General features: G+C 40.5%; 1 protein-coding gene and 1 long non-coding RNA gene across 3 annotated transcripts in view; one reads left to right on the forward strand and one right to left on the reverse strand.

The window, feature by feature from the left end:
• The window catches only part of LOC143744699 (uncharacterized), a 5420-nt gene extending 450 nt beyond the window's left edge, over positions 1 to 4970 (reverse strand). Inside the window, exons 1-2 of the long non-coding RNA XR_013205897.1 lie at positions 4728 to 4970; positions 1 to 24 (exon numbers count right to left, since the gene is read on the reverse strand). The exon at positions 1 to 24 is cut by the window's left edge and continues 450 nt beyond it. This is a non-coding gene — a long non-coding RNA (uncharacterized LOC143744699). The remainder of the gene's footprint in view (positions 25 to 4727) is intronic.
• Positions 4971 to 41322: 36352 nt separating this feature from the next.
• ogfrl1 (opioid growth factor receptor-like 1) lies at positions 41323 to 57296 on the forward strand. 2 transcript variants are annotated; one of them, XM_077236936.1, is made up of 8 exons: positions 41364 to 41662; positions 43061 to 43147; positions 43344 to 43422; positions 46428 to 46460; positions 46948 to 47026; positions 51618 to 51684; positions 52176 to 52321; positions 54087 to 57296. In XM_077236936.1, exons 1-8 carry the CDS (start codon positions 41468 to 41470, stop codon positions 54583 to 54585), a joined length of 1185 nt encoding a protein of 394 aa, XP_077093051.1. In that variant the 5' UTR covers positions 41364 to 41467; the 3' UTR covers positions 54586 to 57296. The 2 variants fall into 2 exon arrangements, with proteins under 2 accessions (XP_077093052.1, XP_077093051.1); XM_077236937.1 differs by lacking the exon at positions 46428 to 46460 and having other exon boundaries at positions 41323 to 41662.
• Positions 57297 to 60948: the final 3652 nt, after the last annotated feature.

A 60948-nucleotide genomic window follows, 5' to 3' on the forward strand; every position in this document is an offset into this window, starting at 1 on the left:
ATGTCGGTCTGTAAATGTGTGGTTCTACAATAAACAAACATGCTCAATTAGTTTTCGGTGACAATTTGTACAACAAAACGTCTCGGTTATGTATGTAACCCTCGTTCCCTGAGTAGGGAACGGAGACGTTACAACGAATGGGGTTTCGCTTACAAAGCCTATCGACTTCGAGTATTACAAAACGAGCCAATGGCAAAGAAATGCCATGGGTCTGCGGAATTTGCATAGCGTATCTCCGCCTTACCTCGTGGGTATAAAAGGAGGACGCCGGCAACATGCAGATATGTTTCTTCGCTGAGGAGCCGAGACTGAACTCAGGCGATCCCCGCGGAAATGGCAGGAAGACGTAACCGAGACGTTCCCTTTCGTTGTCACTCCGAGTTACGTCGGATGACGACGAATGGGGTTTACCAGTCTAATCACGCCACCTTCACAGCTGTCTTCCAGTGCCCTGCGTAAATCTGAGATCCCTGTAGTGAGACTAGCACGGACGAAGGACTCCTGTTTAGCACAGGAATACCGAGGTACACTGGGGAGCATATCCCATAGCTTAGAGGAAATATGCAATTATTGCCAACCCAGAGTGGGGGGGACTTAGAGAATACACATATGACCTGGAGGGATGCATATGGAGAACACTGGGGTGTCCAGCTGCAGGTGGCATATTTCAATCCCAGGGGTGGCAAGGTGGCTTGCCAAGGGAAAGACACATGGTCAGGGAGGCTTACAGTGGAAATACACATGTGGGGGTCGCTCAGAGGAGGGACCATGCACACGGGAGGCACCTAGCCGACGCGCAGGCAATAGACACTGGCGCTGACGTCAGGAGTGCTGGAGGAACTCAGGGCTTTCGGGGAAGCTCACCTGAGGAGAATATCGCACGTATCCAGTCCGTGGAGTGGAATGGCGAGCAAGCGAAGACACCTGAGCGGATCCAGTACTAGCTGGTTGAAGCAAGTACATGAGAGGACACTGGCTCCACTCGGAGATTGTAGAATCTGGCGGATGTGTTCGGTGTCGCCCAGCCTGCAGCTCTGAAGATGTCTGTTAGTGAGACGCCATGCGCTAGAGCCCAAGAGGACGCCACACTCCGGTGGAGTGGGCAGTCACACCAAGGGGGCACGATTGACCTTTCTGTTGGTATGCCATAGCAATGGCGTCCACTATCCAGTGAGACAACCTATGCTTGGAGAGAGCCTTTCCCTTCAGCTTCCCACCATAACAGACAAAGAGCTGGTCTGAGGTCATGAAACACTGCGTTCTGTTTACATAGGTGCGGAGAGCAGTGCCAAGGCTGGGTCTGCCTCCTCCAGGGTACCAGGGTCCGGGTGGGCCAGTGTGGCTCAACCAGAATGACCTTTTCCTCGTCCTCCCTGACCTTGCGCAATGTCTGCGCAAGAAGGCTCACTGGGGGAAACGCATATTTGCTGCCCCGCGGCCAGCTGTGCGCCAGAGCATCCATGCCGAGCTTGCACTCGGTCAGGGAATAATACTGGGCGCAATGGGTCGAGTCGTGAGAGGCAAACAGATCCATCTGTGCGTCCCTTATCTGGTCCCAAATCAGCTGAACCGACTGGGGATGGAGTCGCCAATCTCCCGGGAGGGGCTGAAGCCGTGACAGCTCATCGGCTGCACAGTTCAGGGCTCCGTTGATATAGATGGCACGAAGCGACCTCAGATGCTTCTGACTCCATAAGAGGAGGTGGCGGGCGAGTTGCGACATACGGCGGGAGCACAGACCGCCGGTTGACGATTGATTTACGCTACATTGGCGGTATTGTCTGATCAGACTAGTACGTGTTGACCCTTGAGCACGGCCCGGAAGCGGCGCAGAGCAAGACGTACAGGCAGCAACTCGAGGCAATTGACATGCCAAAGACGCTGGGGTCCTGTCCAGGAGCCCGCGGCAGCACGTCCATTGCACATGGCGCCCCAGTCCGTGGTGGAGGCATCTGTCATTACAACAACATGTGGTCTCATATTAGCAATCCGAGCGGGGATGTTGCGGCTACAGACGCCACATGCCCCAGGAGCCTCTGAAAAAACTTCAGTGGAACCACACTCTTGCACTTGATTGAGTCAGGCAAGCCAGCAGTGGCTGAGTGGAGAAGGCGACCAAGTCAATACCGAGAAAAGAGATCCTCTGCACGGGGCAAAGTTTACTCTTTTCCCAGTTGACCCGAAGGCCCAGACGAGCTAGGTGCCGGAGCACTGGGTCCCTGTGTTCGCAACCCTCGTCTCGAGAGTGAGCTAGGATAGCCAGTCGCCGAGATAGTTCAGGATGCGAACCCCGTGTTCCCAGTAAGGAACAAGTGCTGCCTCAACAACCTTTGTGAAGGCGCGAGGAGACAGGGCCAGCCCGAATGGGAGAACAGCGTACTGATATGCGCGCCCCTGACAGCAAACCGTAGGTACGGTCTGAGTCGAAGGAGAACGGAGACATAAAAGTAGGCGTCCTTCGCCAGTAGGGTAGAAACCTCCGCTCTCATGATAGGGGCATGGCCACAGACCATAATGGAGCGGACTCCCCTTAAGCGGGGAGGAGACCGTGCAAACTGATTCGCATAGCCGAGCCGATGGTCCGCGCGACCCAGCGGAACAGATTGGGAAGCTCTAGCCAGGCTCCCAACAACTGTGCGGGAGAGTCAGTTCTTTCTGAGAATAATGATTCTTCCCCTGCCCTCCACTGGGGAAAGGAGTGGCCCTCCTACCAGCTCCTGGAAAGAACTGAGTCCCATCTCTGAGCAGCCCGTCTCAAGAGCGCCGCTTAACCCGGCGTATAGCGGGGGGCGGGGCTGGAGAGGGCAGTGGCGTCCCCATGCGTCCTCCAGAACCAGCCCAAGTGAACGGACGGGGTGGGAGCCGCAGGAGGGTGCTTCGGCGGTGGGCAGACTGAGGGATCTGAGCGGATGGCAGGGCCGTCGGGACAGAATATGCCTCAGTCTGCTCATGGGCGGTTGAGAACTGTTGTACAGCCCTCAACCGCACCGCCGAAGGGCCGATCTGGGATATGAGGGTGTCGAGCAGATGGGTCAGCCGGACATCCTGCACATCGGACAGGTTAAGCCACAGGCATGAATGGTGGACATCACCTGACCCAGGGAGCGTGCGGCCACTTTCGTCGCTCGGTGAACAAGGTCAGTGGCGGCGCGCAGCTCGATGAAGAGCCCTGGGTCAGTCCTACCCTCCTGCATGTCCATGAGCACCTGGTTCAGGTAGACCAGCAGAATGGCCATGGAATGCAGTGAGGCAGCTGCCTGTCCTGGGCGCTATAGGATTTCGCCACAAGTGTAGACGAAAAACTACAGGCTTCGGACGGGTGCAAGACACAGTTATTTGAAGACACAGTTATTTTAGTATCACAACAGAGCGTTCAACCCCAGTGTACCCATGGGCAGCGGCCCCGTGTAGGGGAGGAAGGGCGGAGAAGATCAACGAGGGATCGCTGGAAGACAGGGTCTTCGAGGATTTCGAGATCTCCTGATGCACATCCGGGAAGAAAGGTATTGGAGTGGAAGCCTACAGGTGTCAACGGCCACACCCAAAAACCAATCGTGCAGCAGCGAGCGCACAGGACAAGGTGGAAGGTTCCACTCTTGTCCGACGCTCGCAGCGGCCCGGGAAAGCATGGCCGTCATCTCAGGATCTGACTCGACAAATGTCATATGCACACCCGAAAGTGGCAGCACTGTCAAATCTTCACTTCCTGAAGATTCTAGCCCGCCCTGTGATGCTGCGATGGACAACAGATCCGATTCTGGAACGTCAAAGGAAACCCGCGGGGGGTCCGAAGACGGAATATAAATAAATATGATATAAATATTTGCGTCAATAAAGAGGGGGGCGTGGGGCACGGACGGATAGTCGGCATCTTTGTTCCACGTCATCACCCTCAGGTCACCCTGGCCACCAGCCGAAGTAGCACCTCACGTAGAGTGTGTTAGATCGGGGTGTGGATGAGGGGACTCTCTCTCTAACGAGATCATTGAGTCTCGACCTTAATGACGCGATGGTCACGTTCCCGCGGGGAGAACGTGAGTCATCCACAAACGCTGCTCTTGCGTGATCAAGCCCAAGCACGCAGAGCAGAGAATGTGCCCATCAAAATCGGAAATTAGTCAACCGCAACCAGAAATGCACGGGCGAGCCGTCTTTAAAAAGACGTGCAAGCTCTTTTGCGAGAGGAAAAAACTCCACGATGTTGAAGCGAGCAGGGAGAAACACACTCAGTGGCAGATCACTGCACAGGTCAGCAGGCAATGTGAACTCGCTGCAGATCGCCGTCACACCAACACCGGAGAATGTCTCGTAGAGTGAAGTCGGGAATGGCTGTGGAGTGAAGAGATACTCTTGGCTCCGAAGCGAAAACATATCTGCATGTTGCCAGCGTCCTCCTTTTATACCCACGAGGTAAGGCGGAGATACGCTATGCAAATTCCGCAGACCCATGGCATTTCTTTGCCATTGGCTCGTTTTGTAATACTCGAAGTCGACAGGCTTTCTAAGCGAAACCCCATTCGTCGTCATCCGAAGTAACTCGGAGTGACAACGAAAGGGAACTGCGTTATTATGACTTCATGTGACTGAACGCAATACATCGCACATATATAATAATGACGACATATATCAGCAATTTTCTTATAACTTAGGAAATATCTTATCAAAATGCATTCAAAAGAATATCAGACAATGGTTATTAGATTAAATAATGTTGGATAAACACTTACAATCTGCAATGACGCACACGATGATATACGCCAGATAATACCAATGAGCTCTGTAAATGATCACACAACTTCGACCGCCCATCACATCTGAAATGCAAACTGGTCACAACCTAAGTGCTCAATTGTCGATCGATAGCTTTATAATTTTAATCCACCTCCCCTCGTTGACTGATTCACGATATAACATGTACTACATTTTCTTCTTTTCTTTTCCCCATTGCCTCATATCTGATCTCGCCTCACTTCCCCGAACTCGCGAGACTTCCAAATAAACTCTGCCTACTCAGCAGACACAACACTTAAACAGAACATTATACAACTACAACTATGATTTAAATTCAACATGACCATGACCTTTTGCAAACCACATGAACGGCTGCTGTGCAAAAAGTTAAATGCATCTGTGTAGATGAGAGAATCATCTACAGTGTATGCGCGTTGTTAACACTCTGTATTATGGCCAAGCATGCGCGCTTAAAATAGCATCTGAATGTACGCGCAACGTGCCATTGACTTTAGACTAGTTTTTTTCTGGTCAGTGGCGCAATTGTTTTATAGAACAGTAAAATAGCATGAGGGAAAGTTTGCGCCGGAACACGCCTCCCCTTTGCGCTGAACCGCCCCGGGGAGCGCAAGTGTATTTCTTAGTTAACCGACGTGTGTCTGTGGAGGGAAAAGTCCGCTTTGCGCGGGTGCAAAATAGGAATGATACATGCGTCAGTGTACAAAGTCATTTGCGCCGGGTGCAAGATAGGGCCCAATCTGTTGATGTTCATTTGCTTCAGGCACATTCCAATCTGTAAGTTTAGATCACCTGATGGCATAAACAAAACATTCTGAAGCATGACAAACGTCAAGGCAAACAGCAACACAAGGCAACTTATTAGATTTAACAGTCAACATTGTAATCAAAATGGCTGACACATCGCCTGCAGGCTTTTATGATGTTCATTTCAGCACTGGGATGTCTATTTGACTGTCCTGTCTCTCCATTTACAGTCTGATGACAGCAATGGATTGTGACATCCAGCCTTGTCCTCCCATCCTCGACATGTCACCCCCTGTCAGCACAGACAATGTCAATCACAGAAAATAGAAGCAACTGTCAGAGACGCTATCTCATTGTGGGCACCCTTTTGTTGTTAAGTGACTGAAATCTGACAGGGAACACTGGCTATTGTGCATTTCTTTGCATTTAGAATGAAAGATACGTATTATGAAGTATGGCCTGTTTATTTTGAAGAAATGAGCTGCAGGTGTTAGTTGTAATGGAATTGATCTGAAGCAAACTGTTCTATTACAAGGAGCAAGTGTTTTTTCCGATTTGTGAGAACTGAGGAAATGAAATGTGATGGAATAAGGAGGATTTATGCTGCTCAGAAGGAACAAGAGACACTATGACACACTTCAAGACAGAGAATGGTGCAAGTGTGCATTTTTGCAGTCAATCTAATCTGGTAATCCTCCCATCTTCCTTCACGCTGATGACGCTACGCAGGAGAGCATGGACCGGACTATTTAATGGCTTCCAGGGGTGGGGGAGGAGGAAAAGGAAAGCTGTTTATTGATGGAGAAATATCCTTTCAATACTCATGCATGCTGTTGAAACCAACAGAAAGCAATAACAACCAATTAAAGCAGTGCCCCATGAAAATAGATCACAGCACAACTAGATTAAACGATAATTTAGGTCTCAATTCAATAAGAGTGAGGCAAAGCAATTTAGATCTTCACAATAAGCAGGAAATATAGAATGCATTTGTCAACACCATTTGCATAGAAATGACTTTTCATCACTTTCCATTATTGTGCGAATTTGGCTTGAGCCAATACATTTTCTCAACATAACTCAATGGAATCAATTGGCCTGCAGTTAACAGCATTAGGTCTCTGTTCTCGAAGCTACTGAAACAAATTGCTGTTGGACTTTTTCTCAACTAAAAATCGAAGAATTCAAATAGTTTCACTTGTTCCAAGCCTAATCTAATTTTCGAGCGAAATGCATCTATGTTTCAACCTGATAACGTTTTGTGTTTGCAATTCTGCCATAATTTCAGCTGTACAATAAATTGAGTTTTAAGATATACATGGCAAAATTGCCTTAATAGCTTAATTGCGTAATAATTTAGCTGGGATTGTTTCTCACAATTGTTTCTTTGGTGTAAGAACAGCCCATAAAGCTCCAAAGTGTGTGTGTGTGTGTGTGTGTGCGTGCGTGCGTGCGTGCGTGCGTGCGTGCGTGCGTGCGTGTGTGTGCGCGCGCGCGCGCGTGTGTGTGTGTGTGTGTGTGTGTGTGTGTGTGTGTGTGTGTGTGTGTGTGTGTGTGTGTTTGATTAATTTCCAGAAGAGGGTCAGATGTATGCTGCTCACGCAATCAGATCTCTAAATGACAGAAGTAACTTTGCAAGCTCTTCCATTTCAAGGACACTCAAGAAAGTGCTAATCTGAAGCATCCAAGCATGCAATAAATCTTTTAAAAATGTTGAATGTTAACATCTCTCTGGAATGTATATTTCATCATCTTTGTCTAATGCAGTATTTCAAAATTCTCATGATTCTCTTTTAACCAGTGAATAAAAACGGTCCTAGCACAGCAACAGGATGAATATGTGCTATAATAACCTTTAATCTGTGACAGAATATCATGCTGTGGGGTTGATTTACATAACAAAAGATGTCTCTTGGAGCTCAATCACAAGTAAACAGAGCCGAAGCAGTAAGACAGCATTTCATAGGCCATGTATTACGAGTACATTAATAGATGATGACACTCCTCAATTCAAGACTACATCAAAGGTATGAGCCTGGGATAAACACGCATTAGCACCTGTGATACCAAGCAGCTCTCTCGTATTGTGGCTAACTTAAGCAAATACCTATAGGAGGATCCTCTGAAATACTGAGCTCGGTTGTGCTTGTTGCTACACAAGGTATATTAATTGTCTTCTTGCACTAGTAGAGCAACTTGGTGATGTAATGATATGCAGCTAGTGAGCTCCGACCGACATGCTGATAGCTGTGCGGATTTGTCTTAAACCACTGCGCTTTGTCTTCATGGGACACACATGCAATAAAAGGTCATTTAGGTTCTTAATTAATCCATGGGGAAATTATATCTGCTAGAGAAGGAGATATTAAATGAGAAACCTCATAAATGCAGCATGATGTCTTTAAAATGCTGGATTGGATTGGATTGATTCTGGCTTAAGTCTCTTTCAGGCAAGTTCGTTTATTTGCTTGCCATCTTGGTAATACAGCTATTTTCTAAATAGGTAATAGGCAAACAAGTACAAATCCTATATATTTGATAGAAGAACTTCTACAAATTCCAATGCTGTTTGTCTCGATAACATTTCAATGACACATTTTGGTTACACTTTATTCTGTTAGTCCCCTTCAGACATTCTGTACGTTGCACCTATGACAACTAACTCTCATTAGAGTATTAGTTGAGTATTAGTGGACTGTTAGGGATAGGGTTAGGGTTAGTAGAATAAAGGGTTTAGGTTAGTAGAATAATTTGACAAAGTTACTTTTAGTCAGTAGAATCTCTCTTGGGGGACCATCAAAAAAGTGTTAGTAGATATTAAGCAGTCAGTCTACTAATACTCTAATGAGAGTTAGTTGACATTTAGGTGCAACGTTACTTATAGCTAGTCAACCGAATGTCTAAAGGGGACCATCAAAATAAAGTGTTACCCAATTTTTAAATCTGGAATCAGAACTGACAATTGGTTCTTACAATCCTACGCCCATCATACATTTTCTCCCTACTCCCTATTCATATTTTGTTTTAAGCTGTCCCTCTTCTCCCTCTTTAAACTGTTTAATCTGGCATTGATCTTCACACAAGTGCGTCTCGAATAGTTCGTTTCTACGGTGGTGGTATTAACTCTCAGCATTGATCTAGCATGTTGCCATTTAGTTTAAATAAAAACACAGCTGTACCAAAGTATGAACTGACTCTTTTCTGCCTTGAAAGAAAAAGTGAGGATATGAATAAAATAAAATAATTTCACATTCTTTTTGAGAGTCATTTACGAATCATGAAAGATGCAGAATAGAGAATGGCATTTTGATAGAGTGTTCCAGCAAAACCAAGAAATCACTGGTGTTCACAATTGCATCTGGCACAGGGAACTTGGCAAGCCCTTCCAACATCACAATTAATTGGTCTCATCCTGCAACAATCTAATTTGTTACTGTGACACGAAGCCGTTAACGATAAAGAGCGGTGACAGGGTGATCAATTAGACTTGTCTCTCTCTGGCCTGTTCAGTGCCATTGGGAAACTGTTGATATGGTTCGGTTAGTCCCACAGGGAGCTGGATCATGTGGGTTGGGTGGAGTACAAGACTGCAAGACTATAGTTTTCACTTCTATGCCGGGAGGACACGCTGTCCCTGCCGCACCCAGCTGGCTGACTCACCTGCTGATGAATGACGATGCCCCTTGGTTTTCATCTCAGTTGGGAAAAGGACATACCTGGATGAAAACTATTGATCAGAGGTTGCTCTTTTCAACAGCTCAGTAGGCTTAATAAAGATACCATGTTTCATTTAAGCATCTGTATAAGATGTAATCTGCGTTTAGCTCATGCTCTCCAACAGTGAGCTGTGTGCTCATGTGGAGCTCAAATGACAGAATTCCTTGGGAGAAATAAAAATAGAAGCAAATGAGAAAATCGTTGGCAGACATAGAGTATAGAGTGATACAATTCATGTGGATAGTAGCTTGAAATGAAATGTTTTAGTTCATATTGAAATCTGACAAATCTGAGCACAGTTTAAGATACTGTTCAGATGTGTTCTGAAACTTAGAGGATAAATAATCTGGTAAGTAGTGTCAGGGTTCTGCCCTGGCAGCTTTGTCTATGTTGTCTTTGTTTCATGTCTCTATGTTGTGCTTGAACATATGGCTCTGTCTTTGTTTGTGTTGGCCATGTGCTCCTCTGTTCCTGCCTCCTTGTTTCCCTGTACCACGCCCTCTTGTCTAGTTGAGTCCACGTTTGTCTGAGTGTTGTCACCTGTTTCTCATGTTCTCTGCTCCCTTGTTTGAGTCCTCCTTTACCTGAGTGTATTCACCTGTTCCTTGTCCAAGTGTTGTCACCTGTTCCTCTTGTTCTTAGCTCCCTTTATATGTGTGCTCTTTCCCTCATGTGTTGCCAGTTCGTTAGATGTGCAACTGTGTACTTCTGTGTTACATAGTTTGTTTCTTATTACTAAAGTCATTAGTGTTTTATGTGTAGAAGTTTTTTTAGGGCTTTAGTTCTGCCATCGGTCCTGTCTGTCTTTTCTCCTGTGTCTCTAGTTCCTGTCCTGCTAGCAGAGCGTCCCTGGCTGCTTACACTCTTTGCTTTGGAGCAAGCCTGGTGCTGAGCCTAAGATCCCGGAGTGCCTGGGCTGAGCCTGAGATCCCTGAGTGCCTGGTGCTGAGCCTGAGATCCCTGAGTGCCTGGGCTGAGACTGAGATCCCTGAGTGCCTGGGCTGAGCCTGAGATCCCTGAGTGCCTGGTGCTGAGCCTGAGATCCCTGAGTGCCTGGTGCTGAGCCTGAGATCCCTGAGTGCCTGGTGCTGAGCCTGAGATCCCTGAGTGCCTGGGCTGAGCCTGAGATCCCTGAGTGCCTGGGCTGAGCCTGAGATCCCTGAGTGCCTGGTGCTGAGCCTGAGATCGCTGAGTGCCTGGGCTGAGCCTGAGATCGCTGAGTGCCTGCGCTGAGCCTGAGATCCCTGAGTGCCCTGTGCTGAGCCTGAAATCCCTGAGTGCCTGGTGCTGAGCCTGAGATCCCGGAGTGCCTGGGCTGAGCCTGAGATCGCTGAGTGCCTGGGCTGAGCCTGAGATCGCTGAGTGCCTGGGCTGAGCCTGAGATCCCGGAGTGCCTGGGCTGAGCCTGAGATCCCGGAGTGCCTGGGCTGAGCCTGAGATCCCGGAGTGCCTGGGCTGAGCCTGAGATCCCGGAGTGCCTGGGCTGAGCCTGAGATCCCGGAGTGCCTGGGCTGAGTCTGAGATCCCTGAGTGCCTGGGCTGAGCCTGAGATCCCGGAGTGCCTTGCTGTTGTGCTTGAAGATCCTGTCTGGCTATTGCTACTATTCTCAGTTCTCATTCTGCTCTGCCATTACTACTCCCCAGCCTACAGTCATCTTGTGCTTGTAACAGCTGCTGCTCGGCTAGTTACAAAAGCTGTCATTGTGTCTCAACCCTGCCTATTGTCTGGACTGTTCACCTATCCCACCACATCTTGTCATCCGTCTACTGTTGGTCAATAGACCTGTTATCACTCGTTCTGCATCTGAGTCCTCCTTGACACACCTGTGACAAGGCGACTTAAAGGGTTTGTTCACCCAGAAGTTATTTCATAATTTACTCCACTTCAAGCCATCCAAGGTACATATGACTTTCTTCTTTCAGTCGAACATATTCAGCAGTGGCGTCATGCCCATTCAAAGTGCACTTACCCCCTCAGATTTTTCCTCCCTGATCATTTTTTTGTCACAACTTTATTCCTATTATGCTCCATAATACCAGAGCCTATAACGACTCAAATGTATTCTTCTGGATGTGTAATAAATCGGTCAGCATCAGCCTGCCCCTTTTTCCTAATATGGTGTCTGTGTATATCAAATCTAGAGCGCTACGCGCGTAGCGCTCTAGAATCTTTGCAGTGTATGTTCAAGCAACTCACTCGTCTTGCACGTTGAGCTAGCAATGTTTTACAGATGGTCTTAAAGTGGTAAGTGGGCAAACCAACAAATCGGCATTGATTTAGCCTAGTTATCGGATGATATTAAAAGGTAGTTGGATTATTTGTGGTTAACCTGGAAATTTTAACTTGATCAAAAAGTTATGGATTTGATATTAGCTGCGAATTCAGAGCATTAATTTAAGTTGTGTCAGTGTAACGTTATCGATAGCTAGCCTAGTCTAACCGTAAACTAGTTGGCTAACGTTACTGCCTGCCATACAAAGCCAATAAGCCATAGTAGGTTAAATGTACAAGTTACTAGCTTTTCTGTTAGCTCATAAATTACTCTTTACAAGTTCATTATTTAAAGTAATATAATAATGAGCAGTGTAACTACAGTATTTCAATGATTTTACTAAAGTAATGTTACATTTTACATTTGATTTGTTTACTTTTTTACATTTCTGTCAAATATTAACCATTTTCAAATAAACGGGGTAGTGTTAACCTTATTAAGCACTTAAAAACTGTCAAACTTCTTTCAAAGTCCTTCATCACATATTAATATTAAAATAACTTAATTTTAGAGCACCACAAAGCCAGACCTTAGCACCTTTACGTACCTTTAATGTAAGATTGTTCTTAGGTCACATACCAATTTAAAATCATAACATAAAAACTGCAATGGTACTGTTTTTAAAATCATCTGTAGTAGGCCTAAGTGTACAGTAAGTGTGTGTGTAAATATGGTTTAATGAAGTAGACTTCAAAAGCTTTTGAATTTGAGCTTACACTTCTTTCATCAATCTGTCTTTTACATAAAATTACAAAATAGATACTTTAACTTAGTCCTCAGATAGAGGAGGGTTGCTGCTAGCTCCATTAAGGTATTTCTGTCCCTCCCAAACTGCATTGAAATGGTATGTTTAGCAGCCAGAATTTAAAAATTTTCAGGAGGAGAAACACCCTGACCTCTCCTAACATGATCCATACCACCCGTCAGAAAACAATTGCAACGTCTCAGATTGTGTCCCCCCCAGAATTTTGGCTTGCATGACGCCCCTGATATTCAGAGTTATATTAAACAAGTATCCTGGCTCTTCCAAGTTTTATTACGGGAGTGAATGGTAACTGAGATTTTGAAGCCCAAAAAAGTGCATTCATTCATAAAAGTTGTCCATATGGCTCCAAAGGCCTTTTGAAGCAAAGCGATGCATTTTTGTAAGAAAAATATCCTTATTTATAACTTTACAAACTAGAATCACTGGCTTCCGGTAACGGCCGTACAGGAGTTGAGATGGATGTGCTTTTTTGGGCTTACAAATCTAAGTTACCATTATTAAGCTTGGAAGAGCTATTTTTTTTAACAAAACTCAGATTGGGTTTGGCTGAAAGAAGAAAGTCAAAAAAATGTGTGTATAACCAGAGATGGCTTGAGGTTACTTAAATGGATAAATTATGGGATAAATTTCATATTTGTGTGAACTATCTATTTAAGTAAAATACTAAATTTGCTCTTCATTTAATCTCATTGTTGTCTAGAAGCAAATAAGATTAAAGAAATGTCATTTTTCATTGCTGTGTTAGTAATTGGAAAAAAGTGCATTTCAAATGGTTTGAAATGAGATGCAATCATACAAAAAAAGAATTGAGTTCAGCATATGCTCTTCTCAGTTCAGATCTCAAACAATAGAGATATTATAAAGATCTCATTTGCAATCATTGTTTCTAAATGTGCCATCTTGAGTAGGGTCTGGACAGGGTGTAATTTATAGACACTAGTCTCTAATTTAGTCTAAGAATTCTGTGCTTTAAAATTATGTTGTTAGAAACACAATGCACATTCAGAGGGCTTTTTCATGTAGTTTGAAATGGATATGTCCTCCTGTTGAAATGACTACCTTCTAATATTCAGTTTTTGTTTGAATGTGATGGCACTACATTTCAAAGCCATATTTAACTCCCTCCTCTTAATGACAGAAGAACTGTCAACATTTAATGATCTTGAATAAAAAGCAAATGTAAGCAGTCGCTGAAATTTCTTCTTTCTATGGACTAATCTGTTTGTGCGTGTTGCATTTTTATGCCATGGCAGGGCTCTGTTGAAAGGGGTTAGCTCCAGTCTTCAATGAGGGAGATATTACAGTAAAATAGAAAGATGCACGCAGGCCCTTAGGAGGATTTCGTGCTCGCCAAGTGGCGTAGGTAAGGACTGACAGACCGGGGGACATTTCAAATGTCCGGGGGACATTTGTGTGTGTGTGTGTGGCACACAGGCAGAAATATAAAAATAATGTCAAGTCAATTTAGGTCACCTTTATTTATATAGCACTTTTCACAATACAGATTGTTTCAAAGCAGCTTTACAGAGATAACAGGAAAATAATGCAACAAGATTTGTTTCTAGAAGAAAATAGCACCATAGAACCAGCTTAAGTAAGTTACTTGATGATTCATTTTTGTTGTAAAGAGTTACTAATTTAGTTAATTTATATATATAGCCGCTCTGGAGAAAACCGTGATTCATCGTCCAGCTCAGTTCAGTTCTCATATAATGGTGTCACTTTACCAAATTTTATTCTAGAAACAGCAATTTGGGAAAAGTGCTTAAATTTCTTTGAACAAATGAATATTAATAATAATAATAATAATAATATAGCATTAAAAAAGCTGACATTTTTCTGTATGAACACTGCCATTTAGAGAACCCAAGCTGATACAGAAAAGCTAATCCTACTGTCCATTCCTGCGTGTTCTCCATCTCCCTGCAGCCTGCTGCTTTTATAACTCCTGTAATCACCTGCAGACCACACAAACACACAGATAGTGCATACACACATAGACACCACGACCCAAACAGAATCAATCCTCCTTCACAGGGGCCGTATAATTGGCCCACTCTCCCTGAGCAGGCCTGTTAAGCATGCTCCGCTGTGAATTATGGATAGCCAGCAAAATGACTAATAAAATATGAATGGCCAGTTTTTGTAGCTCGTGCTTCTCTGTGCAGATGTTGGTAGCAAAGTCAGTGTCACGTGTGTCTCCTAATAAAACACCCCTGTCATCGCAGTCCAGGATATAGCACGAAGCTCTTATGAAAACTATAGGCCATCCATAACAATATATGTCGTTATGGAGAAGCATCTCATCAACATGAGTGCCTATGCCTATATATTTTTCCTGCAATCAGCTGGCTGTGGCACTGAGCATTATTTGTGTGATTTATGCCAGTGTGTGTATTCCGTAAACCCCTTCCTCACTTCTGTCACCTGCTCCAGATGCTCTCGTTCGCTCTCATGGGGTGATTTTAAACCTTGTGCCGTTGTTTATTTTTTTAAGTGTTTATTTCGTTAAATACATTATCCTGTACGCCTACGTGAGCACATTCTAAAGACATAATGAGTAGGCCGTTTTTTTTTTTAAAAGTTTAATTAATTTTACCTTGAGCACCGGGTTTTTGAGAAGAGCATCATGCACGACATGTGAGCGCAAACACATCCGGGCATGTTGTTAAAACCATAGATATGAATACGTGGACGCCACATTCGACCGTTCCAGACACGGTGCCCCCGCCATCTTGGAACGGTCAGTGTGTCGTTACTTACAGTAAGAGTCAAAGATGCCACAACTTTGCGCAGCTGTTGGTTGTGAAACTGCAGAGATTTCGAGATTTCCCTATTGGGTAAACATAACTTGACTATACTTTGACGTTAGAAGTTCTACAGCGTTAATTCCAAACCCCCATGGCAAAAAACAAATTTTGAAGCAGTTCAAATGTATGTTTTTTTATACAGTAACTAGACAGTTAAGACAGCTTGAAGTGTGAGTGTACGTTGTACAAAAGGTATCTTCAAGTTATGATTGCCACAGTATTTTTTTATACTAAATTACAAAACATTCTAAAAACCCATAGGAAAATCCCAAAAGGAACCAGTGGCAAATTAGACGTCTTGGTTCTGACGTCATACCTGCACCATTCTATGGGATAACCTTTTACAGGTGAGAATGTGTTGGATTGTGTTTTCATATGTATTAAATATGTTATTATACTATAGTAACTTTTTAATATTGTGTTACCTGACTCCATCTTGTTGATTTGTGTTAGTTTAGCAAAATCAGAGACAACATGTATCACTGGAACATGAACAGACAGGTTCCAATTTGTAATAATTTTAAATAATACAATGCAATTAATATAAACTTTCTGACAGTGTGTGGGACATCTGACTACTTTCCAAGAAGGGGTGCAACTGATTTACAAATATTGCAATAAATATTTACAGGAATTGAGGCAGTAGCCAACGACAGCAGGAGAAAAAGCTGCAGGATTATGTACGAGTATACAAATATGTACGAGCATCGCATGAATTTGAGAACTTGTTAAATCTTGTGAATTATTAAGACTTAGAGACTACGTTCGTACTGATTGGGCTAAGGGTTTGTAAGAAAAGGTTTAAGAAACAACAAATGCTTGATAAAATGTTTGATTACGGGTTAAAACAACACACACATACCATTGTGAATATTTGCCTTTGCAGCTTTTCGTCTCTTCTGTTCACTTCTCCTCAAACAATAATGAGCTGACTGAGTCCGAAAGGCCCATTTGGTCTTTTCAGCAGAAAAAAGAGAAAATAAAATATAATTATGTATAATAGGATTATTTAAAGGAAATATCACAGATTTACCTTACAATTTTAGGGGTTTTAAATTATTAGGCATGCAAAGCATGGTAAGTGTTGTGGTTACTTTGCATTTACAACAAATGTTACTTTAAAACTACCAATACTGAGGTAAAAGCATGATAAGTTCTGTGGTTACTGTCCTTTTACTATACCTATCACGGTATCACAGTAAAATTAAGGTTACTGTGGTAAAAGCATGGTAAGTGTTGTGGTTACTGTGCATTTACAACAAATGACACATTTAAACTGCAAATACTGTGGTAAAAGCATGGTAAGTTTTGTGGTTACTGTCCTTTTACTATACCTATCACAGTAAAACTAAGGTTACTGTGGTAAGAGCATGGTAAGTGTTGTTTTTACTGCGCTTCTACTACAAATACCACTTTGGAACTAATTGTACTACGTTGAACCTGATATGAATATGATTTACTGATTGAAGGTCTAGGCCTATAGCACGTCACGACAGACAGTGTTTAATCACGTTAGTTTAGTAAGGTGTTTTGAATTAGAAAGCAATGAAACGAAAAGCCTCCGTGGAGATGACAGATATAATGCAGTGACTGAACATTAGAGAGCTAATCTGATTAATATCGACAAAAAGAAAAGACATTATAACAAGTAGGTTATTATTTGGACAGCGTTTTTTCTTTTACTGTCTATGGTATTTACGACTAGCCTACTTACCATGCTACTTACCAACATCTGGCACACATGACCGGATGCCAAATATCGCGATGTGTTCGGAATGAGACTTCTTCAGGACTATTTCCTACTGATAAAATTCGCGTCTGTTATTGACGCCACAGGTTTCCCATTGAAAGCAATGGAGTTCCTAATGCGTCATAGAGTGACGCCAAGGGGCGCCTTTGGCGTATTCTATGTCTATGTGACGCCTCGGGCGCTTGACCATGCTTCAGTTGTTGACACCTGTTGGGAGTGAGAATGGGTTGTGACATAGGTAAACTTAGGCAGGGCTGCAACTCACAATTTACACTTTTCACACACTCTCACGAAACACATCCATATTCTTACGCAGAGAAAAATCTTGAAGCAAAGAGGATACGACAGACAAGACAGCTTAGGCAAATATTAGGAAATATCACATCGCTGGTTGGCACGATTGACCAATCAGAATAAAGAATTATAGAGAGCCATGTGATAAAACAGCAGATCGACTGGCAGAGAAATTGAGCTGAAGGATATATCCGAGGGGTCTGCTGCATCCGATGGGAGTGTGGATCTAGGGGCGTCCCAGGAGCCTGTGAATGCACAGACACACAGCTCTGATAAGAACTTAATTAAAAGCCATGGACAAGCTGCAGTTACTGAACACTATAACACATACTGTGTGACAGTAGTAAAGGTGTGTGTGCCTGTGTGTGTGTTTGCCTAAAGGGGAGAAATATGGTTAAAACGATAAGGGCCTTCTGCCGTTACACAGAAATGAAATTCCAGAATGATTGTTGTTTGTGGTAGATGGTGGCAGTGCCGTCAATTCTCTAAAAGTCAAGTTATGACATGTTCACATAATATCACGTGACAATATCAGATCAAATCTTTGTAAAATGACAGAGGAGAGAATGACAAAACTGCAGCAGTAATCAATAACATCAGCCAATTTAAAATAATAATAATAAATAATCACAGTCACAGAGGTTTGAAGTTAATCTGGCAGATAATAGGCAGCTGCTGATATATGAATGCATTGTGAAAACAAAATGAGCAGTTGGTTGTAAAACCATAAAAACACTGCTATGCATTGCAATCTTAGGCAAATGAAGGCTTCTATCTGCTTGGAGTTTATTTACCCATTCAACTCATTTTCCTGTGACTGCAATAGTTCATATGAAAAAAATGTAATTATTTACTTACCCCTGGATGGTGGGTGCCTGTCATGACTGCTGAATGCTTATGTGCTTTTTTACCCCCCTGAAAAACCCTTGCCAGAGAGACACGAGCGTGTCATGTGTTGACTCACAGCGAGGACGTGATTATTATTCTCGGTAGATACATTCAGGCTATCAAGTTAGATTGTAAAAGCAACCTTGAAATGCAAAGACACACTTGACTACAAGGTAATGACCCATATCTTTAATTAATTACAGACAATTATAAAACTGATTGACTTGCATGATCCTGGCTGACTCCACTTCTTAACCTGTAGATTGCACTGGGTTTCGAAAACAGCTTACAGTACATGATTTTTTCTTGCAGGTTTCTGATGCTTTATCCCATTCATCCCACAATATGAAGAGTAACTAGCGCAGAGTGTCGCAGTTCTTCGTTATGACCCCTTGACTGAGCATGTCTAAATTCAGTGTGCCATGGCTGATGAACAGTCCGTCGTCTCATTAAGCTCTTAGAAGACTTTAAGGGCTGGTAAAATGTCATGCCCGATGGGACACGATACATGGAAGTGAAGAGGAAGAGGAAGTGTGTGGTGATCTTGTCATGTCTTGGCTTTCAGAGAGCACTACAACAAACAGACAAGAGCCAGTTGATATTAGATAACACTAATGCTCAGATTATATCGCTGACTGAATCCAAAACCATACTTCCCTACTATGTAGTATAATTATTGTAGTTGTTATTGGTGTTAGTATTATTGTAGCCAAACAATTAATCATGATAATAATAAACTGTCATCACCCTAATTGTTTTTGTTGTTGTCTGTTTTTTTTATTTTTATTATTCACCCAGTATCTTTTTGTATTTGTTGTGAATTTTCCGAGCGGCAGCATTATTGTTTGAAAGAGTGCATGCAATCTTCAGTATAAGCAGAGGGATTTCTTTGGCACAGTGATATTTTGTTTGAGTAATGGGGTGTTGTATCTAGCACAGACTTGGCTCTCCATCACTCCCGCACAGATCCAGATAATAGCCCATCTGCTGCCCCAGCGCCCCACAACTGGCTGTCTGACTCATAATGCATCCTAAGAGTTATGTCCCACAAGCTCCCTCTAACCAAATGTATCCTCTGAGCGTATGGACTCAAAAAGCCATTGTTTTCATTACAGAGGAAATGCTGCTCTCTAGTGGTGGAATTGTAGAATCACAAAGTTTTCCTTCGTAAATATTTCCTTACTGAATGACTGCCAGAATTACTGAATTAACCAAGTCTATTATTGTATCGCAGTGTCAGATGGTATGAACTCCAGAGAAGTGTTGTGCCTGTTTCTTAAGTAGGCTATTTTGTTGAACATCAATAATTGTAACAAAATAGAACATGTTGGAAACAGGTTTAGGCCTATCACATAATTTTCACTGTATTATTTTAAAGATTGGAAACATGGATTGTAAAACTAAACATTTATTATTATACTAAAACATTATTTTCAGGAAGAGCTAATTTAATTTCTAAGAAAATTGATATAAATCTTTGACGTATTACTCTTGCCAAGGATGGATGCCAAGGATTATAATGTGTTAATCAAAAGAAACCACATATTAAACTGTATTGTGTAAACACACACAAGCCTACTGCTTCAGCGGTTCTCGAATCACCAGTACGAACCGAGAACTGTTTCTTTCGGACACGTTCGATACGGAGAACCAATGAGCTGGAGATACTGCGCATGCGTGATAGTACCGTCGCTGAACCGAACTTTCTTTTGGCCAACTGATGCTGTGCTTATACGAGATGCCAGTGTGACCAATGGCGATACCAGACCAATGGCGAGAGACAAGAAATATTTGGATCCCGTTTGAATTGTGCCCTGAATTACACATAAATGTTTGTCAATTTAAAAGATACATTTTAAAGTCAAGATGACTCACAGTTTGATTTAAAACTGTTGAGGTATAAGACTGTGAAAATACGTAATTACAAAGACTACAAACCCAAAAGGCGCGCATTTGACGCCATCCCTTTTCTCTCAATGAATGAAGCTAACTTTACTGGAGCTAACATCTGTCATTTTTTCTATAGTCTAACATTATAATCGTAACATTACGCCGTCATGCCTGTGTGTTTTGTACTAGACTGCACACATTCGAGCTTGGTGACGTACATAGTGCGAGGCGAGAGATGTAATTCATTGAGCGATTTTCACATAAATCTAAATGTTACTCTTTTGTTTTATGACAAACTGTGACTTTCTTGACTTTCATAATTATCTTTTAAATTGACAAACATCATATGTGTATTTCAGGTCACAGTTCAGACGGAATGAAAAGATAAGTTGTCTCTCGCCATTGACTACCATACATATTTTTTCCGAAATAAGGTCCAATGAGCCGGAAGCGGAGGGGATCGGGACTTAGGCTCTCTATGGCGCATACATCTTGGGACTTGTGTCTGCGCAGTTGCGATCTCGGGACCAGACCTGCGCAGTAGTGAGCAGGAAGTAAAGCCGCAAAATCAACACCCCTCCCTCACTCTCACTGAATGGACTCTAGTAGTCCCTGCACTTTTTTTAAGTGGCCTATGTCTGCTCCGCTCTGCTCCAATTTTGATGTCTGTTGATTGCAGTGCGACAAGTGGCTTGTTAAAATAAAGTAAATACAATCTCCTCAGTCCTCCGAAGATCCCGAAGTCCGTTGGTTCTTCAGTGAACTTCGCTCACAGAACCTGTCAGTCATGACGTCACAGCACCGTTTTTATAGCATCAAATAACTAACTAAAAACTTATTTTAAAAACAAACATTTGAAATTACATCAGCGTGATAAAAACTACAGTAAATGACAGAAACTATCTTTGGAAAAAAGATATGTGAAGTGTAATTTAATTGTTTAGTTGGTCTCATGCATAACACAGGGAGGGCGGGGTTTATGACCTATACTAGGACCAGTCACTGTGGGGCGATCGAGATGCTTTGGCTTCACTTTTCAGGGCTTGTGCGGCACGCTTGGACGAGATTCAGGAAAGTTCGTACTGTGCTGGTTTAGAACGTTACAAACAGAAAATCACAACATATGTTGGACGTGATCCTTATGAAGAGGAGCGAATTTTCTACTGAATTGAAAGACTTGCCTGCCATCGAAGCAGAAGATAAAGGTTGCAACCCGACCGGTGTGGTGAAGAGATGAGTCCCAACTTAGGACCCCAGTAGTATGCCTGATCTAAAGCTGTTCTCGCGATTCATAATGTAATCAATCAAACTTTAATTCATGTAATAATCTTTTATTTTTATCCTGATTATTTATATAGTTTAAGTGAAAGAAATTGCATTTTTAGGTATGTTTTGCTACATTGTTAATTGTTATTAAGCAATCGGGCGGTTCGCAACACTGGGTTGTGCCTGAAGCATAGACAGTCTGAAGCGGAGATCTTGAGATGGAAGGAAACATAGACAGTAAAAGAAGTGGACACAGCGAACCCATTTATTTCAACGGAGAAGACTGAAGCTCGATTATTGCACTTCCTGCCTGATGGCTGAGCGACTGCGCAGGCTCAAACTGAGCTTGACGACAGTCTGGCAGTTGTAAATCTTCTAGTAGCTGTGCCAAGACAAATCTGAATCACCTAATTCCTCTAAAACGTTGTTGAAATATTTTGTCCTGTTGCTTTTATGGACTCTCTATCTATGGGCTTTTCCCTTGACTTTATGCCTCTATGTCCCCCCGATTGCCTCATAGACAGTAAAAGATTGCCTGCGAGCTTCTCCTCCTGTCTACACGGTAATGTCTCTATTGTGCGACAGAAAGTCACGTGGTTATGACGCAATCGTTAGCCTATTTTTACAAAAACGGCTTTTACAGGGCCATAACGTAAGATACAAAGTAATGGAGCCTTTTATACATTGTCGTGTTTCTTTAGAAATAAATAATGGCCAAATGAAGTCTTTGGACGTCTCAGATGTAAAGTTATTCGCTGTCAAAGTGACGCCAAAATGACTGGGGGTCAAGGGAATGCTAACAGCAGGTGAAGTTCTGCTACAATTGCGGCTCCCGCGAGGCTTCAGTTTCCGGCTGATGGATTACCCCCTTGGAAGGAAATGACGCTGCTTCCGGTAGCAACTCTGAAATGGCTTGTTCGGTGGGGATTTTGAAGGAGGTAGGAATAGTAGATGGACATTACTAGAGAATAGGAAAAGGAACAAAACTGGAAGTCAGGGATCTGAATTGGATAGCGAAAGGGGACAGTCTTTCAGTGATGATACAGTTTGATGAGGAAAATACTTCTCAATAGAGTGTATCTTGGTTTTGTTAGTTATGTAGTTCATCCGTATGTCCCTCCTCCAGTTAGATGATACAAATGTCTGAGATTTGGGCATGTGGCTGCGGTTTGTAAAGGTAAAAAAACGCTGTACAAGATGCGGAGGTGAACATGGATACGGAAAATTTGGAAACGGAGTGAACCCTAATGGCGTTCGAACTGAACGATTTTAGCCCCGATTTTCGCTCACCGACAGGTTTTTGGGAGATCGCTGACAAATGCCCGAAATCATAGCAAGTCAGTGCTCATTCACGTGAGTGACAATCACGCAGTGTGAATGATCAAAGACAAGAACTGAGTGAATCACAGATGAGTCGCCGACAATTCAAAATCCTGCTGTGTGAATGTGTTCTGACTGAAAACTACATTGGCGACGACCTACAGCCAATAAGAGAGAAAGAAACAGGGCAGCGGGATGTTCAGGGAGGAGTTAGACCACAATATCATTATTTTAATTATATATATATTTACAATTACAATTAGATCAAACAGAAAAAAAGCACAAACATTTGCTTGACCTGCAGCAACAGCTGCACATTGCAAAATTATTTATTTACCCCCAACTCTCTTTGCAGAACACACAATCCTTGCTCCCCTCGTCTCCCCAATCATTTCATCATGCATAATATGTTTTTCTTTTTCTCCTATTCGCTGCAAATCAGCGCACAGACAATTTGGATCACAAGCTTCTTGCAGTCTCGCGCGAGAACTGCGGTCTTATGCATGCGAGATTTTGTGTTATTTCCTTATCACTTCTCGCGTGTGTTTGGTTGTGAAATGTAGTTTGCGGACCAGACAGAAGTTGTCGGCGATTATTCTTCTTGAAAGTCATGCAGTGTGAAACCGACTGTCGATGATCCATCGTGCAGTGTGAACACAGTAGCAACTGAATGTTACCCCAGATAGTGCAGTGTGAAAAGAACAGTGACCCGACTACTTTGAAAATCGTGCAGTGTGAACTCGGCATAAGTGTTGCAATTGTGGAGGGGCCCATAGTGCAGAGTAAGCTGCTGCCAGTTTAGGAAAGAGGCTTAACAAATTTAAATTTGTAAAGGAACAGAGGGGCTGACTTATGTGGAAGCAATCAAAAGTGTGCGGAGAGAAGATCAGCAGAAAGAACAAAGGGATTCTGATAAAACGGTGATAAAGCCATGTGATAATCACTGTAGAATGAATGACAAAACAATGGTAGTAGAGAAAATCATTCATTGCTTTTATGGCAGAAGTGATTAATTGCTCTGAGCAAACAGATACCAGATCTGAAAGGATAATAATAATAATAAGAGTGGCTGGGAAGTACTTGGAAATTGAAGGAATAACGGTCGAACAAATAAATTAGATTCTTAATATACAGGCGAACAACTCGTAGGCACCATGTGGGACTGGTGGATATTGATGGTTTTTATCCTACTGCAATGGAATGCAAGTATCTTACTTGGTAACGGCCAAGAGTTTATAGATGAATTAGAAAATAAACCACCTATAATTTTTGTTCAAGAGTCATGGCTTGAACCTCACCTTAGTTTTGTAGTTCAGGGTTATACGGCTTTACGATAGTCGGAAATGGTGGAGGGGTACTTCATTAAATTAGGATTAGGTTTATGAAAGTGAAATGGATTGTAGATATGGCATTAGGGAGGAGTTCAGTTTTAGATTAAACTTTTATGTCTCAAAATCTAGCTAGACTTACTGATAGGAGAGTATTGAATAATACTTTAATGGGTGATCACTTCCTTATAATATGTAAATTAGGGGTTGAAGTGGATATCAAATAGAGAAATAATACAGGTGGAAAGGAAAAAAGTGAAGAAAAATTGCTTGCTTTAAATTATGTAAATGAACACTGAGGTATTAAATTACAAAATATGTGGAGTTGTTATTAATACTGCAGAAAAGATTATTGGAAAAAATACAGAAAGGTATAAGAAAAAAGCAGTCCCCAGAAGAATGTAAAAAAGCAATAAGGGAAAGAATCTGTACAAAGTAAGTAAAACATTTTTATTCAATGATTTTATTAAGTATAAGAGAACACAGATTAAGGTAAGGGAAGTGATGAAATATGCTAAAAGACACCTTTGGAGAGAATTCTGTGGTACTATGGAATCCAAAGACGTAGGCTAATAACCTTCCTGTTTTCATCAGTGACAGTAAGCAAATTGTTTCTAACAGTGAAAAAGCAGAATTAGTAAGAACATTTATTAAAGTACATAGTAATGGAAATATATCAAATGAAATGAGGAGGCACAGTTTGGCAAATAAACCAGCAATTTTGAGGAGGGACGATGTTTTTGAATTGTGTTAGTGGGATTAAAACAATTCTCCAGGAAAGGATGAAGTATGTTATGAAGTGATAAGAAACCTATCGGATATATCATCGAACATTATTTTAAGACTTTTTAACAGGAAATGAATATATAGAAAGCTTGCGTCTATTTGGAAACATGGAGTCATTGTTCCAGTGGAGAAGCCTGGTAAGGATTACTCTAACCTAATTAATTAGGCCTATAGCCTTAACATCAAATCTCTGCAAAATAATGGAAAAAATGGTTGCTAGTTTATGAGATTGAAAGTAAGAATATGCTTATCCTCACCAGAGTGGTTTCCAAAAAGGGGGAAATACAATGGATTCAGTTATATGCCTAGAAACAGAAATCAGAAAAGCAATAGTAAGGAAGTTTTAATTGGTGTATTCTTTGATATTGAGAAGGCATATGACATGATGTGGAAGGAGGGCTTTAAATGAAAATGGTGAAAATGGGAATTAAAGGAAGGATGTATAACTGGGTAATGGATTTTATGATGGATCATACTATACAGGTTAGGGTGGGATCATCATATTCGAAGGTTTACACAACTGATAACGGGATAACACATCAATGTAGTGTCTTTAGCCCTATTTTATTTATTATTTTTATTTATTATATTTTTTCTAAAGTTGGAACAGGAGTAGAAAAATCTTTGTATGCGGACGACGGGGCATTATGGAAAAGAGGAAGAAATGTTAATAAAGTTAAAGGAAAAATGCAGGAGGCTATTAATGAAGTTGAAAAATGGGCTAACAGCTGGGGATTCAGGTTCTCTATAAACAAAACTCATGTAGTATGTTTTTCAAGAAAGAAAAAATATAAAAAATAAGTCTATGGTTGTACAAACAGGGTTTAGAACAAGTTTCAGAAATCAAGTTCTTAGGAATGGACTCTAAGGCAACATTTGCATTACATATTCAAAATATAGTAAATAAATCTAAGGGAACTACTATCCTCAGATGCTTGGCAGGGACAGATTGGGAGCTAACTGGGCCTCATTATGAAGAATACGTATATAGTGATGTATAAGATGTACAATAGATTATGACAGCATTGTTTATTCTTCCACATCAGCATCGCAAGATAAAAAAGATTGAAAGTATACAATCTCAGGTTTTAAGAATTTTCTGAGGGGCTTTTAGAACATGGGAAATTGGAGAAACGCCTTTGGTAAATAGGTGGCAACAATTTAAAATGTTTTACTGGATATCAGTAAAAGGACAAGAATAGTCACCCTTTTAAAGATGCTGAGAATATGAATATTACAAGTAGCCAGTTTTGGGTGGGATGCTAATATTGAGGCACAAAGAATGGTAATTTTTGTTTATGAAATGAGTCTGACAGTGGCAATATCAGCTATACCTCCATGGTTATTTCTAAAGATTTGTTGATGAAACAATAATTACATCAAGTGTATCTGTATTGTACTCAAATACTGACGGCTCAAAAGATCCTCAATCTGGGCATACAGCTGCAGCAGTAGTAATTCCACAGCTGGACTTTAAAATAGGTGAAAAAGCATCTGATTTCTTACTTGTTTACTCCTCACTATTGATTGCTATTCAATTGGCGCTTCAGTGGGTGGAAGAGGTACATTTGCCACAAGTTGTTATTTGTTTTGATTCTTTATCAAGACTTATAAGTCTGAAAAAATGGAAAATCTGACTCAAGACAGAAAATTCTTATAGAAACTCTTCAGACCCTGTTTAGAATTCATCAGTCATGAATCCTGCTCATGTGAGCACTGTGGGAAAGGAAATAGCAAATGAGTTGGCAAAAAAAGGCTTTAAAGTATACAATAATTAATGTTAATGTCCCTATGGGGAAAGCTGACTTGAAGGGCTTAAATAAAAAGATAATTAAGAATAAATGGCAAGAGTTGTGGACACATGAAGGAAAGGGAAGCCACTTATATAAAAATAAATAAAGAAGTAGGATATGTGAGAAGTTTGTGGCAAAAGAATGTATGACACAATAATTTCACGACTTTGTATTGGACACACAGCTTTAAATCAATCACTTTTTTAAATTTTGAACATAACACAGGATTGTGCAGCATATGTGGATTTCCAGAAACAGTCGAACATGCTCTTCTAAAGTTTTCTGGTTATAATGAAGAAAGATCTCAGCTCATAAAAGAGGTTAAGGCTGTAGGAATAAAAAGGTTAACATTTAAAGAACTTGCTGAACAATAATTCATAAGTGACTACTGCTTTATTAGAATATTTTAAGAAAACCCTAACCCTAACCCACATTTGATTAGAATAATTAAATATTTATTTTCCTTTAAAGGCAGGGTAGGCAATTTGTTTCTAAAACCCTTTTTGCCAAATTTGTTTAAACTGTCTTTATATACCAATACATATCTAAAATGTAAGTACTCTGAAAAGGAGTTTATAAAAATAGAGTGTCTGTAGTCCTCTCAGGGTTGCAATAAACACAGCTCATTATTCCATTCGCACCGGATGCAATGATTGAGTGGGCGACTGTCACACTCCCTCGCTGCTATGGCTAACAGCCCTTCTGCAACAGGAGCTGCCCACATGTGCGCACTCGGTTGACTCGCTCATTTCGGAAGAGGAAAGGCACGTATCGGCCGGAAGTTAGGAAGTCTCACAATTATGGCAGAGAAAGAGCAGTCAAATTCCCAGTACCACCTTTACCTGCATATACAGACAGTGCAGGCAAACAAGGCAAAAAAAGGTGATGTCACTTCATGCTCTGCACTCCTCTCCACTCGGCGCTGGTAAACGCCGAGCCTCCAGCTGAGTGGTCAGCATCACGCGTTCATGTGTTTTGGGGGCGTGGCTTTGGAAGGAGCCCAGAAGGGAGGGGGTGGAAGTTTCTCTGTTGGATACTTTCAAAATCCAGCAGTTTTCTGAGTTTCTTAAACCCACCCTGCCTTGAATGCTTTACACTTCACTCCAGTAGGTGGCGGAAATGCACCAAAGCTGGTTTGCCAACTGCCATTAAATTCAGAAGAAGGAAGATAGGGTGTTTCTCAAACGGAAGGTTGCATCCATACCAAGACTGCGTCTTTCCTAGTTCTTCTGAGGCTTGTATGGCTAGTGTACTCCTCAGCAATTAAATGCTAGAATGAGACACTCTAGTAAGAGTGCATGGCTGCGTCACATGTTCCCGCCGCTGTGTTGTCACGGCATTTCATGTCAATTCACCTTCTTACATTTCATAATAAACTCAGACAAGCTCAGTACCGACTTGTTTTCCATCAGTTTAATTTCGTGAATTGGAATGTGTGCAAAAGGTTGTGGGTGAATTAAGGCCTCGAAGGACACATCCGATGCATCCTTCAAAACAGGCCGAAGGAAGGATTCAAAACGAAGGCTGCTTTCCAAGGATCCTTCAAATTGAGATGGCCTTCAGCAACGTTTGATGATGAGATGATGTTGAGAAACAAACAGAAGTTTATATCGCGTTTTGGTTATATCTCGCTGCCTTTCTGCTAGTAATTAAGGGCAGTATTTAGATTTTCTGTATAGTGATTGTGAAAAATTTCACTATTGTAGGTTATTTATGCTGAATCGAGGATTGCCATATGAACTCACATCATCGTTCAGGGAGAAAACGGGACAATGTAATATGCTTTTTACAAGTGTAAAAACACTAAGGGAAGCAGGTTGAGGGGTGACGGGATGATGCAGGAAATCAAATCTAATAATTATGTCACTGATTAAACCCACAGCCTATTGCTCAATAAAATAATCGCATTGCTGAGTGTTTTTAAAAGGTTTTGTATTTTGTTCGGTTTAATAATTAACATTGTGATTATGACTCTTACTCGGCTTGTGAATTAGCAGAAATTGCACGCTACCACTTCAAAACAGTTCAGCTTCTATGGATTTGATTTTGGTTGTCATTTGATGAAATAAATACAACAAAAAAAATGCAGTGAGTCGGTGTCTGTCCGCTGAATTTGACCCTCTTCGATTCTCCTCCGTGGCCAAATGGGAAAGTGAATATATACAAAGACAACAAGAAACCTTTAGTTACATTTCACCTTTCCAAAAAATAAATAGTTAGACTTCTGTCAACTTGTTGAACACATTTTTATGTGGACCTTTCCTTTATATGATGGCTGAAGCTGAGTGCCCAGCGTGTGACACTGTTTTCACGGAATTCTACAAAACTTAAGAGACAAAAACTTTTACAATTTAAAAAAAAATGATCAAAGTTACGTAAACGATAAAAGCTCCTTGTGGTTTCTCAGTTTGATCGATTTGAGCAACCATAAACGACGCAAAACATAGGCATTTTGAATTTGTGATAGTCCTTCCTATGTAGAAAATAGCTTCCTGCCCTCCATCTGCATTTCCCACCACAGCAGTGACGTCATGTGCAAACAAGATGGTGTTGACGTATGACTTTGCACATGGTTTGTCTAATAAAAACACCTCATAGACATATAAACAATTAAAAACTTGATTTTCACCACAGCGGGTCTTTAATATTATTATTACAGTATATAAAGTTGTTGCAATGTTTTTCTTGCTATAGGTAAATAATTTTTACGTTGTTGGACTGTTTTTCTTAGCAGAAACATTAGGATATACAGTATACAGGTAAGGTTATAAAACAATTTCCTCTGCTTATTATCCCTCACATATTTCATAACATCACCAGATGTGTCATCATATTTTAAAATAATGAATCAGCCCGTAATTAGTATTGTATTTATGGCATCATTAAATCTAAATCACTCATTAGACCAACTAGCCTACTGAGCTTTGTGGTACAGTACAAGTTCAAGGGTCCCCAATCCTGACAGCTTCACTCAGGCCTGTAGCTTCTGTCAGGCACAGCATTTAGTGAGGTAGGCAGTCATTGAGCTGCCAACAGCCGTCCGACCCATTTAAATTAGCTTTGGATGTCCATCAAGAGATTTAAGCTCACTTCAGCAGGTCCTACATGCTGACTCAGGAGCATCCATACTCCTTACGGTTCTATTAACCGATGTGAAGCCTAAGTCATTATTATTTTTGCCTCCTCTTTAAACTTCACCGCCCACCTCTCCTCATTCTGCTTGTTGCTTTGTTGTTTTCCTCTCACATAGCCTGGCACAAATGGCTTTTGTAATGAGAAAACAGCTATAAAATGCACAATGGCTCCCAAAAGTGGCAGGCAAGCAGTTTGCAAAGTATGATTGTCAAATTGCTTGATTTCTTTCCTAACTTAATAGACATCCCTTCAGTGGATGGGATTAAACTGGTCTAAATGCCTGTTACACATGTACTGGCCATCAGGAGCACCAGGACTTTCCTGGTGGGCTTGTCGAATAGTGGGCGAAAGGCGAAAACGAATGGCCTCCTCGATATTACGTATTTTAATTGCAGCTCAGAAAAATCTAAAGTTATATATATACTCGCACAGACAAAGGCCAACAAACACCAACAAACAAATTGGCAGTTGGGTTTAGAATTTGATGAAAAATAACTGTCATGTTGACTGCCCCAACTGACACAAACAAACAAGGGGAAACCCCTGACCAATGCCAACGGATGCAGTTTGTGAGTGGATGAGTGAGTGAGTGAATGAATGAGAAAAAGAATGTGAGAATGTCAGCTTGGTATGCCGACAAGCTTTCAGTATTCTCGAATCCCCTCCTGTACAGGCCTCAGAAACAGTTGCACTGATGGGCCCGTGTCTCCCAGCCCCCAACAGGCAGGAAGCAGCAGAGCATGACTTGTGATGAAGGATAATTACCCCACAGTCACTGGAGATATCCACTTTGCTAAAGTCACACACACACACACACACACACACACACACACACACACACACACACACACACACACACACACACACACACACACACACACACACACACGCACACACACACACACACACACTCACTCACACACACACACACACACACACACACACACACACACACACACACACACACACGATTCATGCTGAAAGGAGAACAGAAGGCAATGAGATAGAGAGGAAAACTAGATGGAAAGAGACAGGCAGGAAAGGAAAGAAGAGGCAAAGTGATAAATTAATGATAAATGCTCTATAGCATGAAAAATAGAGTGAACTGGGAATCAGTGAGTCCATTATTTAGGATTGTGAGTGACATGAAAAGAGAAAGGAAAAAGATAGAGAAGAGTTGGAAAAGAATCAAGATTTAGGTCTGCTGATGATCCTTAGTCATAATTGTTCTTCCAATCATTTAATGTAAAAAATAAGTCGTCTAAAGAGGCTTGACTGTGATATTCTCCCAGATGCTTAAGTCACTCAAGTCAACAAATGTAAGATACATCAAATCTAGCCTCTTTAGCCATGTTGAGTTGGCAAATTGTGCAAAAGACTTGCAGTTGACCTCGTCACACCAGATCTGCCCATCCTTCTGCAGCTCACTGCGCGTGCTTCATCTCAAACTTTGAACAAATGGTATAGTGCCATCTAGTGGCCTTTCAAAAATGCATAAGTCTTCCTATAAATAGAAAATGCATGCATCCACATAACATCATGTAATTGATTTAGCCTTTGAAAATGTTAATGCAAGCTCTTATTTTCAAACTTTCAGGTTCATTTTGAATTGCTTACACATATTGAGTGGGCTGATCTATAGATCAGCCATGAAGAGGAATTTTATGCATTGAGAATCTGATGAATGTTTCTGGTGATTTCTATTCAATAAGTTATCAAATCGAAAACAGCAAGAGCGAGACACCTGACTGCTCTTGATTTGTTGAGTACAGTGGTTTCAAACTTTTTTTGACTTCAAGGCACTCCTTGTTTGAGAACTATATACTGTTCTAGGGAAATAAAGGTACACATATGATCTAATTTAGCCACTTAAAATGTTTGTGCAAGCATTCTGACAGAAAATATAAGGTTGTAAAACAGGATTTGTATGATTTTAGGATTTTGTAGATCCATGTAATTTGTAACAAGCAAGTGAATTAAGGCCAATTTATACTTCTGCGTCGGGTTTGCGTAGTAGGTACGGCGTAGCATACGCACAGACGTGTACCATACGTCGTACCCTTTGCCGTAACCCGACACGCACCTCATCAAAAATGTAACTAGCCTACACGTCGCGACTCCATTTAGTTCGATGAATATGACATTTTCCTAATAATAAAAACAAATCGATAACATACATTTTTCTTATTGAAAAGTCAAATTAATTTGTATTAAAGTAAGACAGATGACAAATTTAAGACAAGGTTGCAGTTCATTTTAACACCATAGAAATTGAGACATCTCATACCAAAAGATTGAAGAACAGGGACATTCAAAAAATAAGTACACAATAGACTCTCTTTCACAATTACAAAAACAGCAATTGTAATCAATATCCTGATGAAAACGCTCTAATGTGTCTTTCACATGATATATTCTGTGAGCAATTTTAAAAGACACTTCTTTGGTTTTATTTGATACACAATACCGACTAAGACCTCCCCAAAAATGTTCCCACTCGAATGAGGGAAACATATTAATCCAAACAAATTTAGATGGAGGAGAAGAGATACTGACAAAAAGAGATCTAATCAATTGGTTACTGTATTTATCATTAATTAAATCAAGTTTATCTAAAAACAAATGTTTGGAGACTTTACTTGCAGTGTTACCCCTAGAGCCCGGATTTCTGAATAGAGATAATATTTTGGCAGAAATAGACTTCATGACAATACCATATTCTTTAACAGAAATATGGCACTTAAATTTCAGACATAGTTCAGTAATACTCAAAAACTGACCATCGGAATTCAACAACTGACTAACTATTAGTATATCAGACTGAAACCAATGTCTTAAAAAATAATGTTTTTCTTCGGTGTGTAATATACTTATTATTCCAAATAAAAAAGGAGTGAGGAGAGAAGTTATGTTTAAAAGCCAAACACCATGTCAAAAAGACTTGCTTGTGAAAATTAGATAAACAAAGAGGTATTTTGTTGATATCAAAACTGCATCTAAGGAAAAAATGAATACCATCCAGTGTGCTGAGAGGTTGGAGGGTTTCTAGAGGTATGTGATAATTGATTGTCTTTGAAGTTCATTGATTATTTTTTTTACAAATACCAGCAAGCAGTCTCCAGTGGGTCTTCACTTGTTCAAAATCTATTAGCTTTTTTCAGAGCTGTGATAATATAATGACAAACTTGCAATAATGCATCACTTATTTTAGTTGCTATAGTTTCTTAGATGCGTCTTCATTTGTATTATACCATTTACCGTTAAAAAGTTTGAAGTCAGTAAACCCTTTTTTAAAGAAATAGTTTTTAGCAAGGATGCATGAAATTGATTAAAACACAATAAAGATGTTTAATGTTATAAAAGATTCCTATTTCAAATAAAGGCTGTTCTTTCTTTTCTTCAAATAATCCTAAAAACTCCAGAACTTCAACATTGATAATAATAAGAAATGTTTCTTAAGCACCTAATCAGCATATTAGAATGATTTCTGAAGGATCAGTAATGGCTGCTGAAAATTCAGATTTATCATCACAAGGATACACAACTTTTTAACAGTAACTATTTGTTACGTCGAGCTCTCAGGGACAAGAGAAGGCAGGATCCAAGTGCAGGGAAAATTTAATAGAATAATAGCAAATAAACAAAACAACCAAATACAAGAAAATCCAGACAACCAGTGAGCAGAACTGAGAGTCAGCAACAACATCCTACAAAGGAAAAGACCAGACAAAGAACACAGGAAACACAAGGGCTTATAGGGAAACATTAGCAAGATAAGACACAGCTGAATGTTTCACAACACTCAATAGCACAGGCAAAGGACACTGGGAAATTAAGTTGGCAATACAAAAATCCCCAAATCAGCGAAGAGGAGATCAAGAGCACTCCAGCGGGTGGATGTAACACTATTACTGTTTTTATCCCTTTTGTGCATGACTTATGAAAACCTCAGTCAGGATTTGAAATGTTTATTTTATTTTACACATATTTTTAAAAGAGATTTTCAGATGCATGCGTTTATGTTTTAAACTGAAGAGATAATGTATTAAACAATACAGTAATAACACAGCAATATTGTGTGTATTTAACAAACCAATCAATAAAACTATATAAAATCATTTGAAAACTACAAAATATACACAAAAAATATAAATGCGAAATCTTGCAAAGGCAATCGAACTTCATAAAAGTTGACCTTCACGTATCTTTGATATCAGAACATGAAGACGTGATTCCATCAGAGATCTCTACAGCCTATCAAGGTACAACTGTGGAAACCCAACTCAGATGCTCCCTCAAGTGTACCAGAGTATGTCAATTTACCCATATAAGCTGATAATTCTGATTATGTTCAAGATGGACACATTTCTAATATCTCCTTTGAGAAAACCTAGCGATCAGGTGTTTTCAATCTCATCTGAAATGAGCAGTGTTGGGGGTAACGCATTAAAAGTTACATGCATAACTTTTTTGATGTTACGAGTAAAGTAATGCGTTATGTAACGTGCATTACGTAATCAGATTACTTTTCAATCTAACGAGTAATGAAACGCATTACAAGCAACATGCATTACATAATCAGATTACTTTTTGATGTAACAAGTAATGCATTACAAGTAATGCGCATTACGTAATCAGATTACTTTTTGATGATACAAGTAAAGTAATAATAATTATATTTAATAATAATAATTTGTTACATTGCTATAGTGCTTTTCTTGGTACTCAAAGAGCTTTACATGAAAGGGGGAATCTCCTCAACCACCACCAATGTGCAGCATCGACCTGGATGATGCAAGGGCAGCCATATTGCGCCAGAACGCCCACCACACACCAACTTACTGGTGGAGAGGAGACAGAGTAATGAAGACAATCAGTATATGGGGATGACTCACGATTTCACACTTACAAATGATCAGAGAATAAATGGTTATGCGTATATGGCGTGCTGTCCGGGGGGAGGGCTCCGAGCTCGGAAATTGGACCCCAACCCAGAGTACTCCCCCCCCGTATCTCTGTTTAGGAAGATAACTAGGCAAGTGTGAGGAGATGGGGTGGTGGAGGGATGCTGAAAACTGTCGAGGAATATGGGTGAGTCGACTGTGTATATTTATAGGCTTTACTCGTGCTGATTGAGTGGACGTGTTGATTACTGATTGCTGACAGCTGTCTGGAATGGCTTGATTGTTTGATCATTAGAACGTGTTCCTCCCGAACCTTGTTAATAAAACATCAATTCACGAGTTCACACTTACAAATGATCAGAGAATAAATGGTTATGCGTATTTGGTGTGCTGTCTGGGGGGTGGGCTCCGGAAATTGGGCCCGAACCCAGAGTACTCCCCATAAAGCAAAGTGAGCAAAGGACAGCCGCCTGCTTAAAGACCCCCCGAAAAGAGCGCAGAGATTGGCGGGCTGGCATTTCAAGGAGAGCCTGGTTGTTTTGGTTGGGAGAGCTCTCGCGGAGTCCGACGAGAGTTCAATGCTTACGGTGTTGGACGGATAAGTATGGATGTTCGAACGGGAGGGTTCTTGTGGCAATGGTCACGGCACCGGAAAGGGTAAGCCTCACCACTCAGGAAAGAGAAGACATAGATGCTTGACTGGGAGGGTTTGGCTACGTCCGCTGGGAGATCAATGCTCGCTGGACGGAGGAGGAGGAGATGAAGATGCTTGACCTGGGGGACTCTCGTTGTGTCCGCTGGGAGATCAATACTCGCTGGACGGAGAAAGAGAAGATATAAATACTCGACCAGGAAGGCTGTCTCTGGGTCCGCTGGGAGATCAATATTCGCTGGACAAAGAAAGGGAAGACATGGATGCTCGACCGGTAAGGCTCTTACAGTGTCCGCTGGGAGATCAATACTCGCTGGACGGAGAAAGAGAAAACATTGAACGACCGGGAAGGCTCCCGCTGTGTCCGCTGGGAGATCAATACTCGCTGGACGGAGAAAGAGCAGACATGGATGCTCGACCTGGAAGGCTTTCGCCGTGTCCGCTGGGAGATCAATACTCGCTGGACGAAAAAGAGGAGACATGGAAGCTCGAACGGGAAAGCTCTCGCTTTGTCTGCTGGGAGATCAATACTCGCTGGATGGAGAAAGAGAAGACATGGATTCTCTATGCCTTTTTTTTTTTTTTAAACGATGAGGATTTGGTGGGCTTTTTTGATATGGAAACGGTTAGTTCTGATATAGGTTTGGAACGCGTCTGAGGACCATCTTCCAAGGGCTTGGATCTGTTGCTTGGAGAGGCCTTTTTGGGCTCCTGAGGTTGCTGCCCCGATGCGGAAGGAATGGCTGGAGAAATTCTCTGCTGGGATGCCTGATAGTTGGAGAACAGATTTTAGGTGTTTTTTGAACCAAAAGCGTGTCACGGGTTTGTTAGAGTCGTCTATGAACAGGGGTTCGAGATGGGATTTAGCATGAGAGTTTCTCAGTTGGAGGTATGCTAGTATAGTTTGGAATGGTTGAATTGGTGATGAGAGGTTGAAAATATATATGAAGTGGCCTTTTTTGGTTTGGTCTGTTTTGCTTTGTTTAATCAGAAAAGAGATAGTTTCACTGTCAAGCACTGAAAGGTCTGAGATGTTTGGGTGGATTTTTGGGTCAAATCTGGAAGTGATAGCCAGTTCAGAGTAAAAGCTAGAATAAACATGGCGTCGAGTGTGCGAGAGGTATTAAGGGATCGGTAGCCTGTGCGGAGGGTATGAATACATTTGGTAAGGATATCTAACGTTATGGGTTGTCTGGTGTCCGGGCGGGTGGGCTGGGATCGTTGGATGCCTTTAATTAGGAGGGAGGTTTGTGAATTATTTATCTCCGGTGAGGGGGCGCCGTGAATCAATTTGTGAAAAAATTGGATGCCGCTTAAGTAACTTTTGATGGACCCGACTTGGAGGCTCTTAACGCTGTTAAGGTAAGAGATGAAGGAGGTTATTGTAAGGAGGGAAAAATCAGGGAATGGCATGTTATAAGAAAGGTGGAACGCTTTAAAACATCTCCATGCGGTCACATAGGATTGGAGAGTTCTGGTGGAAACTGCTTGGAGAATGGTCTCGAGCCATATGTTGAGGAGGGATTTTTTGCGGGTGGGTTACGGGAATATTAATTCCGAATAATGAGGTACTGGTGTTTGGAGCTTGTCTGCCTCTGGAGCCAGCATCCTCAATTTCTGAAACATAAAGCGAGACAGAGAGTCAGCAATTTGGTTTTTTGATCTGGGGATGTGTTTAGCAATTAAGATAAATTGATCACATGCTGAAATCCAGATTAGACGTCTTAAAAGTGGCATCAGTGCGGGTGAATGGGAACGGCCTTTATTAATTTACTGGACTGTAGCTTCGTTGTCACAATGCACTATGATGCTGCTAGCAGTCCATTCTTTCCCCCACAGGAAGGCTGCTACTACGAGAGGGTAGAGCTCGAATAATGCAGAGGACTGTAGCGTGTCCTGTATTTGGGGGGGGGGGCAATTAGACGCGAACCAGGGTCCTTGGCAGGACCCCCCAAAGCCGACTGATGGGGCTGCATCTGTGAACAGCTGGATGTCGATGGGGGAGGAAATTCGATCCTTATAGAAAAAGGATAGGCCGTTCCACTGTCTAAGGAAAGTTATCCATATGCTGAGTTCGTCGCGGCATGCTGGAGTTAGGGAAATGAGATCCTCTAGTGCGTGAACTGAAGACGCGAGAGAGAGGAGATGAGAAATGAAAGGACGGCCTTATGGAATAATGCGCATGGCGAAGTTTAAGTGGCCGAGCATGGATAGGAGTTCGCGTTTGGAACACTTTGAACTGTCTACGAGGGTAGATGAGATTAGGATTATTCTATCGATTTTCTCCTTAGGCAGGGAGGCCTGGTATTTAACTGAATCTAGATTAATGCCAAGGAACTCGATGGATGTGGCGGGACCCATGTTTTTTTCCTGGGCGATGGGGATTCCGAGCTCGGAAAATACTTTTTGAACTGTGAATGGCGCCGGGAGGCGAAATTATTAGAAAATCGTCCAGCAGGTGAATGAGGTGAGGAATTGCATAATTGCTTGACAAGATCTAGCACACGGCTTCAGATAGCATGTCAAAAATTTTGGGGCTGCTTTTGCATCCAAAAGTTAAGCGTACGGTGAAATAGAATTTCCCATGCCAGCGCACTCCAAATAAGTGCCATGAATCCGGGTGGATGGGCATCACTTTAAAAGCCGAAGTGATGTCAATTTTTGCGAGCCAGGCACCCCGACCCACGATTTTTATCAGGTCGACTGCTGGATCTACGTCGTGGTATTTGAGAGAAAATTCGTCGAGTGGGATCAGTCTGTTAATGCGTGGGAACAGGGATTTATGTGGAGTTGACAGATCGACTGAGGTGTGTCTTACCTGAAAACTTTCTCGTAGCCACTCCAATGGGGCTAATGCGAAAAACTTTGAAAGGAGGCTTGTCAAAAGGGCCAATCATGAAGCCTGACTCGACTTCTTTTTTAATCAGGTTGTCTACCACGTCGGGCTCGGCGAGAGCCGATTGGAGATTATCGCAGATGATGTTTTGGGAGAGCGGACAAACCATTCCAGGTTTAAAACCGTGTTGTAGGCCGGACAGCAGATATTCAGTGAAGTCAGAGTCCGGGTGGTGAGCTAGTTCGATAGAAAGGCGAGAAATATTCAAGGGAGTCGATAAATTTTTTTTTGATTTTTTATTGACATCTTTAAACACAGGTCATACAGGACGGGCATGAGCACCGCCACAGAAGCTACATATGTGCAAGTACCGACAACGCTGCCTGGTGCACTTGTCGATGTTAAAATTGTTGCAAGGCTGTTTGCTGTTCGTAAGTGCTTTGGAGCTGAAATGAGCCTCGTGTGGATATGGGTTGATAGTCGCTGGTCTTGGTGTGTAGCTGGTGGATTTGACTGGTGCTGTTTCCGGGCATGGGGGAACGGAGGGGTTAACTTGTGGGCACGATATTGTGGAATGTGCCACTGACCTGCAGACTGCGCAAGAAATATTCCTGCAGCCAAGGAAAACTCTGCTCTGTAGGTCAGTGACTAGTGCTACCCAGTAAGGGCATTGGTTCCACTGTGAAACCCTGACAGCGCATTTTGCTGAGAAGAGTTTGTGGTATGTGTAAAAGTACCCTCCCCCGTAGAACAACGCAAGCTCGGCTATCAGCGCTAAATAGTCGTTCAGTTCGCGCCGCCTATGAGGGAAGGCTGAGCAAATGATGTCTGTAAAGTGGCTGGAAGCGATTGAAAACTCAGAAAAAGAAAGTAAACGTGATGAATGTATGTATTGGTTTTTTTAAGGTGACTGAAAAATCCCAGCAGTCTAACTGGCGATTAGGATCGGATACGGGAAGCAGAGAAAGTAAATGTGAAAGGTCTACATCCGCACCTGCCAGAATCTGTGTTCGGATGTTGTGAGTCACTGGGGGAGGCTCCAGAGCGACAGCGTTTGGCGGGACTGGCATCGGGGTAGCTGTGAAAAGAGAATACTGTGATTTGGCATTTAAGAGAGAGCTGTAAGGGAGAGAAGCCTGGGCTGCGACTGTCGGCGGAGGCAGCCTCACACTTAGGTCGGCCTGTGGGGCTTGAGAAGGGAAATTGAGAGAAGCATAAGGGGGGAAAAGAGGAAATGGATGAGATGCCTGAGCCTGTGTTGCGAGCGGAGGCGGTCTCATAATTGCTTGAGCTGCAGGCCACTGAAAAGGGGAGGGGTTAGCAGTAGTCGCAGGAAGATGGTGGAAAGTTTGAGCCTGCACCGCTAGCAGAGGCAGCCTCACGCTAGCATCTGCTACGGGAGCCGGAGGCCACTGCAGAGGAAATGAGATAGAAACAGCAGGAGGAAAAAACTGGGAGGCAGAAGGTGAGCCGGCGGGCCCAGCTGTGTATGCTGCTGCAGCGGGAAGCGCCGTGCTGAAAAGCTCAGCTGAAGCGGGAGGCGAGTGAGGTCTCGTGGCGGTGGAATCTGGAGCGCCACCCAGGCTCGCAGAAATCCTGGCGCCGCGGGCTGAAGCGTGCGGTAAACCGAACCTTGTACGAGAGGGTGGCAGAGTCGGGCGAGGCGAATTTGGGGCCTCTCGAGATTTTCCCGACCTGCTGGCCGCCTTGGAACCTGCGGTGGATTTAGGAGAGAGATTTGAATATTGCAAGGTAACGTACAAGTTGTATAGTTGCGCTTTAGTCATCCTGCGCGAGGGCTGAATATCAGAATTTATCAGCGCTTGTCTCAGACTCAAGACTGTCCACTTTCCAATAGGCGGAATCGTTGGAACGGCCGAAAGATAGAAGGACGCCGGGGAGGAAGCTGGAGTCCTCGCCCGCGAGATGAAACGTGGGGCTCGGAGGCGGTATCGTGTGGAGAGGTTGTCCTGGGGCCAGCTGATGGCGGCGTAGGAACCGGAGCATGGTTGAGCTCGTCAACGGACGGTGAAAGTTGCATTTGGGACATCTTAGCAAAGCAGTAAACCAAATGCTGAAAACTGTCGAGGAATATGGGTGAGTCGACTGTGTATTTATAGGCTTTACTCTTGCTGATTGAGTGGACCTGTTGATTACATTGATTGTTTGATCATTAGAACATGTTCCTCCCGAACCTTGTTAATAAAACATCAATTAGGAGGCCATGATGATGTACAGAGGCCAAGGAGCAAATTTGGCCAGAATGCCAGGGTTAAGCCCCTACTCTTTTCGAAGGACATCCTGGGATTTTTAATGACCACAGAGAGTCAGACCTTGATTTAACATCTCATCTGAAGGACGGTGCTCTTTGACAGTATAGTGTCCCCGTCACTATTGTGGGGCATTGGGACCCACACAAACCACAGGGTGAGCACCCCCTGCTGGCCTCACTAACACCTCTTCCAGCAGTAGCCTGGTTTTCCCCAGGAGGTTTCCGATCCAAGTACTAACCAGGCTCAGCCCTGCTTAGCTTCAGTGGGCAGTCAGTCTTGGGCTACAGGGTGATATGGCTGCTGGTGTAATGCACCAAAAGTAATGTGCATTACGTAATCAGATAACTTTTTTGATGTAATGTGTAAAGTAATGCATTACAAGTCACATACATTATGTAATCACATACATTTTTTGATGCTAATGCAAATTCCATTCTAATAACACAAATACATTTATTTACATTAAAAAAGTATTTTCAAAAACAACAGTCACAGTAATAGTATTAATTGTAGCTGAAATATAGCCATTGATGCATGAGGTCCACTATAGTGGACAGATGATTAATCAGAATTTTCTCCCAATCTAAAATCAATACTTGGAAAATGTAACTGGGATATGACTCATTAGATATTGCTATATCTATAAAAATATCTCCTAGGATAGAATGGGTGGATTTTCCGGAGCAACTTGGATGGGGAAAAAATCGACACACAACGGCTCGCCACTTGGTGGTAATGTATAGGATGATGCACCAGGGTCCACTGTAGAGGTTGATTTGCAACTATGCCATCAAAACCCATGCAAATGCAAGAAAATGCTTTTTGAATAGCTGTCCATTGTAGTGACCACTATGCATGAAAACGATGGTTTTAATCAAATAAATACAGCCTTAGTGAGCATAAGAGACATAAAAAAACACAAAAAGGTATTATACAGGATTAATGCTGCTATTTATCTTGCTGTTATCTTACACTGACTTACCCTGTGTATCGCTTTTTTACACGTTGCAACGATACATAGTATATCGTTAGTATTTTGGTCGATGTATCGATCCATATTGATGTAATGTTACAACTTAAACCCCTAACTGCGAGCGCATCATCTTCTTCCTCATCATCATCTCGTGCTGATCTCCGGGCAGAAGGGGGTGTGTTCTCATCAGAGCGCTGGAAATCCCCCCATTAGTCACATAAAAGCGTCCTTTGAACGGCAGCTCTACATCATATTAAAGCTCGATCCTGTGCCGAAAGAGGACTTTTAAATATGTAGGCACGGAGGACAGGGTTTAAATGGGCAATCTGACGGGCAGCTGGAGATATAAGGAGCCGAGCACAGTGGAAGAATGCGACTCGACGTGGGAAACGGACTCGGAGAGCGACGAGCATCAGCCGGGAGGAGAGGAGGAGGACAGCGGTATCTCCGAGTCTGTGAGCCCGGCGGATGCCATCAGAGGAGCCGAACAGCTGGACCACGGATCACCGCAGGTGCCTCTCATCATTCACGAGTACTAAAAGATAACAAAAGAAAAAAGATAACCACGGAAAACGGTTATTAGTCGTATCTGTAGGAATTGCAATCGTATGACAGTGTGGAGTAGCCTTTTGGTTGGTTGTCAATATTACCATTACCATTATAGTTATTCTGAAATTAGGCATGTGCTGCCGTAAAGAACACAACGCTACACGGAAATTTGAAAATTTAGAGTAAAATATTGGTTAAATTCCGAACAGATTTAGTTGGAGCTGTGATGGACTCTATAGGCTATGTCGTATCATTATTGTCCCGGTAGGACGAATTGCCTTAATTTTAGTAATTAAATTGCTCGGTAACATTGGTAATTATACTAATATTAACACAATAAAAGAACATTATAATTTAATAATAACTATTTTAAAAGTATCCCACAAATTTGACCTATATTTGAAGAACCAGTAATATGACCTTTTACCTTTGGCCTTTCAGCATTTTGGTCTATAGCCTATATTTATAATGCCTATTTAATTTTCTCAAATGTGTTAATCAAATTTGATAAATTTTCGGGGTGGTAGTAGTAGTAGTAGTAGTAGTAGTAGTAGTAGTAGTAGTAGAAGAAAATAGAAAAATAATGCAAATGTACCGGTATATTATTGGAGATAATATAAAACGCCAAAATGATTTAAATTAACCAGAAAAAGGGAAGAAGTTGTGTCACAGAGTTAAGTTTTCTTAGAACGGTTAAAATTGGGAGGGTGGTTAAAATCTTTGACCTTGTTAGAAGTCATTTGTTTTTAAATGGATCATGTTCTTTCAAGATTTCTGGATTTTAAGGCCACTGAAACTGTGACCTGTTCAATGTGAACTATTTCCTCAAGGGAAATTTGCTCTCTTGAATTTCCTGTCAGCAGAAGAAGGAAATTAGATTTTTATTCATTTGAAACTAAGATTTTGATAACAGCTTTTCACGCACACCGACGCCGTAATAGTTTTTTTAAACCCTTCATCAAAGACCATTATTTAAAGCATTTATTAAAGTGAATATAATATTATTAATTAATAAGCTTCACAGGCATTTCAGTATGTCATTGGTCCCAACAAGCAAACAGCTTCATGTTGTGTGTAGAGTGCAAGCCTTCTGTGCTGTGCTTTCACTCAACCGTAACGATGTTCAGTGTTTGAACATTACAAGAGGCTGAGAGCTAAAAATGGCCATGAATTAGTTAGAAAAAAGTACAATACAGTAGTCTACAAAATGGAGCTCCTCTCTCCCGTCTAGAAGCATTTGCATCCCAGTGGGGAAGAGCAGTGGCAATGTAGCTCAGATGTTGATGAGTGAAGTCATTCATACTCTCTTTCACTGCCTATGTAACCATTCCAATTCCTCTTGCTCTCTGCCTCTCACACAGTTTGGTGACATAATGGAGTCTTCCACTAGGATGAAGAGGAGCTTTTATGCCGCAAAGGACTTGCACAAGTATCGCCACAGTTATCCGGTAAAAAGTTACATCTACTCTCTTTAGATTTCTCATGCAGAGCTCGGAGGCCAACCATCTTTGAATATGAAAGTTTCCAGTAAATATTGCCGTATGGTCTGAAGAAAAAATAGTTGAGACTAGTTTTTGTTTTTTTGCTCTCTCACTCTCTCTGTATCCTTTTGTCCTGGTTTTGTTCTGGGATTTTGTTGCTCAGAACTACAAGGAGCCTCGTCAGCCAAATGAATATCGCAATCTGAGATTCTATCTGAATAAGATCCCCCTGGTGCCGGACGGTGAGTGTGTGTTTGCTTATATGTTTTAATGAAAGAAGCATAAGACTGTACAGTGGGATCTGGACTGAAAAGCAGGCCATCACTTACACTATATTTCCAAAAGTTTTGGGACGTCTGCCTTTACATGCACATGAACTTTAATGACATTCCATACTTAATCTGTTGGGTTTAATATGGAGTTGGCCCACCTTTTGCAGCTATAACAGCTACAACTCTTCTGAGAAGGCTTTCCACAAGGTTTAGGAGTGTGTTAATGGGAATTTTTTACCATTCTTCTAGAAGTGCATTTGTGTGGTCAGGCATTGATGTTGGACGAGAAAGTGTTCTATCGGGTTAAGGTCAGGACTATCAGACAGGCAAGTCAAGTTCCTCCACACCAAACCCGCTCAGCCATGTCTTTATGGACCTTGCTTTGTGGACTGGTGCGCAGTCATGTTGGAACAGGAAGGGGCCATCCCCAAACTGTTCCCACAAAGTTGGGACCATGAAATTGTCCAAAATTTCTTGCTATGCTGAAGCATTAAGAGTTCCTTTCACTGGAACTAAGGGGCCAAGCCCAACCCCTGTAAAACAACCCCACACCATAATTCCCCCTCCACCAAACTTTACACTTGGCACAATGCAGTCAGGCAAGTACCGCTCTCCTGGCAACCGCCAAACCAAGACTCGTCGATCGGATTGCCAGACAGAGAAGTGTGATTCGTAACTGCAGAGAACATGTCTCCACTACTCTAGAGTCCAGTGACGGTGTGCTTTACACTACTGCGTCCGACGCTTTGCATTGCACTTGGTGATGTAAGGCTTGGATGCAGCTGCTCGGCCATATAAACTCATTCCATGAAGCTCTCTATGCACTGTTCTTGAGCTAATCTGAAGGCTACACGGAGTTTGGAGGTCAGAAAGTTGGCGGCTTCTGCGCACTGTGCGCCTCAGCATGGGCTGACCCCACTCTGTGATTTTACGTGGCCTACCACTTTGTGGCTGAGTTGCTGTTGTTCCCAATTGCTTCCACTTTGTTATAATACCACTAACAGTAGCGTGGACATTTCACGAATTGACTTATTGCACAGGTGGCAACCTATCACGGACCCACGCTCGAATTCACTGAGCTCCTGAGAGCGGCCCATTCTTACACAAATGTTTGTAGAAGCAGTCAGCTTGCCTAGGTGCTTCATTTTATACAACTGTGGCCATGGAAGTGATTGGAACACCTGAATTCGATGATTTGGAGGGGTGTCCCAATACTTTTGGGAAAATAGTGGTATGTTTCTTACAATTCCTTCACATGTATGCATTTTACTTCATCCACTGAATGTGTCGGGAGTGATATGCTCTAAATGTGAACTGCATTGTACCATAGTGTAGGGATTTTCTTTTTACATGAGCAAGTCTGTTTCCTGTATTCTTTAATAATGAACTAATATTATTGTTATTCTTTCATAACAATACATGACAGCATTGAATGGTGTTCAAAATGTTTGGCAAACAAATTTGCTTTATTGTTTTTAAATCACCATTATATTAAAAGAACTTCCTCTCTGGAAATCCCTTGATTCTCGTAATGAGACTTTGTCTTAATTGTTACTTGGGGAAATTGTGTTTGCAGTAATAACAAGCAGCCACTTCAGGAAAAGAAGCATCGGTGGAAATAATGATCTGGGCTGGTAATTCAGCAAGATTCAAACCATGGTTCACACAAACGATCCTTGATACAGACTCATCTTAAAAAAAACATTTTACCCATGATTATTATAACACTTCAAGGAATAGTTTAGCCAGAAAATGAAAATTCATTCATATAAGTCATTATTTTTAAAAGTTAGTTTTTAAAAGAAATTTAAGAATGTACATAATCCACTTTTTACAGTACCTACAAAATATTTATTTTGAGTAATTTCTTATCAATTAATTGGTTTATGTGGTTCACAAAACCATTCCGAATCATTTGTTCAGCTCAAAGACAGATCTTGCTGGATTGGCTGATTAATGAAAAACAGCTTAAATTGAAAAAAAACAACAAGTGTTTTTGTACTTTAATACTGCTGTATTGTATCTTCTTAGCCGTGGTCAATATGACCTGGCATTATTTACAGAAAAGCGTATCCTTCTGTTTTCTGTATCCATGGTTTTGAACAACATGAGGTTTGGGTGAGTAAATAGTGACTGAATTTAAAATTATGGTCGAACTATTGCTTTAACCTCCATGTTGCACTGGGCATGTTCTGAAAATTGCTGTGGATTAAATGTGTCGGTCTAAAAAGAGATTTTGCTAAAGGCAAAAAGTGTTGTCAGTCCCACCTACAATATTTCACCTGCCAACACAAAAATATTACAGTACACAAAGAAATGAACATACATACTGGAAAAACGTTTTTACCTAGACAAACATAAAGCAGTTTTTGCAACTGAATACACATGCCAGCTGGTGTGAAGGAAGAACATGGGTTCTGGAGTGCTTCATTAGCTGAATGTTTTCCCTACGGGCCACTTTGGCAGGCAGACAGTGAAGACATCTCAGAGGAGCCATTGATTGGTTATTGTGGGCATGTTTGAGAATTAACTGAATCTGTTGTGCAAGCATTTAATGGCAGCAATTGCTTCACTGCTGTTTATGGAGAAGGACACACACACACACACACACACACACACACACACACACACACACACACACACACACACACACACACACACACACACACACACACACACACACACACGATATGCCGTTCTCTGTGTGCCCAGAGATTTCAGTGTTTCCATGTCACAGATGACCTACACCTCTATTTACACTCTGAAACAACACTCAGTCCTGTGTCTTCTTAAAGTGATAGTTCATCCAAAATGTAAAATTCTGTCATCATTTACTCACTCTCATGTCATAAAATTCAAAGCTTATATAAGCTTTGACTTCCTTTATTTCTGTGGAACATTAAAAGAAGATATGTTGATATGTCAAAAGGTTTTTTTTTCCATACAATGGTCACCAACATTCTTGTGTTCCACAGAAGAAAGAAAGTCAAGCAGGTTTGGAACAAGTGGTGAGTAAATTATGACAGAATTTTCTCATTAGCATGTTAATATGTTCATTAGAGAATAAGTAATGTCTGACATGATAATTAATCATTTTTCACAATGTTCATAAAATAGATCTGAATGATTTGTTCACAAATTTCACTTGTTTGTACAACTTGAGTGATCAAGGTTCCAGTAATTCTCAAGTTAAGAGCTAGTTGGAAGAGAAGACGAATCAATAACGACTTAAATTTTGGTATGCTCATTGTAAAAACTCTTATGGACTACAGATACGATATTTTATGGTGCTTTTGCAATTTATTTTGAGATTGAAAGAATTACCAGGACATTATTCACAGTTTGACCTGAAAAAATCTTGACAGAATTGTAATTTGGGTGAACAGTCTCTTTATTAGAGTTTTAAGTGATTAATTCTGAGCTTGGCCCATTTTGATGATTTATTATTTTTCTCTTTGTCCCCCCCACCCCCCCCCCCCACCCCCACCCCCACAGGTATTTATATTGAAGAAATCCTCACTAAATGGAGGGGAGACTATGAAAAACTAGAGCACAATCATACATACATTCAGTGGTAAGACATTTCACCAATATTCAAGCTTCTTTACGAGCAATAAAGTGCATAGTCAGTTATTAGACTTCACAAATTGTTTTTGGCCAGACACTTATTATTAAATTATTATTATTGCTTTTTGAAAGAACAGAGAAAGTTACATGCTGATATATGCATGCAGGATTTTTGGATGGGGGATTAGGTATGTTTTTCTTTACCACCTGTTTAAAATGAACTTCATCTACTTTAGATGCAAATCCTGTAGATCAAGGCAAAAGCAAACAAAAGCATGAAAGCGGACAAATGCAGTGATAAAGACAAAATCTGCACAATTGTGGTATCTGCAGGTCAAGGGGTCGCAAACATCCTCTTTGGCGACAAAGGATGGCCTTAGGTCTACATTGGATAAAAGGTTTCTTTAATGTTTAACGTTGCTTAAATATTAATGGATCACTTTGGCTGACATCATCTCTTTAGTAACTGAAGAAGCTTTGGGGAATGTCTATGACTTGAGGGCATTTTCTGATTAAATGGTCCATTTTCCTAACATTGAAGAGGCAAACGATAAAGGTTTAATCTTAATGGCAGAAGAAAAGTGCAACCCACATTATAGGAAGGAATATATGTAAGCTTTTCTAAGAATTTGAGATTAAATCAAGCATGATTAATTAAACATCTTGCAAGCACTTTAGTGAAACAGCATCCAGCTGCTTGTGTGCATCATAGCTTCGGATATATTGAGACATGAAAATGCATATTTCATATTTGTCATTTAAAGCTGTTGGTATCAGAGAAACACTCAACATCCCTTTTGGATTTTCGATGATGATTATATCATTGAGGAAAAAGAGTAAATTAATCTTATTCAAACTGCAGTTTGTGCATAAGATAAGGTCTAATATGTGAAGGACAATACGTGCATGCGTTCGCCTTATGCTTCTGTTGGCCAAACAATACAAATTTCTTTCTTTTGGCCTTATCATATTTTTAAAGAAAGCTGTTCAGTTTTTAGTCCTAAAACTTGGAAGATAATTAGCATTTGCGGAGTAGAAGAGACTTTTCAACATGACTAATGTAATTTGTTAAATCAATATGGGCTTAAAAATGTATTTTTTGCTAATGCTAAATAATAATTTAAGTTACCACATGCATGTTCTTGATCAACTGCTGATATTAGTATAAATGTGTTTTATGTATTTATGTATCTCAAGTAAAGTTAACCACAGACCTTATTCTAATCAGTCAAAAAACTGCTAAAATTATCCTTCAAATTGACGTCATGTCATTTGTTTTTTTGTTTCATGTCTTAGTCATCCTATTTTTCATCCTTTAATTCGTTTTAAAAATAAATATTATACAATGACACTAATGAAGAAACATGTACACAGAATTAGAATCTGCTCACAAGGTGATTTTCAGCTAACTTTGAAGGTCGTATGAAGGTTGAACAGTGGTTCTAAGTACGTCATGTGCTCTTGTAAAGCTCTCAGTTGGGTGTTGTTACATCTCACACACTCTCATAGCTGAAGCTCCTGTTCGTTCTTGTCTGTGCTGTGAGGGTGAGGAAGAGGGGGAGGACATGATGCCCCTAGCCCGCGTGAAATAACAACACGGTTCTAAAATCAGGCTTCGCGCATATGCTGCCAATCGGCACTCCCTCCTGCCGAGGAAAAAGTGATTAGCTTCTCTCATTCCCCCCTACTAATTTTTCACACTCTGTATGCTTGCAGGGCTATTTCCATAATATCAATTAGCGAATGTAAAAACACATAAACGGTGAGTGATTGTAAGCAGACAGGTTGCTAGCATTTTGACTCTTTAAGTAAATAAAGATGAGATGACAGTGAAAGCAGAGTTGCCAATTCCGCTTATTATATGCACATTTGGCCTTGTTTTTTAAAGAAGTCGCTTATAGATTTGGGTAATCGTGGGTAGGCTATTTTTTTGTAAATAATATCTTATCAGATAGACAAGGAAAATAAGTTGACTTGTTTACGTTTTTTATGTGTTTTGAGGACAATAAAATCACCATTTGCCAGGAAAGGGACTTCATTTAGGACTTTAGATTTGGGGCTAGAAATTGCTCTTCCGACATTTTTGACCGATTTTTTTTTTTTACGTTAAGAATTTTTTACTTGATCGGAATGGTACAAAACTTGGTAAAGGTTTTGGCACTTGCTATGTAAACACACAAAAAAATCATGGACATCATTTGAAAATGTTAAATGGTCCTGAAAAAAATAGTCAGACTTGTGCTCCTCGCGGTCAAAAATTATCACACTGGAAATGAATGGGAGACAAATTTCATCTAATGAAAACTTTTGGTACTGCGGCCAAACAAAATCTTACTGAATTTGAAAGCTCATTTTTTGAGATATCAAGCTCAAATTTGTAACACAATTTGTTTAGATTTATGTTTTTGATTTTCTTGCAGTTTTAGAGTATTTTAGAGTAGAGTGTTTTTGATAATATGTATTTCATATAAAAATTTTAAATAGTATTTTTGTTCATTTTTAATAACAATAAACGTAAAATTTTGCAACTTTTTTTCACTTCAGCATAATCACAAAGTGAATAAATGGATTTTAAATCCATAAAATCCCCTAAAAATACAACAAAAAAAACATTAAAATATAGTACATTAATTTCATTGAAAAAAAATATTTCGGTCATTTTTGACAGAGAACAGAGAGAATAAAACTGATCAATGTTTTTGACAGAACATAATAGAAAACATGAACTAAATCCCTTAAAAAATGGTTCCCTGTGCAGACTTCATCCAGGTGGATGCTGCACATTGGTGGTGGTTGAGGGTCCCCTTCTATGTAAAGCGCTTTGACTACCCAGAAAAACTATACTAATAATACTATATTATATACTATACTATATACCAGTGGTTCTCAACCCAGCTCCTAGAGTACCCCCAACACTTCATGTTTTCTTTGTCTCCCTAATCAAACACACCTGATTCAACTCATTATCACATGGGTTAATGAGCTGATGAGTTGAATCAGGTGTGTTTGATTAGGGAGACAAAGAAAACATGCAGTCTTGGGGGTACTCCAGGAGCAGGGTTGGGAACCACTGCTATATACTATATATTATATATATATATAATATACTATAGTATATTATACTATATACTATTATTATTATTATGTGTGTATGCCCCACCAAACAAAATCAGAGGTCACTTATTTTGGGCTTGTTTTTTCAGGCCAGGTCACTTTTTCTCTAGCAAAATTTGGCAACACTAAGCTAAAGCTTAACTGCAGTAGCAAGCATCTGGCCAGCACTTCATGGCTTCAGAGAGAGAAAAGAAACAAGAGAGGCTGAAGAGAAGAAGGGAAAAGAAAGATGTGCCGAGGTTTGCGGGCTGTCCTTTGCTAGTGGCCAGCAAGATGTAGGATCAAACTGTTGACAGAGAGAAATTTACCCTTTATTGTATTTCTGTGTGTGTGTCCTTTTTCTTTTTCTCTTTCTTTTCCCTGATATTGGTTTGTCAATGGTCAGTGCCAATACTGATATCTAGGGAACTCTGAATGGTTGATATAAAGCTAGTATATGATGTAGGCTAATACAATGAAATTCCAGCAAATGTAGTTCAAACAGTAGAGCATAGCACCAGCAACGTCAAGGTCATGGGTTCAATTCCCAGGGTAAAATGTACACCTTCAATGAAATGTAAGTCTCTACGGATAAATGCATACAGTATATATTTAATATATTTATTTTACTTACTCGAAATTAATCAAAATGTTTCCTATAATTCCAAAAATGTTTGCAGATGTTTATTGTCCAATGTTGTAAGTTGTTTCTGTAATTGATAAGTGAAGTTCACAACGTAATTTCGGGAGGAGTGAACCCATCGAATCTTTCAATTAACTGCCGGAGCATTTAAGCAGCCGCTCACCGCTCACCGGCATCAGCTGTTTTGACATCCCTCCACCTCCCCAACTCCACCAATATAATTTAGGCATCTTGCTACCATACTCATCATTCAAGCATTAGTAGTCCCACTGGGGGATTTATCTAAGCTTGAGTTGAAGCTGCTTTCTCAAGCCCCTCCACTGCGGACAGAAAGCCAAGTACGCTTAACCTTATTAGCTTAAAGATTATATGGGCAAAGGAACACTAACACTGTGCTAAGTGAGCGGAACTGTGTGATTCCAAGTTCAGCTCGTAGGACGGCGTTCGTGGTTCGACTGGTCAAGACTGTTTTCCAAAGATGGCTCCTGCCTGTATACGCGATTGTACTGTCTTTATAAAGTATATTATTATTAAACTGTCTGTACACTTACAAAGTTCTGAGTGCTTCGGTTTGTATGTAGAGACCCTCATTAAGCTACTGTGTTAGTGTGGGGCTGTTTTGAGCCTTGTTAGTGGTATTAACTAGCGATCTCTTTTTACTTATTATATGCCCCATATACTAGCGTTATAAGCTAAACAGTTTTTAGAGATAAAACTCTTTACACTCGATTATCATGAAAACAAATCCCAGAGAACAGTCGACTCGGTACCAATGTGTTATTACATCACAGGTTCATTTTGCGCCGGAGTTCTCCTTTAATTCTGAGGAAGATTCTAACCTGTTTCTTGACTTCTGTTGCAGGCTCTTCCCACTCAGAGAACAGGGCCTGAATTTTTATGCTCAAGAACTCACTCAGGATGAGATGAAGGTATGTTTCTAAAGACAAACACCTCCTTTCAATATCTGAAAGAACACTCAAGACATTACACTCTTAAAAATAAAGGTTCTTCAGTGGTTCTTCATATCAAAGAACTTTCTTTGTAAGAATTTTTTTATTTTTTTGCTGTTTAAACCAGAGAACCATATTGCCAACTCAAGACCTTAAAAAAGTTATTTTAAATATAGTTTAAGATATAACATTTTAAGTACTTTTAAGTTCTGGTACATAGAATAAACATTTTTTTTATATCCTGATATATTAAGCTGTAAAATCCTTTGGTTCTTATTAGAACCTTTATTTTTAATAATGTGTTATCATTATCATCTAGTCAAAGGTGTCAGAACATCTAAAAATAAGTTTCAGGCAGTGGCACAGTGTGTTTTAGTGTCATCCTGCCTCTTTTTTTATTTGCCCTTAAATAACCTGCTGCAGTCATTGTGCAGATCACCTTTTACAGAGTGACTTTTTGATGTCAACAGGAATTCCAAAGCACTCGAGAAGCCAAGAGACGCTTCCTCCTAGCATATACGATCATGTTGGATTTCTTTGGAATCAAACTCCTGGATAAAAATGGGAATGTGGCTCGCGCCCCAAACTGGCAGGATCGCTTCCAGCACCTGAATGAGTGAGTTGTCTTTTTGGTTCGCTGTTTTTAAGTCCTTTTTACTCTATAATTCCTTTTCTCTGATCTTTATGATCTACTCCACTTGCACCAGTTCTCTTTACATTCACTAATCTTAGTCTCCTGTCTCCTGCCATATTTAGCGTGCTTCAGTCCAGGGAGTTAGCATCCTTAGTCTCCAATCCCTGAAACACAATTTTGGTCATGACCCTGACTGTACCGTCATGTGAGCATCTCATCCATGGGCCCGAGAAATGGGTCAGACGCACAGTGGAGGATAAATAGAGAAGAACTGAATAGGATACAAAAACTTTTACCTTTTACATTTAGAGAGATGGTGAATGTGAGAAGGGAAAGAAATGTAGAGACAGTTGGAAAGGAGAGTTGAAAATGAGTTTGATGAATGCATGATAAGCAAAAAGGGAGCGAAAGAAAATCCGCAGTGCAGCGCGCTTAGTGGTAGACATAGACGACTGTGCGTATGTGTCTGTGTGTCATTGCCCGAGGACTGTGCCATAGAGGACACATATTACATTACAGAGAGGCACCGCTTGATGAACTTTGTCTGCAGTGTGAATGGGCCTGTACCAAAAGCTATAATTTTGAGAACGCTGAGTTTATTATCTTACACTGGACAAAAATGACTCCTTAATGAGTTTTTATAAATAAATAAAAAACAATCCATTTCAGATCAATTTACTTGAGAAGCAACACTGCATAAGATATTTAGGCCTGTTTTCAAGTAATGTAATTTAAATGTAATTGTTTTTGGATATGCTGCACTGTCAGATGTTTTAATTTATTTTAATCTTGTTTAAACTTCAAACAAGTTAAAATCTACATGTCAACTAACTTTTATTAGAGTATTAGTAGACTCCCCGCTTAATATCTGCTTACTCTTTATTGTGATGGTCCTCGAACAGACAATCTACTAACTATAAGTAACTTTGCAAGTACATGTCAACTGATTCTAACCCTAACCCTACCAGTCTATTAATACTCTACTAACACTCTAACGAGAGTTGGTACACATGTACAGTAGGTGCAATGTTACTTACAGTCAACATAATTTGTTAAAGGGACCTTTAAAATAAAGTGAAACCAAAGTTTACAGTGTAGCCATAGATTAGCCAAAACAACTTAAGTAATGTCAAATAAATGTCAGTATCCCAAAGTTAATTGGTACTGTGTCCTATTAATTAATTTGTAAAGTGTATATAATATGGAGGGTTCTTAATACTTAAAACTAGGTCACATAAGTAAATATTTGGTATATTTTTTATTAATATATGGTATATTTATTATTTTGTATTGAGCATGTTATATTGTTAATACAACTAAAGTGTGTAGAGCCGTGCAGTACTATGACCTTGGGCCCCTTTTGTGTAATGGTTACTTCAGAAAAGCACCCAAGAAAACCCTCCAACAGACCAGCCTTTGTTTTTATTAAACATATTTAGTAAATATGGTCATTTTTATTGCAGAAATAGGGACCATTCACACAGAATATATTTTTGCGGGTTAAAAACGTGAGACGCAGGTCAGTGAAATGGAAAAAAAATGCTATCTTATTTTAGCAAGACGTGAGAGCAATGGTCTCATTCTGTGTGAACGACCACTTAATATGCTTGGACCCTTTTCCACTATTCCTAACAAACTCCAATGTCCAAAAATAAAATGTCACAAAATGTTTTCTTTTGTCAACAACTAATATTACTGAACATTGTGTTAAACGTATTTTTTGTACTATGACCTCTTGTCTTTCCAGGTCACAGCACAACTATTTGCGTATCACTCGCATTCTGAAAAGCCTTGGTGAGCTGGGCTTTGAAAGCTTCAAGCTGCCCCTGGTGCGTCTGCTTTTGGAGGAGGCACTGGTAGAGGGCACATTACCCAACATGCGTCACAGCGCACTGGAATACTTTGTCTACACACTGCGGCACCACGCTCAGAGACGCGCTCTGCTTCGCTTCGCCCAGCGCCACTACCACCCGCCCGAGAACTTCATCTGGGGTCCACCCAGGAAGAAACGCATTCCGGCCTCTGGATCCACAGGGACAAGAGTGGGAAAAAACGAGGTGGTGGAGAGGAGTGCGGGCAAAGCCAGGTCACCTAGGGAGGGCAGAAATCATTTTGAGAGGGAGGTGGAAGACATGGACAAGAGGAAGAATGGAGAGTGGAAAACAGCAAAAGTGTCCAAGGTCATCCTGCAGGAGTGCAGGGGGAGGGTAGATCTAGAAGATTATATTGAGACCATTCCTCTGTAAGAATAGAAAGAGAGGGAGTCTGGGAATGCTCAAGTAGCCTAAGCTGAGCTTCAAGTTAGGCAAAGGATCGGCACAGCAATATTATTCCATGCTATTGCCTTTTAGAGACTTGTTTTGTGAACAACTTGACTGTTTGACTTTTTTTTTTAAATACGATGTGTTTTTTCTTAACTCTGAATACTTTTCAAAGTTTTAGCAGATGAATTTCTCTGCTGTAATTCTTAAAAATATATATAAGTGCTACCTGAGCACATTGTGTGAAATATTGCACTTTTTGTGTATTCAGTCTTCCCCTGTGAAAGAATATTATCTTAATCTACAGGCTTTGAGAATAGGCTTTATTTGCTAACCATAAGGCCGACTCTCAGACAGACATGTCTTTTCTGTGTTTAGAGCTTGCTGAAGTTTCTTGTTATGGATACTCATAGCTCCTTGCAACAGATCATAATAATGTGTAGTCAGTGTGAATATACTTGCAGGAATTTTCAGGTAATTGATCTTCCATGTTTTTATAGGTACATGTGATACTTTAATCCAGTTTTCTCAAAAACGTCTTGCAATATAAAGTGCCTCTTCCGGTTGTTACAGCATGTGTCGCGCTCTATCATTTTGAGTCTGAAGTAGTGTGCTGTGTGTGGAAAAACCATAGGCTACGCAAAAAAGGAACTTGAATTTTATGTTTTTTGATTAAACAAAGAATCATCTATCAAATTATGTAATTTTTTAAAGGAAATTTGAAAAGATAAATTCCGTTTTGATGGTATTAAATGAGCGTGGTGTGACAGATCACAGGTTGGAGTAATGGGCGTTGCAAAAGGTCTGCATGAACAGTTTAAATATATTCAAAATGAATGTACTGAATGTTTTATTATGGATGCTCGCTGAAGAAGTGTATTTTGGAGAAGTTCGTGAGGTTCGGTTGTGGGCATCGGTGGGCATCAGACTTGCAGTAGCCTATTGATTCGGAGAGGAAGTGGGCCTCGGAGTAAAAAAGGTTGAGAGCCACTGAGTTAGGGATTATTTTTTATTGTAGCAATCTGCACGCCCATTACCTGTCTCGATCATGGTGTGACAGGCCGCGCGCGTTAACCAATAGTCTATTCCTACTACTATTTAAAGCACAAAATAAACATAAATGGACTTCCAAAGGTCTTTTTAAAAATAAACTACAACGTACTAAAATGTACCATTTCTCTTGTACTAATCGGTGAAGAAGAGTTTCAACGACGGAAAGACGTCAATAAAACAGCTTGCGAACATGGTAACGTTACATTTACCTCAGGAAAGCCATTCAGTGGCCATAGGGTTAGCTAGCTGGAAAAGTAAAATTATAGTTTATATATAAAGTGCACACTGTAATAAATAAACTTTCCTGTTATTGTCTAAATTATAAGAATGAACGTACTAATTCTGACAGGAACTGTGGAATCTTTAGATGTCATTTTCTCAAAAAAAAGTTTTTATGACAGCCACAAATTAAATGATGATAGTTATCCCGACAGCGGTTTGAAAGATATTTGTAGTGTAATATTATAAAGCAAATACGTTGCTTTTTCATTTAGTTCATATAGCCTTACTCAAAACTACTCAAAGTGATGGAGCATATGACGTACTTTATCCTCTGTGTGAGTGTATGCTGCTTTTCTCTCATCATACTTAGTGTTTATGTGTGGACAATCAGGGGCAGGGCTATTGATGGTCACTATCCACATAGAATACAAATAGCCTACATTTTTAAAGCAGATATTAATGGATCAAGTGTGTATGTTACTGTACGTGTGTGTTTGTTCCATACTGCTGTTTCAGAGTGTACTCAGAGGTCTAGCCATACCTCCACAGCACAGATGTGTGTGTGTGTGTGTGTGAAACTGTTAGGAAGTTCTGCCTGTTTTAGTTTCTACCAGCACACAAAAAAGAAGTGAAGATCTTCAGGAAAGACCCCTTTCTTCCGTAATAGTGGCTGAAATTCATCTTCCTTTCTTTTTCATTAAACGATGAAGCCTCTCTGTCCTCTTCTTGTTTTTCTCGCAGCCTCTTTCCCTCAGTCAATATTTGGATTGAGCACACTTTTCTGTTTGCCGTCTAACCCAGTTCGTACCCTGGGGTTCATTAAACCCCGTCTCTCTGAATGTGTGAGAGTCTCATTCCAAATGGACAGATAACGCCTGTGTCTAAAAGATGCCTTTATCTGGTCATGTTTGAATGCAGAAATGCATGTGGTATGGCAGTTGGTGAAAAGAAAAAAGACATCTGATGGGGAGATTGAAAGAATTTAATTTGTTCATAAATTTAATTTTCAACTTCTAAGAAATAAGTATTAAATATTTGCTTGCTTATCTCTTAAGCTCACTTGAATTTGTTCTTGATTTTTATTTGTGAAGTTATAATGCTGTGGAAACCAGTTTTTTTTTAGGAGACAGGCTACTTTTATACAAAAACATTGCCTTTAAGTCTAGCAACGAGACTTCAGTTTCAGACATAGCTAGTGACTGGAAACAAATAGCCATCTTCTCTTTGTCCATCTTGGTCTAAAAGACTGTTGAATCCACATGTTAGTGTTTCTTGTGCCATAATTGTTGGAAACAGTTTGACTGGCCTAATGTAAGGCACTATAAGTGTTTTAACTGTTGGGAAGTGATAATTTGTTATCAAAGGAAGTGTGACGTTTATATTGTGGCCTACTGTATAATAAACTGCATATCTTTAACGAATTGTAACTGTGTGAGTGTGTAAATGTGGCTACTGAATTTTGAGGTTTTGCAAACTAGGCACAACTGCTATTATGCATCTGTACATTTAATTAAATTGAATTCAACTGAATTACACTATATGGCCAGTTGTCAGAGGAGAAATGGGAATGTTATTATTATGACTTTTCAAATATATATTTATGCACTTTAAGAAGATAAATGCACATATAAAACAGTTCTTTGTGTTAAAAAAATGCTAATCGAACCACAGACTTACTACATACATTTCATTACCTTTTTTTTAAATCACATAGCACCCTGGAATACTTCTGATCAGGGGCGATTCCATGATTTTATAAATGGGGGGTTAGGGTTGGGGGGGGCACAGGTGGGACCAAGAACCAGCCAGGGGGGTGGGCCCATGAGAAATCAGAAAATTCAACTGGAAATAAATACTTATTTAGAAAATATTAAGCACGATTTAAAAAATATTTGCAAAGCCCAGTGCAAAGTATATAGATTAATATATAGATGGTATTAAATGTGGCACTGAACAAGAGCCTGAAAATCATTTTGTATTTTACATGGATTGGACCACACTGTTTTTTTTCTAATAAATAGAAAACATCACCTAGGCATTAATCAGAATCAGAAAGAGCTTTATTGCCAAGTGTGCTTGCACACACAAGGAATATGTTTTGGTACTGAGGCTTCCAGTGGACATATACAAATACAACAAGAAACATAATACTACAAATTAGTAATAATTAGTAATTTAACATGCTTTCTCATTGAATATGTCGGCGAACGTTCTCTGCATAAAATCTGTCTCTGACATGGTTTCTTAAAGAAACCTTGGATGTCGCTATGTAAAAATAAACAAAAACCCATTAAGTATCTAAATTACAAAGTTGCATAGCTATGGTGTTAGTTAACGTTCTCACATTTTAATGTTTATCACGGCACGGCTTTTTTGGAAAAAGGTTATTGAGCCTTTAGTCTTTTAAAATAACAGATAAAGTAGCCTAATATTTTTCTATTTTATATGTGGTCATGTGCGCTGCCGCTGAACACTGAAAAGTCATCGTTAGCTAATCTAACGTTACTGGCTTGATCAGTCACACATGAAAGTAATCAGACATACTGTATGATATTTCAAAATATATAATGTAATTGAGTGTGTTTATATACCATAAACAGTGACGTTTCGAGGTGTCTCTGTCTTCTACTGTTTGAAAAACGCGGACGAGCGATTCAGCTTTGCGAATCGCAAATCAAGCGTGATTGACAGCGCTCTGATCCAATGCCGTTTGGCATTGTCAGGTTGACAGTAAATCTAGCCCAATGTGTGATTGGGGCGGGGGGGACCAAAGGGGGGGGGGGGGGTCACCAGAGGGGGCCAATCATATTCCAGGGGGGCCATTTCCACCCCGTGCCCCCTTCTAGACACGCCCCTGCTTCTGATTAGTCAATCACAGCATTATGTGTTATAATTTATATTTACATATATAGTATATAATATATAATTAAAACTAGAATAATATGATTTGAACTATTTGTATTTATTTGTTTAGGAGAAGTGTAATTAAAAGAGTAAAATACTTTCGCTGGGCATAAAATGAACCTCAGGGTGATTGAGACAGCTTCTGGGTCCCTATTTGGGTTTGTTTTTCAAAAGCAACCGACTAACTGAAGTTCATCGCTTAAATGTCATTTCAAAACTATCTATCAGCTTATGATTAAGCAGCAGTGTGTTGTGTCTTTGACAGAGGACAAGTTGAATATCACTCTGTCCCCTCCCATAATCCATACCGCTCGGTTGAGAGGACTTATAAGTCAGGGAATACAGTTAAAACTGTGATACAATCACAGAAGAGCGGTAGGCCTACCATATGGTCTGTTCAGGCAGCCTGGTCCCGTGTGGGCTTAAGGAGACCATGTTTGCTGTAATCAGCTTGAGCCTTGCTGTTGCTTGTCAAACTATCAGTGTGTGAGAGCGGTTTTCCTGACGTACACCTGTGAGTGTGACTTTACCTGCCAGCTCTTCAGTCAAAGAGTTTTCAGACACAAACCTGGCCCGCCTCTCCTGGTGCGCTCCTGCACATCTTCTCCTGTGGTTTTCTATGACTACCAGTTGGTAGAACATGCTCATGTTTCATTGCAAACAAAAAGTACCATGATTATGCCATGTTTTTAGAGACATGTACCATGGTAATATTGTGAAATATTGTGAGTGTCATATAAATATGATGGTATGTGTATGGTAATCATTCAGCAATGGTATATGGGTGATCTTTTTAACTACGGACGTATATAAAAAAATATTTAAGTTTGTTGTCGGTAAGATTTTTTAAAATAAATCTTTTTCTTTCTTTTTTTGCTCACCAAGGCTGCATTTATTGATTCAATGTGTTTTGTTCCAGAATTCTTTGATGAATGAAAAGTTCAAAAGAACAGCATTTATTTAAAATAGAACTCTTTTGTTTCATTATAATTTACTGTAACTTTTGATCAATTTAATGGATATTTGCTGGTTGCATAATAAAATTATATATATATATATATATATATATATATATATATATATATATATACACAGTACGGCTCCGCATCTGCTCAGTAGGGCTCACAAGTGAAATTAACCAAATTTTTGTCTTGTGAGAGGATAATAATTGTAATTTTGGAAATATTTGTTATGCAGTGGTTGGGAAGAGGAGAGTCAAGGTTCTAATTGCAGCAAAATACATTTTTTAAAACACAAACAGATAGGACACGAAAACGTAACATCTTAATAAACACGCAAAGACAACGTATTTAAGTATAATTTAACACACATGGTCCTAACTTTGTTTGTTTACTGACTCAATATGCATCAGTTAGCAATTAGTAAAATACTGTTTTACTCCAATACTGGTTGCTGTGGTTTTTCTGTGTTAAATGTGCTGAGTGGAAGGTAGCATGGCCGTACTGATCAGGAGTGACAGAATGAGCGGATACTCCCCATGACTCACTGCTCTAGTTTGTGTATGTGTGTGTGTGTGTGTGTCTGTATAAAATGTATCTCTCTTGCTATGCTGTAGTCTCATTCAATTAGAAGCTTTAAAGCTTCATTCCATGAACATACAACACAGAGAAACAGGCATCAACCACAGGTCAGGCATGAATGGATCAGTCAGTGTGTTTAGATGAGGCCTACTGTATGATGCAGAGCCCTACTGTTCACATGGCCCAAGAACTGTGATATCCCAGCAGTCATTGCGCCTTTTTACTGGAATTCTAGCTTACTACTTGCTTAATACTATACGCATTATTTACTGTATACTTTATTTTTTGTTTAAAATAGAAATTAAACATTTCTTTAGATATATTTCCGATTGACAATGGACAGTATAGCGCAGAACAATGTAGAATGCTTGTTACCTTTCCATTTAATTTAGTGCAACCCCATACAGACACACAAACCTTGATTTGCTATTTGGTATTCGGTGGTATTAAGGGGAGGGGACATTCTAGAGAGAATTTGATTGGATACAAAATAAATGCTGTTCTTTTGTGAACAAAGAAAAATTGGTTTATTTCCCAATTTTAAATTTGTATACAGGTCCTTCTCAAAAAATTAGCATATTGTGATAAAGTTCATTATTTTCCATAATGTAATGATAAAAATTAAACT

The sequence above is a fragment of the Siphateles boraxobius genome, unplaced genomic scaffold (genome assembly GCF_051911475.1).
Source record: "Siphateles boraxobius isolate OS27281-9 unplaced genomic scaffold, OSU_SipBor_1 20, whole genome shotgun sequence".
Lineage (NCBI taxonomy): Eukaryota > Metazoa > Chordata > Actinopteri > Cypriniformes > Leuciscidae > Siphateles > Siphateles boraxobius.

What these genes read in the sequence shown, in the direction of transcription:
- ogfrl1 (XM_077236936.1), top strand. Translation starts at nt 41,468, where the DNA reads ATGGGCAATCTGACGGGCAGCTGGAGATATAAGGAGCCGAGCACAGTG. An exon ending in AAGCAGGTTTGGAACAAGTG is followed by an intron (nt 46,461 to 46,947) that starts GTGAGTAAATTA and finishes CCACCCCCACAG; the next exon opens with GTATTTATATTGAAGAAATC. An exon ending in AATCATACATACATTCAGTG is followed by an intron (nt 47,027 to 51,617) that starts GTAAGACATTTC and finishes CTTCTGTTGCAG; the next exon opens with GCTCTTCCCACTCAGAGAAC.